Source organism: Mangifera indica, chromosome 7, assembly GCF_011075055.1.
Source record: "Mangifera indica cultivar Alphonso chromosome 7, CATAS_Mindica_2.1, whole genome shotgun sequence".
Taxonomy (NCBI): Eukaryota; Viridiplantae; Streptophyta; class Magnoliopsida; order Sapindales; family Anacardiaceae; genus Mangifera; species Mangifera indica.
Genome location: NC_058143.1, coordinates 13,399,715 through 13,469,268, shown reverse-complemented (window position 1 = coordinate 13,469,268; position 69,554 = coordinate 13,399,715). Strand labels below are relative to the sequence as shown.

General features: G+C 31.8%; 9 protein-coding genes across 16 annotated transcripts in view; 5 read left to right on the top strand and 4 right to left on the bottom strand.

Moving 5' to 3' along the window:
* The window catches only part of LOC123221862, a 1,543-nt gene extending 451 nt beyond the window's left edge, over positions 1-1,092 (bottom strand). Inside the window, exon 1 of the mRNA XM_044644807.1 lies at positions 1-1,092. This exon is cut by the window's left edge and continues 451 nt beyond it. Within this exon, the coding sequence (XP_044500742.1) occupies positions 1-984 (984 nt within the window). The 5' untranslated portion in view covers positions 985-1,092.
* A 5,410-nt stretch (positions 1,093-6,502) lies between these two features.
* Positions 6,503-11,926, bottom strand: LOC123220172. Of its 2 annotated transcripts, none has more exons than XM_044642211.1 (6): positions 11,274-11,926; positions 10,759-10,869; positions 10,616-10,674; positions 8,726-10,492; positions 7,730-7,871; positions 6,503-7,393 (listed from the first exon to the last, which is right to left on the bottom strand). In XM_044642211.1, exons 2-6 carry the CDS (start codon positions 10,859-10,861, stop codon positions 6,720-6,722), a joined length of 2,745 nt encoding a protein of 914 aa, XP_044498146.1. In that variant the 5' UTR covers positions 10,862-10,869; positions 11,274-11,926; the 3' UTR covers positions 6,503-6,719. The 2 variants fall into 2 exon arrangements, with proteins under 2 accessions (XP_044498146.1, XP_044498145.1); XM_044642210.1 differs by having other exon boundaries at positions 7,721-7,871; positions 11,274-11,924.
* Positions 11,927-19,933: 8,007 nt separating this feature from the next.
* Positions 19,934-21,225, top strand: LOC123220889 (chaperone protein DnaJ-like). The gene is made up of 5 exons (XM_044643487.1): positions 19,934-20,281; positions 20,389-20,476; positions 20,569-20,630; positions 20,758-20,814; positions 20,920-21,225. Exons 1-5 carry the CDS (start codon positions 20,165-20,167, stop codon positions 21,064-21,066), a joined length of 471 nt encoding a protein of 156 aa, XP_044499422.1. The 5' UTR covers positions 19,934-20,164; the 3' UTR covers positions 21,067-21,225.
* Positions 21,226-25,264: 4,039 nt separating this feature from the next.
* On the top strand, positions 25,265-29,722 carry LOC123220887 (importin subunit alpha-1a-like). The gene is made up of 11 exons (XM_044643484.1): positions 25,265-25,627; positions 26,371-26,467; positions 26,558-26,649; positions 26,731-26,862; positions 27,045-27,230; positions 27,340-27,503; positions 27,603-27,681; positions 28,193-28,321; positions 28,447-28,574; positions 28,655-29,032; positions 29,217-29,722. Exons 1-10 carry the CDS (start codon positions 25,418-25,420, stop codon positions 29,028-29,030), a joined length of 1,593 nt encoding a protein of 530 aa, XP_044499419.1. The 5' UTR covers positions 25,265-25,417; the 3' UTR covers positions 29,031-29,032; positions 29,217-29,722.
* A 3,043-nt stretch (positions 29,723-32,765) lies between these two features.
* LOC123220888 (GATA transcription factor 15-like) lies at positions 32,766-35,011 on the top strand. Its single transcript, XM_044643485.1, has 2 exons — positions 32,766-33,942; positions 34,195-35,011. The coding sequence occupies exons 1-2, from the start codon at positions 33,847-33,849 to the stop codon at positions 34,588-34,590; spliced, it is 492 nt and encodes a 163-aa protein (XP_044499420.1). The 5' UTR covers positions 32,766-33,846; the 3' UTR covers positions 34,591-35,011.
* Positions 35,012-38,834: 3,823 nt separating this feature from the next.
* LOC123220079 (exonuclease DPD1, chloroplastic/mitochondrial-like) lies at positions 38,835-41,901 on the top strand. 2 transcript variants are annotated; one of them, XM_044642082.1, is made up of 4 exons: positions 38,835-38,941; positions 39,787-40,444; positions 41,308-41,513; positions 41,591-41,901. In XM_044642082.1, the coding sequence occupies exons 2-4, from the start codon at positions 39,864-39,866 to the stop codon at positions 41,806-41,808; spliced, it is 1,005 nt and encodes a 334-aa protein (XP_044498017.1). In that variant the 5' UTR covers positions 38,835-38,941; positions 39,787-39,863; the 3' UTR covers positions 41,809-41,901. The 2 variants fall into 2 exon arrangements, with proteins under 2 accessions (XP_044498017.1, XP_044498018.1); XM_044642083.1 differs by having other exon boundaries at positions 38,927-39,020.
* A 388-nt stretch (positions 41,902-42,289) lies between these two features.
* Positions 42,290-45,953, bottom strand: LOC123220080 (syntaxin-43-like). Of its 2 annotated transcripts, none has more exons than XM_044642086.1 (8): positions 45,533-45,953; positions 44,262-44,544; positions 43,922-44,011; positions 43,521-43,598; positions 43,212-43,289; positions 43,052-43,117; positions 42,891-42,971; positions 42,290-42,788 (listed from the first exon to the last, which is right to left on the bottom strand). In XM_044642086.1, exons 1-8 carry the CDS (start codon positions 45,718-45,720, stop codon positions 42,681-42,683), a joined length of 972 nt encoding a protein of 323 aa, XP_044498021.1. In that variant the 5' UTR covers positions 45,721-45,953; the 3' UTR covers positions 42,290-42,680. The 2 variants fall into 2 exon arrangements, with proteins under 2 accessions (XP_044498021.1, XP_044498022.1); XM_044642087.1 differs by having other exon boundaries at positions 44,262-44,558; positions 45,533-45,663.
* Positions 45,954-52,415: 6,462 nt separating this feature from the next.
* On the top strand, positions 52,416-57,350 carry LOC123220081 (protein DEHYDRATION-INDUCED 19 homolog 3-like). 4 transcript variants are annotated; one of them, XM_044642089.1, is made up of 5 exons: positions 52,416-52,703; positions 53,571-53,713; positions 55,238-55,327; positions 55,882-56,135; positions 57,011-57,350. In XM_044642089.1, the coding sequence occupies exons 1-5, from the start codon at positions 52,628-52,630 to the stop codon at positions 57,132-57,134; spliced, it is 687 nt and encodes a 228-aa protein (XP_044498024.1). In that variant the 5' UTR covers positions 52,416-52,627; the 3' UTR covers positions 57,135-57,350. The 4 variants fall into 4 exon arrangements, with proteins under 4 accessions (XP_044498024.1, XP_044498026.1, XP_044498025.1 ...); XM_044642091.1 differs by having other exon boundaries at positions 52,418-52,703; positions 55,250-55,327; XM_044642090.1 differs by having other exon boundaries at positions 52,418-52,703; positions 55,250-55,327; positions 57,005-57,350.
* Positions 57,351-59,126: 1,776 nt separating this feature from the next.
* On the bottom strand, positions 59,127-62,580 carry LOC123221212. Of its 2 annotated transcripts, none has more exons than XM_044643981.1 (4): positions 62,499-62,580; positions 60,857-62,243; positions 59,773-60,754; positions 59,127-59,568 (listed from the first exon to the last, which is right to left on the bottom strand). In XM_044643981.1, exons 2-4 carry the CDS (start codon positions 62,009-62,011, stop codon positions 59,315-59,317), a joined length of 2,391 nt encoding a protein of 796 aa, XP_044499916.1. In that variant the 5' UTR covers positions 62,012-62,243; positions 62,499-62,580; the 3' UTR covers positions 59,127-59,314. The 2 variants fall into 2 exon arrangements, with proteins under 2 accessions (XP_044499916.1, XP_044499917.1); XM_044643982.1 differs by having other exon boundaries at positions 60,857-62,011; positions 62,499-62,571.
* Positions 62,581-69,554: the final 6,974 nt, after the last annotated feature.

The following is a 69,554-nucleotide window of genomic DNA, read 5'->3' as shown; positions in this document are numbered from 1 at the left end:
GCTTTTATTACTACTGTTTTGATGCTCCAAAGCCTGATTGGTAATTTCCTTCTGGTGATCTTTTGAATGTTGAAGAAAAATGGTAGTAGTCGCGGTGGTGGAGGAGCTTGAGGATTTTTTCTCTTTGAGAAGTGGTGAAAATGAGATTGTTGACCAGAATTTGTTGGTGCTTCTTCCTTCACTTTTGCTTCTGTAAAGAAAATCTTTTAAGAATACCCATCTCTTTGAACTTCTACCAACCGAAGATGATCTTGAAGAAGATGCTGAAAGTGATGCTGCTGTTGCTTCCAAACCCGAATTTGACTGTTCATTCTTTTCATCATTCTTCTGATGATTATCTTCGTCTAAACAAGAACCACTTTTGGGTTGCTTAACATTATCATCATCATCATAAGAAGTGCTTCTTAGTGGAGACAAAGATCTTGTTCTTCTCCTCATAGATCTATCACGAACAACTCTTAGATCTCTACCTCGATTGGACTCATTTGACACCTCTGTATTGCATTCTTCTTCCTCGTCAAGATCCATCAATGGAGCTAGAACCTGAGGTCTCTCCAAATCAATTGACAGCTTCATGGGTCGGATCTTTCCATTCAAAAACAACTCATCAGCTGAACTCATGAACCCGGTTGAACCAGTCCCGGATCGGAACTCAAACCCAAAAGCCACGGAACTACTACTGCCATTATCATCTGGCAATGGTGATGACAAAACTGGATATGAATATGAAGCTGTTAAAGCAAAGTGCATGGGACTAGCAGGAGCACTGTAATAGAACCCACCATTAACGGCTCCTGATCCTCGACCCGGACTTGAAGGTGCACTAACATAAGGAGTGGAACAAGTGCTGTCTATGTCTTCAAAGAAGTGATGGTGAGGCTGTTGCCCTTGCTCTTTGTCTTTCTCCAAGTGGACATGCTTTGGAAGGTCATTTTTTGGGTTTTGGGTATTGTTGGAGGTTAAGTTTGGAGATTGGAGCTCCATATTTTGATGAAAATGGTGAGAGGTTTTTGGGCAGGGAGATGGACAAGAAGCATAAATAGATCGTGCAAGAAAGTTTCTGGGTGTGAGTTTGTGTTAGAAAGGAGATGCGTTTCATTTTGGGTTTGGACTTAATTTTATTTTTATATGTCAAAATACTACTTGATGTCCTATTATATATATATATATATATATATATATATATATATATATTTTGAGGGTAAGTAAAACCTTTCAGAAAAATTGGTGAAATATTAAAATATTTTTAAAAAAAATTTTAATTCAAATCTATATGATATTTATGAAACCCTTTAATTAATTGGATTAAACTAATAATAATATTTTGTTATAAAAATAAAATAAGAGTAATTAGTTACAGTAACCTCATTTTGGTATACTAAAATTAGCCAATACTTTGGGGGTTTATATAACCACTAAAACAAGGTTAGATGAATTTATTATATAAAAGAGATTTTGATCAAAGTTGAACCCATATTTAGTTTAAGCATGGGACAAAATCAAATATCTACACTAAAAATTACTCTTTTGCAGAATAAATTTTGGGATATTGAATATTTTCCTTTTTTTTTTTTTTAACCGTATGTACATATATACCACACAACTTATTTACTTAATAAAAATACCATAACAATATTCTCTTTTCCTAAAATGTCCCCGTTGACATTACTCATGTAAAGAGATTTTCTTTTTTTTTTTTCATAGTCATTCTAACAAAAAAAAGAATTTTCATAACTCTGAATAATAATTAAAACAAGCACATGTGATTAAACAATAAATCTCGTGAAAGAAATATAGGGAAAAGAATTGTTAGCCATTATAAAAAATTCATATAAACAAAAGGGAGAAAAAGATGAAAATTGTCAAATTCTTTTACAAAATTCATATTTTTTACAAAGATTTCACAACAAAATCATCTAAATTCAAGTCATTATTGATTCAAACCTTTATGTTTTATGTTTTCTTTTTTCACAATTGAAAATCAAATAATGTAAAATAGATTTATGTTTATAACTTTATATGAAATATAATTTTGTTGTGATTTCATATTGTTTATATTGTTTAATGTTGTGATTTCATGTTGTTGTATTATTTAATATTGTATTAATGGTTAAAAAATATAAAAATTTAGTTTTTGATAAAAACCAGACAAAGAATAGGTTGGTGGCAATGCCAAACCCTGGTGTCAACGCTAACCCTTGGTGTCAACGCCAACCCCTGGGTTTCCATCAACTTGTTCTTCATCTGGTTTTTATTCACAATTAAATTTTCATATTTTTTAACCATTAATACAACATTATAATAACATTAAACAATAGAACAACATGAAATTATAACATTAAATAATTTAACAATATGAAATCACAACAATATTATATTTCACATGTGAATTTTCTAAAAAAATTTGACAATTTTCGTCTCTCCCTTCTTTGCGTCTAAAAATTTGAAATATAATTTTATTGTGATTTCATGTTGTTTATATTATTTAATATTGTGATTTCATGTTGTTGTATTATTTAATATTATTATAATATTGTATTGATGGTTAAAAAATACAACAATTCAATTCTGGATAAAAACCAGTTAAAGAGTTTGGCGGAAAGCTAGGGGTTAGCGACAACACCAACGCTAAGGGTTGACGTTGCCACTAACTTGTTTTTCGTCTGGTTTTTATCCAAAACTAAATTTTTGTATTTTTTTTAACCATCAATACAATATTAAACAATACAGTAACATGAAATCACAATATTAAACAATATAAACAACATGAAATCACAACAAAATTATATTTCACATAAAATCATAAACATAAATCTATTTTACATTATTTCATTTTTAATTGTTAAAGAAGAAAACACAAAATGTAAAAGCTTGAATCAAGACTTACTTGAATTTGGATGATTTTGTTATGAAATCTTTACAAAAAATATGAATTCTTTAAATAAATTTGACAATTTTCATCTCTTCCTCCCTTTTGTTTATATGAATCCTTTATAATGACTAGTGATTTCTTTCTCTAAATTTCTTTTATCGAATTTATTGTTTAATCACATGTGTTTGCTTCAATTTTTTGTAGAGTTATAGAAATTCTTTCTTTTGTTAGAAGGATGATAAAAAGAGAGAAAATCTCTCTACATGAATAATGTCAATGGGGGCATTTTAGAAAAAAAGAATACCGTTGTAGTATTTTTGTTAAATCAATGAGTTGTGCGGTATATATGTATACACTGTTAAGAAAAAGGCTAAAATAGTTAATATCCCTTAAATTTTTTCTTAAGTAGGTTTAAAGGATATTATAAAGTGTTTAATGTTTTTATTTTAAAGTTTTTTTTTTTAATGATTGTTGCCATACCTATGATTTAGGGTTTGTGTTTTTCGTTTCGAGTTATAGTTTAGAAATTTTTTATAATGAATATTTTGTTTTACAAGAAAAAAATAGCTCTTTGTTGATCCAAAAAAAATTATTTAATAAGAGTTATGTTATATTTTATGGTAGAAAATTCAAGATTTAGTATGAAAATGATTAAAATCTTGTTGATAAACATCAATTTGCCATTAAGTGTGATCATGTCTATTAGACAAATCATGTCTACCGATAGAGTTTTGACAAAATAGAACAAAATGTAATATTCCAATAGAATAATATACTCGGTTCAGGTTTTAAACTTGAAATTCTACTTCTAAAGCAAAACATAATTCTCTAATCAGTCCACTAATTAAGTGAATGATATTTACAAGTTACAAAATATACCCAAGAATTGATATTACTGATTCTATACAGACCGATGATAAACTGAAGAATAGACAACCTCATTGGACCACAGATGATGACTTAATGACGCGAGAACCACGAGTTCTCACCGGTGCACAACAAACTCACACACAAAGGAAGCAAGCCAAGAGTAAGGGAGAGGGCTTGGTAATCAGTTCCCTAAATTAGGGATTAAACTTGCTAAATTACCTTCTTCCCCCTCATGCTCAAATGACTAATTAAGCCATACTAACTCTACAGAATTACACAAATACCCTTAATTCAAGTTTAAGCCACAAATAACAAAATTTTTTATGGACCAAAATCATTGTCAACCAAGAGAAGCCAATGTGTCTTGCTTCATCATCAAGCTCATCAAAATGTTGAGAGAATAGCATATTTTATTTATATATATATATAAAGATTAGTCAAGTTTATATTTTTTTTACTCATAAATTTTGAAAATTTATTAGTATTTCACAAATTGTTAAGAGATCTACTAATTGATAATATACGATAGTTGTAAAGACAAAATATATCTGTTAGATTTTATAATATTTATTAAAATAGAATAATAATTCATTTATATTGATTTTATAATAACTATAAGAATTAAAAAAAATCACGATGAATATTCATCCGTGGGCAATTTATATAGGTGAAGTTAATTATTTAATAGATAAATAATTTGGATTATACTTATGATTTTGTGAAATGTCATTCCTTTGACCTTATCTAATCCTTCTAAATAAAAGGTCAAAGGACTTGTTTCTACCCCAAGTTCATTCTTTTTACAAGTTTTGAGTTGTTATCTTTCAAAAATTTAAATATTTATTCATAAATTGTTAAAATTAACCAAATTTATTAATTTAAAATTTTATTTTATTTTCTTCTTTAAACTCTAAAAACTAATAATTTTTTCATAAATTAAGTTTTGAAATATTATATTTTTTCTTATAAGGTTTCAATTTTTCAATGAGTTTTTTTCAGTAAACAATCACCTTATTCTATCTTCTCTTGACAGAATCTCTCCCTCTCTGACACCATTTCTCTTTCTCAACCATCCCCTGATACACAACTTATCACCGTCTAGACAAATGATTTATCATTGTCTTGACAAAGATAAAGTGGTAATTGACTTCATCTTTATTTAGACGAATCATTCGTCCAAACGACAATGAGTCAAGTGCTAGGAGATGATTGGGAAAAAGAGACAATATCAAAAAGGGAGAGATTTTGTCAGGAGAGCGCCGAAGAAGGCGGTCATTCGTTGAAAAAACTCACTGAAAAATTGAAACCTTAAAAAAGAAAACATGAGTTTTGAAAACTTAAACTAAAAAAATTATTAATTTTTAGGTTTTAAAAAAGAAAATAAGATAAAATTTTATTTCTTTAATATATCTAATTAAATAATAATTTTATTTTTAAAATTAATAAATTTAATTAATTTGAATTATTTATAAAAAAATATAAAAAATTTTTAAAAATAATAAATAAAAGCTTAGAAAAAGAATAACCTCTAAATTTTGGCCTCTCCCTTTGGCCAAAATAAAAAGATAATTACTGACAACTTCTGGGCAGCTTCTGCAAGTCTACCCTATAAAATTGAACTAATGAAGAGAATCACAGGGAGCATGCTAATCTGTGTTACAGGCTTCCTTTCATTTTTTATTTTTATTTCTCAGCATCGAAGAAAGTAGAAGAATATTGGTAGCCAATGGGTGACTAGAGAAGACTTGCATGTCTTTGACATCAATGGAGAAACATTTCACAGGATGGCTTCCCATGTGGCCCTTGTTTACAAGCATACTTCCTGTCATGTTTTTTCTTTGTTTTCAAAAGAATTTTCTAGAATCCTATGTGGGTGATGCTATGGATAGGCTTAATATTTCTTCAATCTCTTATGAAACAAAATAAAATATAAATATTTTTGGATACTTAGTAGCTCAAATTTTAGAGGAAATAATAATTTAATAATATAATATCAAATTTAAGTCTAAACTCTTAAAGCCAATGCTTTCAAAGTTGGATAGGACATCAATTTGATATCAATAAATCGAACGGATCAATTATTTAAATAAATATTAAAAATAATTTTATATAATTAGTTATTAAATATATAATATAAATTGGTTTTTGCATAGAAATATTTTTTATTTGATGGCAACATAATAGACGAGATGATAGGTTTAAGTCTCAAAGTTTTAATAGTTGTATCATAGTCTATTTTGATTTAACTTTTAATCTAAACTGGGTTTAATCTCAATCAAAATGACTCAATCAATCAATTTAATCGGATTTAAACCCAAGCACTAAGATTTTGACATGGTTCGACCCCATGGTTAGAATACTACATCCACAATACACTCATTATTTTTGTGGCTTAGTACAATAATTATGCAATGGTTCACTTTTTTTTCCTCTCATTTTTTATCCTTTATAGACTGTTTTTAGAGGGAATAGACCTCCCTCAAATTCTCCCTCTACCTCTCCAAACTTAATGGATGATTTTTAATTTAAATGGATCAATTTATACTTATATTTACAACATTTTAGTTTATGCAAAGGCTGTTGTCTTTACTAACAACCGTAGTGGTATAAGAATCAAACTGACTTTATCTTTGATAGCTGTAGTAAGATCTTCGGATTTGAAATTACTGCATCTAAAGGACTGACCTCGAACTGCTATTTTATACCGCATAACAACATACAATAGCATCGTACAGGAAATTTGCAATGTGGAAAGTAATGTGTTGCAAAAATCTTGTAGGTTCAGTGATTACCCCTGTAAAGTTCTCAAATGCGACAGCTTTGTAACGTGAATGAAAACATACAAGAATATCAATGGACTCTTTCTAAATGATACATTTTCTTTCCTCCGAAAAGGAAAGGGAACTGTTCACCAAGTAACAAGTCATATAAATACACTAATATTTGGCGAAAGGAAAATATACCTCAAAGAAGGGCTTTAGAAGACCAAAAAATCGGAAACCAGTTCATCGACCAAAGAAGTTAATATACTATTTGCCATCTCTGTACCCTCTTCAAATGCTTCTATTTCAAAATCAACCCATTTGCCATATTGTGAGCTCATGTCCTTGTCGATAAGTTCATCAACCATTAAATCTCTCATGTTATTCCAACCTCGTATCCCCTTGTACAATTCTTCTGCCAACCAATCCTTCCTTTGAAAGAGTGTTACACATTTAGACCATCCCTTGCAGCTTCTGAAAAAAAATTGTTGGCCTTTGTAATTGAGACATTCACTAACATAATCAAACAGAACTTTTCGTCCAAGTTTGCTGTACTCGTCCCCGTTGCTTCCCAATTTGTTTTTCTGATTCTCCAAATGATTTAAAAGATTTGATGCTATGACTTGGTCAGTCTGACCCAATGCAAACTCATGAACCATTAGGTCCGTATTGTCAAGCATTTCCCTCAAGTATTCAAGTTCCCAGCTGCTTGATTCCGCAGAATCTATAAAACTGAATGATCTACTCATATATCCTTTGCCTATGTTCCCAACCAATATAGAAGATGTAGAGTCAGATAACTCTGTCTCCTCATCCATAAGAACAGATAAATTAGTAGGGAACAAACTGAATTCTGCTTGATCTTGTGCCAACAGAAAGTGCCTGCTTTCTGAAAAGAAAAGTAGATAATTCAGTTAAAAATCTTTCGATAGATCTTGCAGTTGCACTTAGGCGCTGAGAAACAATTTACATAATACTTGTATTAACTTCATATGTTACATTATTGACGTTCAAATCTAATGTAGCAAAATAGATCCCTAATATGTAAAATATATGAATTAATCCAAATAATTCTTAACTTGATGAGCACCAGTTACCTATTTATCTTCAAAACCTCATGGTTAATTCTTTTCTATACGAAATTCTAAACTTATATTAACTTCGCATGCATATAACTAGTGCTAAAACATCAATAGAGGTAAGACCATAATTTTACCGTCTGTACCGTTTCTGCTATCTGAGCAGCTCATACTAGTTACTGAGGGTTCAAGACTTGACATGGTGCTAGAACTTTGACAATCTTCTGTTCCAGCATCATCTTTGTTGCTGCTACTGCTATGCATTTCTGTTTCTTCAGACCCCATGTACTGTTCAAGAGAGATTGAATGATGTAATGCATAGTACTTCAGGATATGTCTGTTATATAAAACTAATTATCTAAATCATGCTGCTTCTCAAATTAAAACATCGAGAGCACAGCCAGCAAGCCAAAACTCCATAGGGACCAAGGTTTGATATCTCAGCTAAAAGTCTAAATTACTTTAGAATATAGTTAGGTTGTTCTTATATTATGTATAGATGATAATAAAGAAAATATACAGAAGACATTGTGACTTATCCAGGGAACCATAGATTGCACAGAGTAGAGTAAAAAATTCTCAGTTGCATATATGTTGACAGGAACTCAGATTTCTGCCTCTACAGCCATATGGCAACGTAAGCAATTAAGGACTAAACAACTAAACATTCAAAGCCAAAATCTGTAGAACATGAAGCTATCAACAATAAGCAAGTTAGTACTTAAACATGAAAGCACACAACTTAGCCAGTTAAGTCATATTAACTGGCCATAATGGCACCTTCTCACATACATACAATAGTCAGAATCGTAAGATAGGCATCAAACTTTAACTCATACAGTGATGGACAGTAATTGCTACGGTAACAACATTATTAAGTTTAAGTTACAGCTTAATTGAATTAAGTTGAGTTGTTTGGTCTAGTGTAGATATCCACCAAGGCTTTTTCTTTATATTTTTGACAAAGTGAAGGTGTTCCAAATCAATTCATCCGTTTAAGATCAAACATAAGTGTTTATGCACTGGAATACCTTCATCTGTCACTTTATCATGGAAAAACCCTGCTGCTGGGAAATATAAATGACAAAGAGTAAATATAAAGCAAGGTTCAGTGACAGTTACTACAATCCAAGGAGACATACCTGCCACTTCTGGTTGATGCTAAGTGCTTCAGGGTTGATTGAAGAGCAAGAGGAGTTGTCTAGGTCATCAAATGTATCTTTATGAAGAACAAGTTGAACCCTCTTGCCATGTTGGGGTGATTTTGTGCTTATTGCATCAAGTGTGGTCATTGAATCTTGTAAATTGGAAGCAGTACTACCAGTAGTACACTCTTGGATCATATTACTGTGAGACGACTCAATCTTGCTTGTTAATTCCCTGAGTTTTTGCTCTACAAGAACACTCAAAGCATCACCAGCACTTCCATTAAACCCAGGAGAAAAAACTGTTGAATTTTTTAAGAATTTCTTGTTATTGTTGGCAAAAGAATCAATATTGAAGCTGCAATTCCTCTCCATTACTTGACTGGAGGACTGAGAGTCACCCGTGGATCTTATAGGAGATGAAAATGTAAATGAAACAACATCTATTCCTTTATTTCTATTATCTGCACCCCAGTTCGTGGATGCTTCAACTTCCACAGTACATTTTACAGAGCTTTCATCTTTCTTGTTCAATTCATTATCAACACTACTTTCTTCAGACTGAGTATTCACAATTGCAGATTGTTTCCTTTGACATAGATTCTTTACTTTAGATGATGAAAGGTCATTTCCAGCATTATTGGTTGTTAAGCCTGTCTTTCTGGAACCAGTTTCGGCATTGGTAACCACCCTATTTACAGCCCTTTTTGGCCCAATAGTACCACTTGTGGACTTAACTTTTCTGCCTTGATGATTGAGAACAGAAGTCTTTGAAGTTGAAGTGTCATTATTCGATGTATAATTCTGCTTCTGATTATTCTGCTTAAGCACATTGGTAGTCCTCTTCCCAGAAGTTTGATTCTGTGCTGTCCTTCGGGTATCTGGCTGGCTCTTAACAAATTGGTTTGCTTTCACATCCATTTTTTCCTTCTGGTTGGTAGAACTCCTATTACTACTGGAGGATGATCCCTCTTTTCTCTGAACACTGACCTTTGCTTGCGTTGTAACTGAAACAAAATTTTCCTTTTTCTTTGTGTTCTCAGGATTTCTTTTTTCCACATGCACTGGTGCCTTGACGGCAGGATACACTGATCCACCATAGCTCTGATGAATATGCTGTCCTTTTGTATACCTTGCAGAAACTGACTCATTAGATTTTTGAGGTCTCGACACTGTCTGTGCACCTTCAATTTTCTCTTTCAAATCCCAAATTCCCAAGGGAACTGATGGAACAAGCTGTGGTCTTTTATCCTTGGTAGTTGCCTGTGGACTTGCCTCAATTATTTTCGCAGCAGCCTCCATAACGTAGGCAGTATTTTTTGTTGGGATGAACCCAGGACTCTTGATAGGAGACAGAAGCTTATGGTGGGTGATTGGAATTGATTTAGCTGATTTTGGTGGCAGCATTTCAGTTTGAAATCTCTCAATTGGTCGGCTCTGCCTTTTGAGCACCCTTGAATCAACATTATTCTGTCTAAACCACTCTTTATTAGGAACTTTGATATATTCCACTGAGTGATTTTCACTCCACAAGTTGGAGATATTCCTATTATAATGAGATGCTCTGAGAGCGCGTGCATCAGAATATGGAGTAGAAAAAGGCTCAGGAACATTAGATGTTGGCAATGAATCCAAACCCATAAGTCTAGCAACTACTCCAGGGGCTCTAGACCCATATCCTTCATCACTAGTCACTGATGAAGCACAATTACAATCACTACTGGCCTTATTACTTGAACTTGCTCTACTCTCGTCAATCTCTATCTGCAAACACGGGGAAACAAAAGAATTAAATACAAACCATTAACCTTACTCAAAATGCAAGACAGTCAGAAAAACAAACAATGAAAAAAAATATCAAGATGGCAAAAGAAGAGAAATTCCCACCACATGAAGCAAGGACTTAGCCATCTTCCCAACATTTTCTTTTCCGTTCTTTGGTTCATCTACAATATAAGAAAAAAGATAAAAAGGATGCCATATAGACTGATATAAAAGTGGTAGTAATTGCTAAAAGCACAAAAATGTACCATCTAAATCAAGATTATTTGAGAAGAGTTTCTTCCGAGATTTTCCATTCCAATCAAACAAGTGAAGAAAGCTCCCCTTTAAACGTTTTTTCTCAACCTCCATTATTTCATCTACCGGCCAAAATAACAGCAACATGGAAAAATAATAAGTGATTAAAATAAGAAATTCAGAATATAATATAGACAAAAATTCATCATACTTTCATTCATAAAATCAAAAGAATTCAAGCTGTAAATGTGATAAATGAACAGCACAGACTTAAACCAAAACCATGCCCAGCTTAACCTTCTTTCGCTCATCCAGCTAGAGAAAAACTTAACAAAAACCCACAAAATTAAAGAACTACTTAACATCCAAATCATATCCTTGGTATTCTTAATCTCACATTTACAAAATAAGGAAACACAATAAAGTAAAGGAACAAAAATTGCAATTAAAAGAGAGGATCTTCAAACAGCAGCAATCAATTCAGAAAAAAATCGTGAAAATAAAATCATATTAAGTAAAATCCAACCCAAAATCCTTTAAACGCGAAAGCAAAATCCCACTTTGCCGACTTCAAGCTGCTTCTCTGCCTTCCATAAAAGCAGCAAATCCACCAAATTAAACACAATGGGAGAACATAAAACCCACAAAGTCCAAATGGGTATGGTCTAAGAGACCAAAGGAGACAAACTTCAAAGCATGTCAACCAATCTCACCATACTTCATTACAACCACAGAAAACCCATTGACTAACTCCTGCAAAGCAGTTTCCTTTGTCGTAACTTCTGAGTAAAGATTGGATTTTTTTTCTTAAAAATATTGGGATTTTTTAAAAAAGAATAAAAATTTGCTAACGAAAGCGGTAAAGAGAGGTGATACGATTAACATTAGCTGAGATATTGAGAGAGAAATTAGGGTGAAGTAAACGGGGCCGCTAGAAAATGAAGTAGAAAAGTTCAGTGGGGTGTCAGGACTCAGGACACACAATGACGACAGCAGTCAGAAATGTTTGGCCTGATTTTGAGCAATAAAATCAAAGAGAGTAGAAACACAAAGCACAAACTCTGTGCATCGCATTGCGGTTAATAATTTGAACGAGCCTGATGCTCATGTCATGTGAAAATTTAAGTTTATTCTACACAGAAATACTATGAAATCTATTTGGGACCCAACAATGCGGGTCTCCGATTTCTCCTTGCTCCAACAAATTAGATTAGGAGTTGTCACCAAGTAATAGACAAATATTTTATATATATATATACCGATGGATTTATTCTCATCTAAAATTTATTATATTTCTAAATAAATATTGGATTAAATATTAAAAATTTAAACATTTATTAATGAATAATAAAATTAACTAAAACAGTTAAAATTATCTATTTTTCTTCGAAATTTAGAAAATTAATAATTTCTTCTTACGATTAAATTATAAAAAAGTTACATTTTTCATCCAGGGTTTCAATTTTTTTCTTCTTTCTTCAGTGACCAGACTCCAATTGAGACTATCTTAATCGCATCCTTCTCCCTCTGTCACCTACAATAAAGGTCGATGATGGATAAAGAAACCTCGACACACGATGAATTGAAGATGAAAAAGTGAAGAACTCCGAGTTGTCAAATCAACTCAAGACAATGAGAAATTAGAGGTGCTTTCGTCAATTCGGCTTTGGATGAAGAGAAAGAAGGTACAATTCTATCGAATTAGTGCCCTGTCATGCACTCTATCATCCAAGGGTTTCAATTTGTTGTCAGCTTCTTCAATTCATTGTCTTTGATTCCTCATGCGTTAGGGTTTCTTCATCTGTCATTAGCCTTCATCATCAATGACAAACAGAGAAGTATAAGATAAAGACAGTCTCAACTAGAGTTCGGTCACCGAAGAAAGAAAATATTGAAACCCTAAGAGAAAAAATATAATTTTTTAAAATTTAATCTTAAAGAAAAATTGTTATTTTTCTAAGCTGATAGAGAAAATGAATAGTTTTATTATTTTTAATATATTATTGATTAAATAATAATTTTATCTTTAAAAATTAAGTGATTCTATTAATTTTAATACTCTATAAATAGGTATTTGAGTTTTTAATATTTAAAAATTATCAATTTAAAAATACAACAAACCTTATGTGAAAATAATTCTTTTTATATATATTTTTTTTTTGTAAGACTATCATTTAAATTAAACCAACTACATTATGTATACGAAGATTTGAATACATATTTTCTTACGCATTGAATTGCTACGTAATTACTCAAGCTACCCCTTCACAACTCCCCTTATCTTTCTTCTAGTGGGGAATGAAGTCAAGAGGAGGCCATGTAGAAGACACAAGGGTACAAAGAGTGAAGGTGCACTCAAAAGTCTGGCAACTAGAAAGTGCCACTACAAGTTAATAAAAGGTGGCCCAGCTCTGAAATGTGTATCAAATTGTATCGACCATTGAGGCTCTTCTTCTTGTTTTGAATCTGTAGCCTTTTGTAATGCGTCATAATTTTGTCATTATGTTACCAACTTCTTCTGCAACTACATGTTGCCACTTGCCATCTTGAACTACTTCATAATAATACTCTTTCTCCTAGGTGAGAAAAAAATAATAATAAATAATTTAATAAAACCCTGAGTGTTTTTAAATTTGGAGCACCCCAATAGTTTTGAGGAGTTGACTCTAAACCCATTACATCATCTCTTTGATATACTTGAAAAGACTATTTTACCCTTCAAAAACCTAGATTCAACCATTGGCTATATCAATGGAGGCTAAATCTACCTCAATGTGATTGCGAAAGGCCATTTTCAAACTTTGTTTCATTTGTTAGAGGTCATTTCCAACCCGATGACAACTATTAAAAGTCATTTTTATTTTCAAGCCTCACAAAAAAGAAATGGTAAGAAAAAAAGTAACAAGAGAAGGGTTAAAAAATGAGAAAAGAATAAGTAAACTGTAATGCTGAAAAAGTTTATATCTACAAGTAGTTTGAATGACATACGTGAGACATCAAAACAATAAAAAAGACATAAGTTTAAAATTTGATATATCAATTAACTTTACGAACGAAAACCATCTCCATGGAGGATAGGGTCCTATCATGAAAACTAGTCCTAAGAGGGATTTAATACAAATTCCAAAACATTGAGGGTTTAATGGATTCCCATCTATTCTTATGTTATGTGTGCATATATTTTAACTCTTGGGAATTAAATAACGTAACCTGCCCTTTGTTCTGCCCGGTCTTCAGTCTTCTTGCATTCGAAGGCTCCCAAAAACCAATAGAATTGCATAGAGAATATCAAAATCAGTAACTTATTTCAGAGTAAAACATTTATGCATTTTTAAGCCAAAACTTGTCTTTATCACTTGTGCTTAGTGCCAATTCTCCTTGTTCCCATCAAAATTTTGGCCGCAAGTTTGAAATTTTTCAACAAAGGAAGAATTTCTGCCTCTATGAACCCAAAATCAAGTAGAACAAGGGGGATTGGTTGGGATAAAAAAATATAAATCTTTTTATTTATTTATGTTATATTATTTAATTTAAAATAATAAAAAATTCGGATAATTTTTTTATTATTTAGGATGCATTTAGTTAGGAGATATTAAAAATTACTGTCATAACCTATCTTTTTATTATTTATATTACTTTGTTTGATTTATAAGTAATAAAAAATTTTGATACCATTGGTGATGTGGTATTAATATAAGGGGTAATGTGATTACTATTTCTATCTTAGGTATTAAAAAATTATCAAGATAATCTTTATTTTATTGTTTTATTATAATTATATCTTTATTTATTAATTTTGTAAGGATAAAAATACTATCATTTTTAATTAATATAATAAATAACATAAAAAAATATTTTACAATAATTATACCCAAAAATATTTAAGTAAAATAATATACTAATATTCTTTTATTACCCTTAACCAAACATAATAATTATTTTTACCTATCAAGTTTATCAAATTTTATCAAATATAATAATAATTTATACCCAATAATCCTGAAGATAGTCTATCTTTAAGATAATTCTCTAATTTTAATAATAAAATATTTTTCAAACCAAACACCTCTTTATAATGATGTGATAAATAATACAAATGATAATTTCATTATAACCTCAATCTTAGATATATAAAAATTGTTAAAATAATTTTCATCTTATTATAATTATACCTTATTTATTAATTTTTTAGGACAACAACCTCATTTTTAATTAATATAATAAATTACATAAAAAATAATTTTAAATAATTATACTTAAGGGTATTTAAATAAAATAATATATTAGTATTTTTTTATTATTTTTACTCAAACATAATAATTATTTATATATATTGATTTTTATCAAATTTTATTAAATATAATAATAATTTATACTCAATAATCTTTTAAATAATATATAATTTTTTAATTTTGATAATAAAATATTATCAAAACAAATGCACCCAAAGAGTTAACTTCCTCAATCTTTGAGCATAATTTCTCAATCTATGTATATGAGATTCTATTATCTCACTAACACTTTGTCCTGTTGAGATTCTCTGGGATATGCAAGTAATGGAAACTCTCACTTTGGACCCCATGGAACATGGGTGACCAAGAAAATTATGGATTTAAACATAGTGGTGAGTGATACATGAAAATTATATTATTGGGTCGTTGACATATCACTATCTAATCAAATCTAATATTTCTCGCTAAATTAGATTATTATAATGTTGAGCACCCCACAACATTTTGCATGGTGGTTGCATGTGCTCTTTGACAAAATATTCCTCACAAGTCTTCATCAGAAAGCACATCTTAGGTTCTTACTTTGATTATGGCCAGCAGTCTATTGGCAACATTCTATCAAAAATACATATAATATAGGTCAAAAGACTTATTCCCACCCAAGTTTTAGTGTATTTTCAAACACTCATCATAGGGTTTTATAAACCTATATACCTACCCATCATTCAATTCTTGATAAATTTTTTAGTTAGTTATAAAGTAAAACTGTTTTTTTATCATTAATATTAAAATTAATAAAATTACATCTCATTTTCCTTTTTAATTTAAAAAACTAACAATTTTTTCACACTCAAAAGTTTGAAAAATTGTAATCCCCCCCCCCCCCCCCGGGGTTTGACTTTAAACTAAGGGAAATTTTTGAAGTTTTTAAACTTTTGGGTTGGAAAAAATTGTTAGTTTTTTAAACTAAGGGGGAAATTAGATGTAATTTTATTAATTTTAATGTCAATGATAAAATGATAGTTTTACTTTTATAATTAACTAAAAAATTTTAAAAAGATTGGATGATAAGTAAGTATTTGAGTTTTTGAAACCTGTAAGTGGATGTTTAAAACTGCACTAAAACTTGGGTGGGAATAGTCCTTTGGGCTGAAACATATTATACGAAATGCCAATTCCCACCCAAAACATTGATGTACGATAATCATCCTTTAAATTTGAAAAAGGAAAAGGACAATTTTGCAACCCAAGCTTTGTTGAAATGACAAATATATATTTATGAGAGATAAAAACCTAAATATCCACTTAAAGTTTAATTTGTTAGGGCATACCAATATATTTTCCGTTAGGATTAAGGGGCAAATTTATAATTTTATCAGTAATATTAAAATAATTAAAATTTTATCTTATTTTTCTCCTTTAATTTGGAAAACTAATATTTTTCCCCATGAACTAAGTTTTCAAAAATTTATTTTTTCTCTCTGAAATCTAACCACTTTCTCTGGCGACGGCTGACTAACGACAAAAGAGTCTTTATCCAAAGGTCATCCTCTAAACAACGACCATTGTCCAAGTATGATGATCGTTGTCTAGACTAGATGACTCGTCATCATCTAAATCTGGACCTGACTACAAGCGTCATCTCGATCTAGATAACATTCGTCATTTAATCTCTAGTCACGTCTGTCGCTAGTGGCCAGAGGAAAAGTGAGGAAAAAATTAGAGATTTAGGAGATGAGAAGTCACTTTTCAAAGTTCAGGTATGAAAGTTAAATGTTAATTTTTAAATTTTAAGGGAAAAAATGAAATAAAATTATATATTTTAATATTATTGTTAAATAACAGTTTTATCCTTATATTTATGAAAAAATTTAACGACAGTTTAGGAATAAGTAAATGTTTGGGTTTTTCATCTGTCATGGGTATATTTTTTAGATTAAGCTAAATTTTGGGTGGAAAATAGTCCTTTGCCCTTTGAAAAATCTATTTTTCACCCATATAGGAATCCTATTAGTATAATTTTTTTATTAACTAGAAATCTTGTCGGTATTAGTTAGATGGATAAGTCAGACTCATAACTACTGTATCAGGTAAGTTAATATTTTACAAAAATTGTATCAGATAAATTGGTGTTTTAATATAGAACACATATAAATTTGTAAAACCAAGATTATGTATCAATTCAATAAAGAAAATATGTTTTTTAAGGTATACTTTGAAGTTATAATAATGAAAAATCACGCGATTTATCATCTTCCACGCCTAAAACTCACTTGTACAAAAAATCTTTCAATTTTAGGGTTTAAACTAAAACCCAAATTTATTTATATTGTACTGTGATATATTTTATAGTGGCACAACATAAAAAATAAAATGTAACACATATAATTTGTACACATTATAAAGCTCATTCCAAATAACATTATTAACATGTGTTTAAAGTCAAAAAATTTTATTACACTATTTGATTACAACAAAATGGGTTTTACCGATATTTTCCAAATACGTTGACAATATACAATGTATATCATTATTAATATATAGATTCAATATAGAAAAAAAATCTAACGATCTCCCACTTGGACCACAGTATGTGTTGTCAATTTTATGAGCTCAATCTTTAATTTTCTCTATGAATAGCATGGTCCATTAATGATATCAACGTAGAATCAAAGTAACATTTTATCATATTTGTTGCAATAAGACTAAACAATGGTCACAAGTATCAACATCAACAACAACATAGATCAGGTATGGATGTCTATTATAGGAATTTCATGTATTCTGACCCTTTATTATGTTTATTTTTATTTGTCCTAATTTAGAATTCAAAATGAATTTAATGAACTTTTAAAACTTTGTATGTGACCACAATTGAAAGAACATAACTTTACTTCAAAGTTTTCCCAAAAGTAAACTAAAAGTTGAATGACAAAACATTTTAAAAATTGATAAAATATCAATGCACAAATTCCGACTATACAAGTATATCATCGGGATAAATTATGCCCATACAAACCACATGTCGTGAAACATCTTAGAAGGTGGACCCTTAGTAAAGGAATGTATAAACAACACTTAGGATAAGATAAGTCTCTTCCTAAAATAGATGAAGTAGATCTATAAAGAATCCATCTATCCTCAGTTATTTCTTTGAAATCAAGGCTTTCTCGCTTTCTCGTGAGATATATATAAATATATTTTCCCTCTCAAAACTCAAATTTTTTTGCCTCTTGTGCTCTAATCAAAGAGAGGGTGAGCAAGTGAAAAGGGTTAGACATCCAATCGCTAGTGTGAGAAAAGTTCCAATAATCACGAGTCTTGAGAGAGAAAGAACTACGATAGAACCTATTTGTAGAGAAAAGCAAGTAAGTCAAGATAATCGTTCCACTGGATTTTATTGTTGTTAATATGATTCTGATATGATGTATAAGATTACCATTTTAAATATATATTATCTCTTTATTTGTTAATGTATAAAAGATTATGAAGGTTTAAAACACTGTTTACTTGACACAAGAACAAAATAAATAAAATTGAAGATAGTTTTAAAAAGAGTGTTTATAATAATTAGGGATAGATTCAAATTAAGCTCATTTAAGTTTAAACATAGTTTAAACAAGCCCGAAACAAATCACACATAAACAGACTCGAGCCTTATATACTAAAAAAAAAGCTCGAGCTTAAGCTTTGAGCCGAGTGGCTTGGTTGAGCTTGCGAATTTTCATTTCTCAAGCTGGGTGGGACGCTGTCCTTCTAGTGTAAAGGTTCAAAGTCAACATCTATAATATCGATACTTAATTGTGGCATATTAAAAAATTCGAAAGCTTAACATAAAGATTCTTACTGAAGTGTCAACACAGTCAACTTTGTAGACACCTAACCCAATTTAAACAACCTTTAACATTGTTATAAAAGATCAAGACTCACACAAAAGATCATCCCAATATCTAACCCAGATACAAATAGTTGTTAAAGACAGTAGGCTGATTGTCAGGACCATGTCCTCTCACTGACTCTTGATTAGTCCCACCTTTCATGCTAGAAGGCGCATCCCCCAAAGAGGTCATGGTAGATGTTAAATCAGATGGTATTCCATTGTTTCCAGAAGCCTACAAAAAAAATATATATATATTATTAATGATCCAAAAAATATATAAAATAAAAGAAGAATTTTTTGATAGAAAATTCAATAGTTATAACTTGTTGCTATAAATATCGTACCCCCACAACAACAAAAAAAGCTTTATGTTCCACATTTTGAATGATGAAGAATTCCATATTTTTTTGTTATTTCTTTTGTTTTTTTTTTGTTTGATGAATTTTGATTGAAATAATAATATTTAAATAGTTTGATTTTATTAGATAAGTTATTATAGTTTAATTTAATTCTAAATTATTGAAAAGAATGCAGAAACACATAGGCTCTAAACACAATCGTTTGAACTCATCAAGCTCGTTAAGCCTACTAAAACCGATCTTGCAAGCTAAGTTTGAGTATTGAATTTTTTGGTTTGCCTAACTTATTTTAATAATAATCAAATAGAGTTTGAGTTCAGTTAGATTAAAATCTAATCCTACAAACAATCCTTTTTATAAAAGAGAGGGTTTGAAGTAACGAGTAATGTTATGTGTATATATTATATATATATATATATATAATTTATATATATAGATGAAATATTATATATAATTATATATTATTTTATCTTTAATTCGAACTAAGATGGTTGTTTATGTTTAATTGCTTGTATGTTCATTGACATCAAATACAAAGTCTTCCCTACATTAATGTGTTTACAGGAAACTGTATCTGATGCATTTGGGCCAGCCCAAATAAAATGGCAACTAACGTGATTTATCAAAACTTCGATGGCAATTACACATTCTTAAAGTAAAATATCTTCACTCTGGAAATGCTTACCAGGCCAAAATCTCTCGAACTTTCTTCCTGCATATCTCCCGCAAGATATTTTCTCTCTCTTAACAATCAATTCTTTCTTTTGACCCCCTACACACATTATTTATTAAAAAAGATTCAATTTTTTGATATTTTGTCCTTCGCAGGCAGCCAGCCAACCAGCCTTTCTCTTTATAAAATTAAACTTCCTTCTCACTTTCGTTTCGTTTCTTTATGATTTGATCTTTGGTGGCAGGTTGTCACACAACAACGAAAAATAAAACAATGGATGGAGAAGGAGGAGGTTCCACAGCCGGATCTTCGTGCTACTACTCCGTTCTTGGCATCCGGAAGGACGCCTCCTTCTCTGATATTCGGTCCGCTTATCGTAAACTCGCCATGGTACAGTTCTTGCCTCCATGGTTCTTCCAATTTTGAATTGAGTTTTATTTTCAAGTTTTCTGATTTTTTAGATTTGAATTGTTGATTTTCGGTGGTGGAATTTGAAGAAGTGGCATCCGGACAGGTTTGCGAAGAATCCAGGGGTGGCGGGAGAAGCGAAACGGCGATTTCAGCGGATCCAGGAAGCTTACTCTGGTAAATTTATTAAAATTCGATTAATTGACGCCGTGATTGCTTCTATTACTGGGTACTATGACGGCCGTTAATTGTTCCTTTTGTTTTAACAGTGCTTTCCGATGAGACTAAACGGTCAATTTACGATGCCGGGCTGTACGAAGATGAAGACGAAGTATTAACAATTTTGTTATTCTAAGCTCCGTTTTTAGTTCTAAACGATGTCGGTTAATGATATTTGTGTGATTTTTCTGATGTGTTTTGCTTTTGTGCCCTTGAATTTGTCCAATTTTACAAAACAGGACTTCTATGATTTCATGCAAGAGATGATCTCCATGATGAACAGCGTAAAAGACGAGGTATACCCCTTGATTTGACACTTTTTGTGTCCTTTTTGGATGGTATTATGGTAAATTGAAATTTACATTATTTCTGGCTTGGGACTTTAATTTTGTTTTAATCAGGGAGATAGTTTTGAGGACCTTCAGAGGATGTTCGTGGAGATGGTAGATGGAGATACTATCAGCTGTGATTTTAAAGTGGATCAAGCGGACACAAAGAGGGCACGTGTCAACACAGCGAATGGTAAACGCAGCAGTTCAAGATGCTGATGATCGCATCAGATTTGTTTGTTCTAATCTCCTAATTCTCCCCTAATTTAAAGAGAATTGAATTGATTGGGGCATCAAATTAAGAGACCCTTTGTCCTTGCTTATAATATTATGCAAATTTATTTTAAATATATAAATTGGGATTATTTATTTGTGTTATTATGTGCTTATTTATTTATTTATTTATATTTTTAAAATCAGTATGTATAATTTTATTTTATATTTATGTGTTGTTTGGTTAGATTTTTTTTTCTTTTTTTGACTTTAATTTTGTTTGTCTTTAGCGCTTGAAATTTGGACCTCTTGTGGGTTTTATTAATAAAATTTCACTATTAATTTATATAAATATCTGAGAGGCGAGAGACTTACTCCCACCTATGGTAAGAGATAATTTGAAACTCATATTGGACAAATTTTAAAAACTTAAAAGTTTCCTCGTAAATTAAATTTTATTAAAATTTTTTTTGTTAAAATTAAAATAAAATTGTTATTTAATAAAAAATTTTAAAAAATGAAAATTTTATTTTTAATTTTTAATTTAAAATTTTAATAATTTTTTTAATTTAAAATTTGAAAATTTGTCATTTTCACTTTAGGATTTTTCTTCTTCTTTTTTATGGTTTTTTTTTTGTCGTTAATTGTCTTTTTTTTTCCTGTAGTTATTTATCCTTTGTTGCTTTTTTTTGTCTTTTTAAAAGATAAAAACTCTCTTTTTCATTTTAAATATAGATGACAATCTTCGTATCAAATGAAGGCATTTCAGTTGAGATGAAAATGAGAATTTTTATCTTTAACAAAGATAAAAAAATGAGAAAAAAAAATAACGAACAAAAGAGAAAAAAAAAATAGTTAATAATCGAAATAGAATGAGATTTTAGAAAAAAAGAGAAAAAATTTTAAGAAATAAAAATCCCTTTTTAATTTTTTGGTTAAAAATTTATTAATTTTTAAATTAAAAAATTATGATAAATTTTAAAATTTTTAATTAAACAGTAATTTTATTACTACACATTTTAATAGAATATACTCTAAACCACTTTTGTGCGTAAATTAATGTGAGATTTAATCATCTAACGGCGAGGAACAAGTCTCCATCATTAGTTAAATCATGACTTTTTGGAAATACTTACTCGTAAGATTATTTTGTTTTGTAAGGGCCAAAAGCATATTCCCACGTAAGTTTTAGTGCATTTTTGAACATTTATTATCAATTTTAAAAATTTAAATATATATTTTTTATCTTAATTTTATTAATTTTTTTTTATCAGAAATAAGTGTAAAAAATTCTTTAATAAATAATATTAAAAAATACAATCTATTTTATTTTCATTTTTTAATTTTAAAAAATAATAATTTTTCTTAAAAATTTAAGTTTTAAAAAATAACTTATTCTTCCCTAGGGTTTTCATTTTATCTTCATATTTGTTGACAATCGAAATTTGTCGATATCTCTGTCTCTCCAACAAAGATCGGCTTTATCTCTCTCTCCCGACGCTCTCTCCATCGTCCATTGACATCTTCATCTTTGTCATCCATTGTTATCTTCATCTTTATCGCTCGATTCTTAGCAGATTAAAAAATCAAAGACGGGTTAATTGTTGATTTGATCTGTTGTTTTTCTTTGTTGTCAACGATAAACCCTCTCCGTCACTCATTTCATTTTGACAGTCGATGATGAACAAGATTCGACTGAGAACTTGTTTTATTGCAGTCAAAGACCAACAAGATTCAGTTGATTCCATCGATCCTTCTATCATCAGGAGTGATAGCGCACGTCGAAGAGAGGTTGCCATCTCCGAGAAGGCTATCGGAGTGGATTTTGTCATTGAAAAATATGTTGGTTTTTGAGTTAATTTGAATGAGAGAAAATTGTCCATTTTCAAATTTTAGGTAAAGAGAAATTATTAAAATTTTAAATTAAAGGAGAAAAATGTGATAAAATTTTTAGTTTTTTAAATTTTATGTTAAATGATAATTTTATATTTAATTTTAAGAAAATTTTACTTATAAGTAAGAGTTTGAGTTTTTAAAGATAGGAGGGAATGAGTCGGGGGTTATAACCTTGGGTGGGAACTAGTCTTTTCGCCTTTTGTAAACTCATAATTTTATAACAGAAATTATTGTGTTGACCGAATCATTAACTTTAATATATAAATGCCACCTAAAATTAAATTTAACAAATCTTTTTCTTCTTTTCAAACATTTCAACAAAGTAAAAAATTTGTTGGTTCAGGTGCCATATGATCAAATTCAGTAATCTTGGCTAGTATTATTTAGAAAAATGTAGCGGATCCTGAATATGTTGTAAAAATTTTGGAATTAAAATCAGAATCAAAATCGGAATGGGTTGGTTCTTAGAAATAGGAATTAAAATTAAGATAACAAAAAGCAAATAAAGTTAAATTGTATAACTCCCAAAGTTAATAATACCAAGCAGGATAGGTAGATGAATACTCGTACAAAAGAATGTACAGTTGCTCATGCGATTGCCATCTATCTCTGGCATCCTTCTTCACCTAAATCGAGCCAACATTAGCTATCTATTGGCGACATCGGTGATGGAAAAATACCGTATGAGGAAAAGATCAAACATTTTCTGTCATTCGTGGGTAGAGCAACAAAATAAGACTGATGTCCACTTAGTTTAGATGAAGGAGGATTCTAAAAAGATATTAAAAACTGAAGTTTAAGAAAGAGGGTTAAGTTATAATTTTTAAAAGTTATGGGGTGGATAAAATTAGAAAAATATGAAAACTCCAGGTTGAGGAAAAAATATGATTTTTTAAAGTTAAAGAACTTTGCACGAAGGTGATGGAGGGAAAATATAATGAAATATATATACTTTTAATATTATTATTAAAATGATAATTTTATCTTTGATTTTAATTCAAAATTTTAATAAAAATTTACTTATAAGTGAGTATTTAAATTTTTAAAAGTTAAAGGGTAAAGTTGTGTTTTCACTATACCTTGGGTGGGAACAGTTTTCAGCCGTAATTTGTGGGTGCAACTTGTGATTCCGTTAGTGGAGCATTGAGGGCTTTCTCTTTCATTTTGTACCAAAATTTTTAGTGGTTGCTTTGTAAGGTGTGACACGAAAATCTACTCGATTAAAGTTTGAAACCTAACTGGGTTATGTTTGTGGAAGCAAAGTCTTACAATAATAAGATTTAGACCAATGGACTTATCCCAGCCAGTGATGGTTGCTTTCTCAAGTTCACATACTTCAATTTTGAAATTTTTTTTTACCTATTTATGGGCTATTAAATTTGTTAATTTTAAAAATAAAATTATCATTGTATTTATAATATTAAAAATAAAAATAAATTTTATTTTTGTCTTCATTAAATCATAAAAAGTAATAATTTTTGTCTAACTAAATTTTTAAAAATAATATTTTTCTCTCTAGGGTTTACTCTTTAATCTTTGACGACTTCTCGAACATCATCTTTGGTGGTCTCTCTCTTTTGATGCGTTTTCTCCTGATGATAGTCTCTTTTTGTTGTCGGAGGGAGACATGAGAAGAGAGAGCGATCATCGAAAGGAAAGAAAGCGTTAGAAAAGAGAGATCACCGAAGATGGTGTCGAAGGAACTATCTAAGATGGAAGAGTAAATCCTATAAGAGAAAATATTATTTTTTAAAACTCAGTATAAGAAAAAAATTGTTATTTTTTAGAATATAAAGAGAGAAAATAAAATAAAATTTTAAATCTAACATATTTAATTAATTTAATACTGTATGAGTGAATAAAATAATTTTTCAAAGTTAAAAAATAAAAAACTTTAAAAAGACATTAATCTTTAGGTAGGAATAAGTCCTTTGGCCTCCCGTCTTAGGTTTGCCTCGATTTGAAAAACTATAAATTATGACAAAGAGATCCAATTTAAGTAAAGTAAATAAAGTTGTGAACATGGGTTCTTGCTCAGTCATCAGATTCTCATACTAAATCATATAACATTTTATCTTTTTTTTTTTTTTCAATTAGAGTAATATTTTATTTGTTATTAATTAATTAAATATTATTTTATTTTTAATTTAAAGAAATTAAATGTAAAACCATTTGAGATTACCTAATATTCCAGGCGGGCAGCTGCTGGATACGGCAACTATATTTAATTATCCACTTTAAATAAAATAAATAAAAGCACGACGCCGTATCGACTTTAAACGGAATGGCAGATACGTAATAATCTCAGGATCCATTTCCAATACAGACCCACCGCCAACCATCTTCAACACGGTCCTGAATTAGTCCTTTTGTTTTTTTAGTTCTGTCGTCTCTCACTCTCTTCAAGCTTCACAAGATTCGTATTAGGTTTTAAAACTTTTACTAAATTGAAAAATAAACCATGTCGTTGAGGCCGAGCGAGAGAACGGAGGTCCGCCGGAACCGCTACAAGGTGGCGGTAGACGCGGATGAGGGACGCCGGAGGAGAGAGGACAACATGGTGGAGATTCGCAAGAGCAAGAGAGAAGAAAGCTTGCTGAAGAAGCGACGTGAAGGCCTTCAGAACCAGCAACTTCCAGCTTCTGGTTACGCTTCTGCTGTGGAGAAAAAGGTCACTTTCGTAATCAAACTTGTTCGATCTCGCGTTATTGAATTAAAGCTTGTTCTGATTAATTATCTTCCCATTCTGCTGAATAAAAAAATGCTAGTTCTGTAATTACTCGTTTCATTTGTTTTTTTATTTTAATTTTTAATGTTTTTATGAAGTTTCAACTTGTTTTGATTTAAGTAACTTGATTTAATTTGATTTTGGTTGTGATTGATTTTAACTTAAATGTGGAGGACGTAAGTATTAGGAACTTTTTTTCTTTCATGCTTCTGCAATCGAGAAGGTAACTTAGGTAATTTATAAATTCAATTTTTCTTTGAATTAGAACTCCTTTTGACATATTATATTTAGCATTTGATGAAGTATAATAATATTTTGATCAAATTAGAGCTTATTCTTCTGGTGTTGAGAAGTGATCAGATTCATAACAACGCATTTCTATTAGCCTTAATGAATTAGAGCTCTTTTATTTCGATTATTTCTATGTTTAATATGGTTTAACTTATTTTTTATTTAAGTAGAACTTGTGTTATTTGATCATACAGTTAGTATTAATTTTGATTCAATATGGATAAAGTATGATTTTATTTTTAATGAAATTTTAACCTCTTTTTGTTGGGCAAAGAAGGCTATAGTGGTTTCATTAATTTTCTATTAAGTGTTTGATCCTAGTTTTGGGTTTGAAATGTTTGGAACATTCAAGGTTTGATGAATGTTCTCATGCAATAATGAATGCATGATTGCAGTTGGAATATCTACCAGCCATGGTAGCCGGTGTTTGGACAGACGATGGCAATCTACAGCTTGAGGCAACAACTCAGTTCCGGAAATTGCTGTCAATTGGTAAGAAGTTGCTCCTTGTAATGCACATTTGGTACACCAATTCTTTCATAATTTATGACAATTGAACTGTATTTCTCCACCTTTTGACAGAACGCTGCCCTCCTATTGAGGAGGTTATAAAAGCTGGTGTTGTTCCTCGTTTTGTTGAGTTTCTTATGAGGGAGGACTTTCCTCAACTCCAGGTTTCTTAGAATTTTTTTTTTCTGGAATATATTGGTATTCTCATTGATGGAGAGGCTTGAATTTGCTTTTAATTCCTGTAGTTTGAAGCAGCTTGGGCGCTTACAAACATTGCCTCTGGGACATCGGAAAACACAAAGGTGGTTATTGATCATGGGGCTGTGCCAATATTTGTAAAACTTCTTGGTTCTGCCAGTGATGATGTTCGTGAGCAGGTATTCAAATATGCTTTTCGCCTTTTGATTTTGTTTTTTTGATATTTTCTGGAGTACCTTTTTTTATATTGGTATTTAATTTTATTGCTTGTTGTGGATAAACCAAACTGTTAGCAAAGCGATGATTGAAAAAGTAAGTGTTTGTGTTCAATTTATTCTTATTCTTGTCCTCTAACTCACAGGCTGTGTGGGCATTGGGTAATGTTGCTGGTGACTCTCCCAGATGCCGTGATCTTGTTCTTGGACATGGAGCTTTGCAGCCTCTATTGGCACAATTGAATGAAAATGCAAAGCTTTCCATGCTCAGAAATGCTACTTGGACACTTTCAAACTTTTGTCGAGGCAAGCCTCCACCTCCTTTTGATCAGGTTGGATCTGGCATTATAATTTATTTCTCTTTTCCTAATATATAAAATCCTTGTAGGTTTGTTGTTTCTATATCGTCTAAGTAGTCATTTCGTTTGTTCTTCTAAACAGGTCAAGTCTGCACTTCCAGCTCTTGCACGTCTCATTCATTCAAATGATGAAGAAGTTTTGACTGATGCATGTTGGGCACTCTCATATCTTTCTGATGGTACTAATGATAAAATTCAAGCTGTAATTGAAGCTGGTGTGTGCCCTCGTCTAGTTGAATTTCTAATGTGAGTGGTAGTTTACTTATATGGAGTTCTTTGGTTGTTCAGTGAGTTTTTTTTTTTTAATTTTATTGTGCATCAGAGCTCTCATGCACCTTTTTTCAGGCATCCTTCTCCTTCAGTGCTCATGCCTGCTCTTCGAACTGTTGGTAATATAGTTACTGGGGATGATATGCAAACTCAGGTATGAAATCCTTTGAAGGATAATTTGTGTTGTCTTGATTGCTATAAGCTTAAGAGATCATTTATGTTTTCATAAGCTAGTAAATAGATGCTATGCGATCTTGATTTGCATGCGCATCACTATTGTTCACGGATAGCTATTTTCTTGTGAAATTTTAGTGGAGCTATTTTTTTCCATCTTCCCATTACTTAAAATGCATTTTTTGGAGTACTAAACTTAACAAATAAAATGCAATGCATTAGAGAAGATGTGCCACTAGAAATTTTTGTCTTTTTGATTTTTATTTCCAAAAAATGGATCCTTTGCTGATAGCTTTGGCTGTGTTGCATTGTTGGCTATTTTTTTAGGCTTACTCTTCTTGCTTATGACATTTCTTGTATCTAGTGAAAATAATCATTTATTATTACTCTGGGTTAACTGATGCAAGAAACATTAATTGCAAATTTATCCTTGAAGTTCAAATACAATTTTGTCTTTTAAGGTGATACATTCCTTTTTTTGTTCAACTCAGTGCATTATCAACCATCAAGCATTGCCTTGCCTTTTGAATCTTTTGAGTAATAATTATAAAAAGAGCATCAAGAAGGAAGCTTGTTGGACTATCTCAAATATCACAGCTGGCAACAAAGAGCAAATTCAGGTAACTTAAACATTCATGTCTTCTTAATTTAGGCCGGTTTTTTAACTTTAATTTTCCAATTAAGATATGCGAAAGTTTTTATATAAAATAATTTATTGTCACTATATGTTAATTAAATATTTCAGGCTGTGATTGAGGCTAACATCATCGGGCCTCTTGTTTATCTACTTCAAAATGCTGAGTTTGAAATTAAGAAAGAGGCTGCCTGGGCAATCTCAAATGCTACATCTGGTGGTACTCATGAGCAAATGAAGTATGAAAACTTGTTGTCCCTTTCTCTTTCATTGTTTTTAAGATGATCTTGTTCTCATTGTTTGTTTCCGGTGGTGACAGGTATCTTGTAAATCAAGGGTGCATCAAGCCTTTGTGCGATCTCCTCGCTTGTCCTGATCCCCGAATTGTCACAGTTTGTTTAGAAGGCCTTGAAAACATTTTGAAAGTGGGAGAGGCAGATAAGAATTTGGGAAATACTGGAGGGATAAATCTGTTTTCTCAAATGATAGATGATGCTGAGGGGCTAGAAAAAATTGAGAATTTGCAGTCACATGACAACAATGAGATTTATGAGAAGGCTGTGAAGATTCTCGAGACATATTGGTTGGATGAGGAGGATGAGACAATGCCACCTGATGAGGCTTCTCAGCCTGGTTTTCAATTTGGAGGTGGTGAGGCGCCCACTGTCCCATCTGGTGGATTCAATTTCAGCTAAAGGTATGTGGATTTTCCTGTTACAAGGTTTTTATTTATTTAGGGTTTCCGATATCACTTTATAATTCTGTCTGCATATGCGCTTTTTTGGGCAAAATTTCTTTTCCCCCGACTGTTCATATTTTCTTCTCATTGTTCGTGTATGAACTTTTTAAAATTTGAATTGTTTCTCTTCAACTGATTTCAGGAGTTTTTGCTGCTTGTATATGGAAGTTGTAGTGAAGTATGATGGGACAATGGTTTAGGTGGTTGCTGTTTGGTCCTGTCTCAGGTGTGATTTTAGTTTGGATGATTGACTGGCCTTGATTTTGAGTGTGGCCAGGTTATTAAAGCTGCAGACAAAGATATATACATCCAGGCGTTGGATGAGAAGGTGATCTGCTGGTACAATAATTTCACTGAACCAGTGGAAGTAGATATCTATGGAGATTGGGCTCAGTCTTAAAACAGGAAAAATGTGATCTATTTATAATTTTCTTAAAGCTGTTGTGGTAGTGGTTTTTAATGCAGTTCATTCACTTACGATGAACGTTTGCCTCTTCTTTTTGTCTACTCAACGAATGGCCAGAGTCATTGTTTGTTTCCCAGAAATTGTGGTTATACCATAGTTTGGTTTGGGTATACCATCTTCCTTTTATGCGGAAAACTTTCTAAAACTCATATATACCGAATGCAAAATAGATTTTACTTACAGATTACAGTCTTCGTTTGCCAGATTGCTTTGTTAGTTTGCTGGAACTCTTTGCCTTTCAACTTGTTTTTGTTAGATAGCACTTCATTGAGTTGCTTATATTCGTCTGTATTGATGATTTAGTTAGGAATAACTGCTAGTGTTGCTGATTTTGTGGGGTGATTCAGTTGATTTAAGGTTTGATATAATGATATATCAATAGATGTTTGTGTACTAGATCACTTCTAATTTGTTATGTGATTATGTCTGGCTTACACATATAAAGGCGTTCCATCAGGGAAGATGTTGGAACATGCTGCAAAGGGGAAGATTACAGGAAGTGAAAAATAAATCGATTTTGTGAGGATTTGAGCATGTGCAATGATCGAATTCACCTAAAATAGTTGAGCTTTAAACATAATAATCCTTGATACCAGAGAAGACTTAAAAAACTTCTCCACGTGACTGTCAACATAAAAGAGAGAGGGAGAGAAATCTGTTCTCAAAGCTGAGCTTTTGATGGATATAATCACTTAATAAGTCTTTGAAGTGAATTAGCGTGGGGAACTGACATGACAACCACCAAAAATAGGATTTGATTATTGTCGATGGAGAAAGTGATTGACCACATGCCACAATTTCCTTTTCTAGACACGTCAATTGGGTCGGGTTGAACGAAGGCATGGCACGAAGCACAAAAAAAAAGCACGGCACGAGAAAGTCCGGCCTGACACTGTAGCGTGCCGGGCTAGGCTCATGGGCCTACTGGGCCAGGCCTCGGGCTTTGATATTAAGCCCGTGGACTGGCCCGGCCCGGTACTGTTTATATATATATATATATATATATATATATATATATATATATTTTTTTTTAATTTTAATTGGCAGATTTTCTGCCTTGTGCTGCTGGCTTCTGCCGCAAGGCAGAAGCCAAACAAGGCTTCTGCCTTGTAGCAGAAGCTTTGGCCTTTATTTTTTTTAAAATTTTAAAATTAATTTATTTTTTTATATAAACCTATTTAATTTTTCTTTATTTTCACTTCCATTTATAAATCTCTAATCTCAATTATTTTATTATATTTTTAATCTCATTTTTTCTTATTAATTATCTTTCAAAATATATCTAAATTCGTAAATAATAATTCTTTGTGTTTATAATTTTATTTTAATTTTATCATTACAAAATATTACAAATAGATTAATTATTAAATGAATTCAATCTATTTGAATATTATTATAATATATATTTATTTATGTTTTATAATTTGAAAAATAATTTGTTTAAAAATTTTAAAAAATATTCAAAACCCGGCCCGGTCCGGCCCATTTATATATGGGCCGGGCCGTGGGCCTTCATATATTAATGGGCTGGCCCGGCCCGAAAGCTCATTACTGTTTGAGCTTTAGGCCCGGCCCGGCCCGTTAGCCCGATGGGCCGAGCATGAGCCAGCCCGGCCCGGCCTATCGACACCTCTATCCTTTTCCGTCCTTTCTCTTTCCTCTGTTTACTTGCCACCTTGATTGGAGTCGTTTTAGTTTTGGCTCTTTTTTGTGGTTTTAGTTAACAAAAAATTCGGTTTGGTTAAATCAATTAATCTCTAAATTGGTTTGTTTTTAATTTATAATTTTTTTCAAAACAAAAGTTCGAACTTTGATTCAAAGAGGCCAACTGGCTTTTTCATTCAGACTTTGATTAAATAATTGGCCAGAAGAGTATTTCCAACCTAAAAGGATTTTAAAAATAAATATACATTTACAAGATTTTGAAAACCCAAACATCAATTCAAGATTTAGTTAATTTTCATACACTTAAGAATTTTTTATTAGGGTTTTATTAGTAATATTAAAATAAATAAAATTATATTTCATTTTTTTAGAATTAAGTTTGCAAAAATTTACTATTCTCTTTAGGGTTTGGAAAACAAATCTAGCTAATTAATCCAGTGAATGACGACCTTTCTCTCCGGTGTTTTTTTCCCATCGGCTCTTTCTTCTGTAACGACAAATGACAAAGCCTTCATTTGGACGATAAATGTCATCCTGTGTTGTCCCTTTATTTGCATTCGATGACAACAAGAGAAGAAAGGTGAAGAAAAATATCTAAATTTGAGGAGAAAATGTGATTTTTTAAAAATAAAAAACTTAAAAAAAATGAAGTTGTTAGTTTTTAAAATCTAAAAAATAAAATTATATGTTTTAAATAATATTATTAAAATAATAATTTTTATTTTTATATTTACAAACAATATTAACGAAAGTTTATAAATGAATAAGTTTTTAAATGGCCAAAGGACTATTTCCCACCCAAGGTATACTGATTTCCTAAAGTTCTCCTTGTAAACTTAGAAAAACTCGTTTACTCACTCATAATCGGTTAAAATTAACAAAACTCTAATCCCTGAAAAATTGATCTCATTTCCCCCCTAAAAGTTTAAAAACTAACATTTTTTTTTTACCAAAGCAAGTTTGAAAAAATCACATTTCCCTCCCTTAGGGTTTAGTTTCAATATCCCGTCACACTCTTCGGCGTCATTGCCGACTGTCTCTCCCTCCCGATGGTTCTCCTTCCTTCGACGGTCTGCCTCAATGTCATCTCCTCGAACGTCTAGTTACTCCTTTGGAAAAATGATTCCTCTTCCCAGACGAAGACGAGTAGTCTCGTCTTCAGCTGGGAAGATGATTCTTCTTCCTAGACGACATCTCTCGAGCACTGGAGGGGTTAGGGTGGAGTTAAGGCAGGCCGTCAGAGAAAGGGGAACCATCGGAAGGAAGAGACGGCAAGCGATGATATCGGAAAGAGTGACTGGATATTGAAACTAAACTCTAAGAGGAAAATGTGATTTTTTTCAAACTTAGTTTATGAGAGAAAAGTTAGTTTTTTAAATTTATGAAAGAAAATAAAATCATATTTAAGTTTATTTTTAATATTAAATATAAAATAATAATCATGAATGGGTAAATAGAATTTTCAAAATTAATTTTGAAAAATCAGCATTCCTCGAGTGGGAAATAGTCCTTTGGCCTTTCTAAAACCTTTCGTGTGTTTTTGAAAATAGCTAGACTCGTTTGGCCTAAACTTTAGCATTACAATATTAAATGACATTTTAATAGTTAATAACACAACGCCCTTTAGATTTCGAACTCAGGAAATTGGACCAAAACCCGATAAGCCATGGGGGGAGCCAAACGAAGACGAGCGGTAGCGAAAAAAGCCGCTGCACCGCATCTTGAAATGGAAGAAATAAGCCACTGAACACAGGTGGATGCTGATGGAGATGGCTTGGAAGAGATTTGGTTGAGAAGAGCTAGTGTGATGGTGATAATGCATGGACACGGCGGCAAGGGAACAGTTGGCAATGTTGTCTTGTGCAGGGTGGCGCAACAAGATTCAACATTTTTGTGCAGGCGATGGTGAAGGAAGACAAGCGAAATCGACATAACCATTGCCGAACTGGTGGGCGACGGCATGGTGGCAACTTGCCCCTGCCAGGAACCGGCCACCACAACACGACCTTGGCAGTTTAGAGAATTTTTTCACTCCTCTCTCTAAACTTTTCCCCCTCCCTCCCTCTCCCACTTCTCTCTCCTTTTAAACCCAACTGCGATCTCCTTCCTTCTCTTTATCGACACTCTTTGCTCTCTTTTCCCTTCAATAATTTTTTATCTCTCTTCCTACAACAAACACCATTACAAACTTCTGCTTTGTAATTGAAACTGATTCGTTCCCTCCTGTCCCTGCATGTCGCCACGTGCCCCATTCCCTTATCTAGATTTGGTGTCTATCACTTCCTCGAGTGAGTTGAGCAAGGGTATTTTTGTCATATAATTTCATTTCTAGGGTTTTTTTTCTTCCTCTATTTTTTTTATTTATTTGCATCGGTCAATAGGTTTAGTAGCAACAAAACAAAACATGCCCTTTTAAACCCTTTCTTCATCTCTCTCCTTTTAGTTTTTCAAAGCTTCTTCCTTTTGTCTTTTTTCCTCCTTGCGAATTTCTCTTCTTCACTGCTGCTTCTTGTTGAGGGTGAGCTGATAAAAGTGGCTTAAGCTTTTTTGGTTCCCTTTTTGTTTTAAAGTAAGCAGCAGCATCTGCCACTATTTAGTTCAGGTTTTCTTGATTCGGAAATCATTGAACAACAACAACAACATGATGAATGAAAGCAACAACAACAATCTCAAGTTCTGTACGGACTGCAAGACTACAAAAACTCCTTTGTGGAGAGGTGGCCCTGCTGGTCCCAAGGTAATTCACGAGCTCAAGTTTCTATATCTATTTCTGTTTCTTTTTGGTTTTGTTTTTCAATGATCAAAATCATAACCTTTTTTAAAAAACACGAGAAACAGCTTTATTCATTTCCTTTTTATGTTTTTATAGCACCCAGATGATTTGATTTGCTTTTTCATCTGGGTTTGCGATTTTGTGTCTTGTTTTGATTATTATATTTGATTCTTGGAAGTGGGTTATAATGTTTGATTCTGTTTTTGTTTGTTTCAGTCACTTTGTAACGCATGTGGGATCAAATACAGGAAGAAAAAGAGAGTTACTGAAAGCTTAAACAGCAGGCGTCCAGAAAAGAGAAAAGACAAAACAACACATTATATGACAAATGCAAACTCCGCCTCTGCACAAGGTGTTTTTGCCAAAGTTGATGATGATGGTAGTGATGCTTTTGTTGTTAATAATAACACAGATTTGGGTGAGAATCTCGAGATGCCGTTAATGGTTTGGGGAAAAGAAATGATGTTGGAGAGATCATTATCTTCACCATCACTGTCGCCATTTGTGCTGGTGAAGAAGAAGCAAAGATGCCAGAGAAAAAGGAAGTTGAAAGAGGAAGAGCAAGCAGCTTTCTCTTTGCTGGCCTTGTCAAGTGGGTTTGTTTTTGCTTGAAAGTTGATAATCACTCCAAATCACTCAGCCTTTCACTGTCTATTTTTAGGCCAATTTTCTTGTTAATGATAGTTGTTTTGAAGATAGAAATTAAGAGCCACATTGAGAGTAGTGATGATGACACAAGACCGGCGGAGATAGACACAGCCATGGCCCATGGATCGGACTGATTTTGGTGTGCCCACCATGTTTAGGGATCGGACCATGCCTCAGTTCGTCAATTAATGGATCGAGGTAGCTGACAAGTATGGTAACACTAGCGATATGGTCTAGGGTTTTTGGATCATACTTTCGCAGATCTTGGTGAATCAATTTGTATGGATCGGTCCACTATTTATTATTATGAATTTTTTTATGACAAAGATTGTGGAGGTTTTTATCTTTGGGATATAGATATGATATGAATTAATTGTTTCTATTTTTTGGGTGAACAAATAAATTCAGTTAAGTCTCTCTCTAGACATGGTAGGGTTGGAGTGGCCATAAGCCCTTTATCTTGGCTTGGCCTGTGGATGACATGAATTGTGAGATCGTAGGTCATGTTAGGCTTGTGGGTAGGACAGGTCAAGCTTGGAGTTTCTAAGGCCAAAGGACATCCTAATCTCAAAATTACACGTTAAAATTTCAAAGTCTTATCTATGAGTCATTAATGTAGATGATATCTATTCGGATAAGGTTAAAATGAAAAATTTATCCTTATAAAGTGAAATGACCAAAATATCCTTCAATTTATATAGTTAAAATGAAATAACAAAAATTCCACCCAAGATTTGAAAAACCTGCATTTTCCGATCTTAGGGTTTCAATTTTTCAAGCAACATCTCTCTTTCTGGCAATTGGCAACCTGCAATCCCCAACTGTCTCTCTCCCTTCTTTCAATCTCATCCTTATCAAAGAAGAGGAAACTTCATTTGGACAAAATTGTCTTCGTTGCATGAAGATCAGGTCTTGTCATTACTTCAGTCTCATCATAGTTCAAAGACAATTTTTTGTTTTCATTTAGATGAAGTTTAGTATTCTTCGATGAGGTAAAGACCGGAAGAAGGGAGAGAGATAGTCAGAGGTTGTCGGTTGCCAAAGAGGGAGAGGTTACTTGAAAATTTGAAACCCTATGAGATAAATGTAATTTTTCAAAGTTTAATCATAGCGTAAATTATTAGTTTTCTAAATTAACAAGAAAATTATATAAATTTTTTGGGTTTTAAGATTTAGTGATAAAATGATAATTTTACCGTTGTTTTTAACATAAAATTCTAATAGAAATTAACTTATAGTTAAATGTTTAATTTTTTTAATTATTATAGATATACTTTTGGTATTAAACTAAAATTTGGGTGAAAAATAGTGTTTTGGCCAGAGTTTAAAACTAGGGCAGTGGGCTGACCCTGAACCTTAAAATCAAGTTTGCAAGTTAACCAGATGGGAGCAATTATTGTTTAATTAATTAATATTATATCTAACAGGTAATAATAATTAATTAATTAGTTGATATCATATTCATTTAACCTAAAAGAAAGTGATAATGAATTAATATTGTACTCGTGAAAAATCTAAAATACGGGATATTAATTAAAATAGACAGTCGCTTTCCCGCTTAAACATTTTTCGGCAGCAATTTATATGTTTTACCTTTTTAAACAAATTGAATTTTTCATTCCAAAAATACCCTCATTTAATTTCTCAACGTTTACCATAGTATTTCATCGATTAATTACTTACATTTAACTATATGCATTAAGATTAATTTATCTGTAATGAATAAAATCTATAGATTGAAAAACATATATACTACAGATTTTATTCATAAATTTTATTCAATCTATAGATTTTCAATGTGTTTTTCAATTTTAGTCATAGATTAACATTTTCAATTTGTAGATTTTATTCAATCTATAGTATATCTGTTTTTCAATCTATAGATTTTATTCATTACAGATAAATTAATCTTAATGCGTATAGTCAAACGTAAGTAATTAATCGGTGAAATACTACGGTAAACGTTAAAAAATTAAATGAGGGTATTTTTGAGATGAAAAATTCAATTTGCTTAAAAAGGTAAAACGTATAAATTGTTGCCGAAAAACGTTTAAGCGGGAAAGCGACTGCCTATTTTAATTAATATTCCCTAAAATACGATAATGTTTAATTAATAAAATATTTAAAATCAAAGATGATAGTAGTAGTTAATCAATATTAAATACACTGGAATTCAAAATTAATAAAATCAATTGTATAATTTTTACGTATAAATAATGATATATTATTATATAATTTAATATTATTTTATTTTTAATTTTTAATTATTTAATCATATTATTATTTTTATATATAACATTATTCATAGAAATATATAGTAATAATAAATTAATATTTTATTATAAAAATATTTATTAATAATAAATTAATATCATATTTATAGAAAATTCAAAAATATAAAATAAGTTTTCACAATTTTCATTATAAAAAAAATTCAATAATTAAAAAAAATTAAAATAACGGTCAACCTTTAAAATCAAATGGGTTAGCTTATTAAGGTTTCGAGAAAGCATATTTTAAAGAATTTTTCAATCCTACCAAGTCATTCCCATTTATACTTATCAATATCATATAATATATGATATATATCTTATGATATAATATAATATAGATAAAAAATAATATGTATCATAAGATATATGAAATGTATACAATACGGAAGATGTATTATATAATACGTATCCTACGATAGGACACAATATATATTACTGATGTAAATTGATATAATTTTTAAATAAAATGATGATATCATAAGAGTATATATGAGAAATCATAAAAATTTCAAGAGTGTTTGTAATATTTTTTAAAATGACGACGTGTTAATTAGATTTTTTTATTATTTTATTTTTTAAAAATTGTATCATATGATACAATAAAATATTTTATATATAATATAAAAAATTAAATTTTTGATATATGATACGATATACGATTCGACTATTATGATCCCATCAATCAATGACATTTAAATTTCATCAGCTGTTGTTTTTTTTCAGGCGCTTGATGGGCTTAATGAGCCTTTCTTATATGGGCCCAATTCTCTTAAATCAGAAGGCAACAAGACTACCCAAAACTGGCTTGGGCTTTGGATGGAAAATCTACCAATGCGCCCAATTGAAGCCCAAGTTTCCACACATGAAATTGAATCCAAGTGTTGACCAAAACCAAAATGACTTGCTTCAGCATCTAAGCATTGCTTGTCAGTGATCAATTTCTTAGGGTTTCATTCATCTTTTACTTGCCCTATTGTCTCAAGCAAGGCATAAACTCATATGCTGCTCTATTGATCACAATTGGTCATTATATTGACTTTTCAAGTACCCGACCCGAGCTATGTTGAGTTTGCTATAAGCTGACTCCACCTCAACATGGGTATTGATTTTCTCAAGAAAATATACCATGGATTCTTGTGCATTACTTCAAGAACAAGAAATGAAAATTTTGAACTAAAATGTCCACCTCATTTACGATTTTCAGGGCTCGAATCAAATTTAATCAAATCCAAATAAGATAAAACTCATTTCATAAAAGCTCAGTTCAAGATAGTTGAGTTTGAAAAATAACTCGTTCGTGTTCGACTCACTTCATGGATTAAGAGTTTGTGTAGACAAGCCAAATTTGACTTGAATTAACCGAACACGTTTGCTTAAATTTAGTTTTCTTATAATTTGTGTAGTATCATTTAAAAAAATTCTTTAATATATTTTAGATCAGGTTAGTATATGTCAGACTCAAATTCAAGTTTGTAATCGATTTTTAAATATATTTTAACTCGGATTTAGATCTCAAGTTCTGACTCAATTAAGTTTGAACAAGCTCGTTTTCAATCTAAATGTAACTATTTCCATGCTATTATATTATTATGTGGCATCATTATATTCATAAAATAATATATGCTTCAATACAATATATGAATTTTGCATGTTTTTATGGAATAGAGAGTTTCACTTTGAATGTAAAAATAAAAAAATATAAATTAGAATTCATTGATGAATATTGAGTTTTTATGAATTTTCTTTTTCTTTTTTAAGGAATGTTAATTAAAAGAAAAAAAAAAGTGAGTGGTTATGTGGTGGGTCCAAGGTTCGAGAAATATGGATCGGGCATTAGATCCGCAAGTCATGGATCAGGTTCTGGCGAGGGTCTGCATTTGTTTGCTCAATCCGACATCGTTTTATGCGTAACGCGGTCATCTTTTTGACTATATAAAAACAAAAGTACAGTTTATCTCACTCCATAAATACTTGTTTTTCAGAATTATAGTAATCTCTCTTACATTCAAATGTGCTTCTTTCAACCTCCAAAGAACTTCCAGGCACGTCTCTCTCTTTCTATAATCATTCTTATCTGTTCGGTTGCCGAGAAGGCGAGGGAAAAGTTTTCGTGTTTATTTGGTGTGGGGGTGTTAAATATGCAATCTTTATGAGTTTGATATGCAACTTGAATGTGGTTTTAATGTTGGTCTGTTGTTTGATGAAATGGGTTCTCCTTTTTTGCTTTGTTTTGTGGTGTTTGAATTTCAAGTTGGATCTTTTAGTTTGGTTACTGGATTTTATGTTTGTTGTCGTGCATTAAATTTTGGAGTATAAAGATGTTTTACTTGGATTTGTTTGATTGAAGCTCAGTTTTGGAGATTTCTTAAAATTTGCATTTTTCTGCTGTTTGGGATTGGTGGGGTGGGTTTTATGCTTTTTAGTTTATCTTCTTGTTTGTTTTGAATGCTGAGGAAGACTTGAAAAAACTGGATTGAATCCTCTGTTTTGTGTTAGGTTTTCTTTTGGATAGTGTAAATTATTGACAAAGCAAAGTAGATGAATTAGATTCAAATGAGTTAATGTTTCTATGCTTTTAGGTTCCAAATAATTACAGGTTTATCATTTATGATCCTGAAACTTTGTTCCTTTTGTGCATTCCTTTCTGTATTGGGGACCAAAAAGAGCCTTTAGGCCTTATTTTCTTTTGTTTTCTTTTTCGGGAGGGGAACATTATATGCTATCTAGAATTGGTGATCCAAGAGTTTAAAATATAATTGTTTTTTATGTTTTGCAGCTTCAGTTAATAGGAAAATTTGCAATATTGTTGTTTGATAATATTTAATGGTTGTATTTTTATGTTTTATTATACCTAGTTTCTCTAAATTTGTTCTGCTTTGATCATCAGGTCAAAGGCAATTGTTTCTGTCAGTGATATAGAATACTTCTGCCGTCGGTATCTTCTATTATAGTACTTGAGTTGAGATGAGGACAGCTCCAATGTGTTTTTCAATCTTTCGAGTTCCTAGATGCAGAATTCATACCTTGACTAATTTTTGGGAAAGTTTCCACAGTTTAGGTAGGGATTATGGAAATACTTTGCAATTTAGGATGCTTTCTTCCAAATCCTCTGGAATCGAAGGGGGATATAGTAAGAGGTGGACTAGAAGACCAATTACTACAAAATCAGAAGGCAACAAGACTACCCAAAGCAGTAAGCCAAGCCAAATCTATGATGAATCTTTTAACTTAAAGATTTCGGCAAGCAATACAGTAAATGTAAATAAAACAGAGATAAATGAAATTCAAAGAACTCAATGCTTTGATATTCGACAAAAGATTGCTGAGGACAAAGAATTAGCCAAGCTCGTGACTCTAATTGTTTTTGATATCGAGACAACAGGCTTTAGCAGAGAGCTTGAAAGGATCATTGAGATTGCACTTCTAGATCTTCATGGGGGTAAAAATAGCATGTTTCAAACATTGGTGAATCCTGATAAATATGTTCCAAATGCACATGTTCATGGTATTTCAACCGATATGGTGTGCAGACCTGATGTTCCAAGGTATATTTTTCATTAGTTTGCTGATTATTCTCATTGCTTATCTTCAACTATAAAATATCGTCCTAATAATGTAATAAGATTCCAATGAAATGGTTATATGTTGACTTTCTCTTTATTTATAAAAATTAGGAGTATCTTGGTAGCTGCACTGATAAACTAGAGATTGTTTTCCTGTATAGCACAGTAGAGATTTAGCTGAACTTGGGTATGGATGAATCTAGTATTTGAGTTCCTCTGTGATAAATATTTTCAATGTACATATGACTGAATATGAAAGATGTATGTTATATTGAATTGCATGGTTAACTTTGGAAACCTATAAAGGCTTTTAATTGACTAAGCTCTGATTTAAATATTTGGAATGTGAGGTTGTCATGGGGAGGATGGAGCAAGGCAACTCTTATATGATGAATATTGAGTGTCATTTACCTGAATAGACAGTTTGCTTTTGCTAATGTTCGAGTTTCAATATCTAGCTTGACATTGATGGACAAAAAATGGAACTGGTATGTAACTTTAGGATTATCTACAATTGTTAAGTTCATTTGAGTTCAGATTAAATATCTCTAATGCTGGTTGTCTTGTTCCTTATCCATTACCAATGGACCTGTATGGTTCTCTGTTTTCAGTTTATATTTCAATCAAGTTTGAAGCTACTACACTCTTTAAATTAGGTGAAGCATTATCATGAATTGAAGCTATGGGTTTCTCAGAAATTGTTTTCATTTTTTTTTTTTTTTCAGTAAAGTTCACCAATGCAGATATATCATATGGGATATAAGCAAATGTCCAGTGTAGGAAAAATATTTGTGAATAACTGCATAAAATTCTACTTGTAGAACTAATGTTATGTATTTGTGTAGGATGGAGGAGCTGATACCGATACTAAAACAGTATATTAAAAGCCGTGAGAAACCTGGGGGATTTGTGGTGTTTGTTGCTCACAATGCTCGTTCATTTGATGTACCATTTCTGGCTAAGGAATTCAGTCGATGCTGTGAAAAAATTCCCCCGAATTGGCTTTTTTTGGATACACTTCCTCTGGCACGTGAAATGGTGAAGAGTGGTGGTGAGTCAATCAATCTGTTTATCTTTTGCATCTTTGATGTGGATTGTAGCATGTTCTGATATTGACAATGTCAACAGGCTTGAAGCTTACTTCAGGATTATCGTTGCAAGCTCTACGTGAATACTATGGTATTCCGTCAACTGGTTCAGCTCACAGAGCCATGTCAGACGTGAAGCTCCTGTCGTTGATTCTTCAAAGATTGACTTTTGACCTGAAGCTACCAATCTCTGGCTTAGTTCAAAAAACTTTCGCAGCATCGGATTTGAACACCAGTAAGAAGAAGAGTTCAAGCTAGTTTCAAATCCTGCCGTGTTCATGTACTAACCATTTTATTGTAAAATTAAACTCAATTCTCACGAATAAAATCCCAACTTACTATTTATCATTATGAAATATGTTTTCACAAGTAATGAAAATTTTGTTCTAATCATTTTTTGATGATCCAAAATGGCTTGAGAAGAGTCAAACTTGAGTTAATTTTTTAGCTCGGTTTGACACTAGGACTAAAAAAAAACTATTAAAATGATATTATTTTGATATGTATAGATCAAAACAATATTATTTTAATTTATTTGTATCAAAATTTTTTAAACTCACGAGTTTGGTAAGACGAACACCCCTAAAGATTGAGAAGTTGTTTTGACCTGGTCTATAACATTTCCTTTTAAAAATCCAATTAGAAAATATTCTTTCGGGTACATCTCATGTAAAAACTGGAATAGACTATAATTTCTTAATTATTTTGCAACACAGTTGAAAAGAAAGCCAAAGAAAAGTGTCAAATTGGATGCTTTCTCATTTTTATTACACAAAAAAATCGATACAAACAAATCAAATGCCTCATCTCCTCAAAAACAGGAGCACCATAGGTACCAAAACTACTCAAGTCCTGGGTAAAATCCGAAGAATCAATAAAACGTAAGAAAATACAAGTTAAGCTGTATACATTTTTAGCACATTCATTTCTTTTCCTATAAAAGAATAAAAGAGAAACTGAGTAAATCAAAGTAGCCCCCTAATCTGGTAGTATACGCAAAGGGGGCAGTTCAAAACTCCAGCATTCTTCTGCAACGCAGTGCACATATCGTCATCTTTATGCATGTGAAATTCTCACAAGGGTAGGATTATCATGTATAAACGAACCATGGCAATAATTATGTTCAAAGATCAGAAAAATATTTCCTTGAGGATTAGGAGGACCAGCATGACAAAGCACATGATAACTAGAACGGTGGCACACATTACCATCCCCCCTTGTTTCTGTGTTCTCTCTGCCTGCATGATCAACCGATTGAATGAATATATGAAGATAGAATAACAATTGTGCACACTCACACATAGGGAAAGAAAGAGAAACTGAAAGAAGAGAAAGGGTACCTTCTGAAGTTGTTTAAGGCCCTCTTCAACAGTAGTTGCAACATTCTGAATATTGTAGTCTATCCGATCTACAATAGTGCCCTGCTCCAAGATAAGCTAAATCAGTGACTTGAAATTTTGAAAAGCTTCTCAGACTTATTTAAGGATGAACAGCTTCTAACCTGGTCTATTACAAGTACTGAAAGATCCTTCATTATTTGAGCAAGCTCATTTACTGATTCCACAACCTATCAAAAGAATAAATAAAAGGATTAGCTGATAAGAAAAAGCATCAGGTCTATGTAAACTATCAAAAGGGGTGAGTGAACAACTTCCACTTGCCTGTTGGATCTCTCTTTCTCTTTCTGCCGTGAATGCCTCACTTTTTTTCAGTTTTGCTATCTGATTCTCATTAAATGCCTAATATATATAAAAAATATTTTTATTGATATAAGCAAATGAGGCAAGAAAATGCATAAATAAAACCACTATTGAAAGTTAATGTATATGGAAAACGGGGAAAAGCATTGTTAAAGTTATCCTCGTTTAGTAAAAGAATTCTGTGTTACAAAATCATATGAGCTAATGTTACATGCGCTTTATGAAATCTAGCTATAGCTTTATATAGGAGAAGGTTAAATGTCTGCATACCATGTCATCCAAATCATCGTCTTCTGTTCTAGATCTACTTCCATGTAGATTCATCTCCAAATCAACTCCATCTTGACCCTGCATCAAAAATCAACAACATACGAGAATTTTTCAAATGAATATTTCATAATTCAATACCTAGAAGAGATTAGTTCTTGGTAACAAAGAGAAAATGAAGCTGCAAAAGAACAACCCAACATTCTCCATATGTTAACATGTGGCCCATACTATGCAAGTACCCAAAAATATAGCATATAGCATGAGTACTATGTCACAATTTACATGATCAGAAAGGTGCCTATGCAATACTATGACTACAAAAGTAATTGTCCATTAAATGGTTAAAAGACTGAAAATTGCCACTACTTTAGCAGCATTTAAAGGAAAAATTCTTTGCTCACCTCTTTTTGTTGCCTGAGGCGCTTCAAATAAGCTGACTGTTTCTTACGGAGCTCCATGGAGAGGTTCTGAAGGTCTGTGGCAAGAGATCGCTGCAATTAAAAGCAGCAAAGAAGCATATTTAATCATATATCTACTATTTGAGAGGTTACATGAGCTCAAAAATATTCCTGAATAGACCAGAGTTTAGAATGTGAATGCCAGACTAAAAAGAGCAACTAATTTCTTTCCCCCTAGAAGTACAGGAGTTGAAGGAAAAGGTTTAAAATATCAACATAACTGTGAAACCATTTAACAAGCAACATATTACACAACAAGAAATTCAAAGGTGCAAAATCACACCTGCACATTTTTTCTAACATTTGAATCTTCAGAAGTCCCAGAAGCTGAAAGTAGCTGTAATCTCTTCTCTGATCTCCTCAAAAGGTTTGTTATTTCTTGAGTAAGAGTCTCAATCAGGCGCTGATCTTCTTTACCATCTCCAAATGAAGGCATTAAAGCCTTGGCATGAGCTCTGGCTAGCTCAGCCATTTTTGTTCGTGCGCGTTGCACGTTAGCTGCTATTTCCTCTGATACATCCACCCAAGATGGTGGTAAACCAACTGTAACTGTAACTGCACCCTTACTGCAGCAAGAAAACTACTTTTTTTTTTTATTTTCACTCCATAGAAATCTACAGCAAGTACACACATTTTACAACAAGTAACAGTAAACTAAGCAAAAGTATTTATACGCGGCCAAACTTAGGAAAAGAAGCAATCTGTATTATAACTCATTTATCAATATTTTCTTTCTCTGGGTAATATATTTAAAGTATGAAAAGAAGTCCATGTAACAAAATCACTCCCCTTGCTCTCACAAACCTTCTTCTCAATCAGACTACCTCCTCACTGCAAAATTCAATATACATTCTCATGAATCACCAAACTCTGACTTTTATATACATTATGGTTTCCAAAAATAATCCTTTTTAATTTGCCACCACTATCCAAATCTACCAATGACCATCTAATAATTCCAAATTCAATTCCGGCCAATCAATCAACCTCCTCAGTATACATTCAATACATACTCCTCTCACATCATCAAACTCCTAATACCATATGCTTTTAAGGTTTTCAAGCATGATCCTCCACCATTTGCATACTCTGTCCAATTCTGCCAACAACCTTAAGATACTTCCCAAATTTCAATTCTATGCTGACAACCTCCCCACAATAACATTCAACATATAATCCTCTTAAATCAAAGAAATCCAAAATCCATAAATTTAAAGGTTTTTTTAAACATGACCCTTCTACATTTCCAGCAATTATACAAGTCTGCCGGCAGGCATCAGAAATTTCCAAAATTCGATGATTCCGATACGTTAAACATGAAGGGAATTTCACATTGACCGAACTATTGATCTCCGTTAATAAAACTACCTATTTATTCCACTTACAAAATTAAATTCATTATAACTAACTAATAACAACTAACTTCATTATCCAAAAAAACCCCAAAAAAAAAAAATCGATCTCAAACTTTCCAAAATAAAATCGACATGAACAAGCATATCATCTACTTGCACAAATACGACGACGTAAAATATTGAGAGAGATAAATAGTACCTTGAATTGCCAGGATCGTCCGTACTAAGAGGAGCGTATTTCCGACTCGAATTCAACAGCGACGAGCTGACCATCTCGATCACCGGTCCTTTGGATAAATTTTGCGCCGAAAGACTCGTCGGAACCCTCACGGTCTTCAACGCATCTCTGTATCTCTTGAATATCAAGGTCCGATTTCTCGTAGCCATTTCAATTCAAGGAAAAAAAGAAACGAAAACTAAAATTAAATATATAGTTCCAAATTCGATCTAGAAATCAAATTAATCGTCGTGGTTTGTGTTGTAGTGGATCTGAAGATGAAGAAGAAGAAAGAGATACTGGTCTTTGCTGTCGGCTCACGTGCTCGAAATGGAAAAGTCACGTGCCGTAGAAGATGAAGAAGAAAGTGTAATTTTGATTTTAATTTAACTTTTATATTATAAAAAGAACAAGAACAAAAGCACTTCGTTTGGTCGGCTAAGTGGAGGAGTTCGGTTATTGTTAAATGGATAGGAGCTTCCAAAATCGAGTCGGGTTGAAATTTAACTATGCCTATTTTTGTTATTATTAATCTTCTATAATATTCTAAAGTTATAAAAAGAATTAAATAAAAAGATTTAAATATAAAAATATAAAAAGACCTAAGGTATAAAAATATGACATATCATTTTCATTTGGTGTTATTATTAAATTAATCTAAAAATATTATACGATAATATATTATCAGTGATTATTATTAATCTAAAAAACTTAAGGATCTCTGTTCATAATATTATTATTAAATTGATCAAAATGTATTACAAAATGATGTGTTATCAGAATGATTATTATTAATATGTTTATTTTTTTTCTCGATATGTTTTCTTTAGTATTTATATTTATGATTTTTGCTTATCATAATGTTCAATGGGTAACACACTTGCACTCTGATCGTTGTTGTTAATATTTACAAGGTTGATTGTCAAAATAATAAAAATCTCATTAATGTTATTGTGTGTAACTCTGCACTATTCGATGTTCACTATCATTGATTACGATCAACTAGCTATCATGCATAATCATACTCAATAGTAGATTATAAGGTAGAGGTGAGTATAATTTGATTCAAATCATAAAATCAGACCAAACCATTTAAAAATTGTGATTTGGTGTGGTTTGAAAATTTTTTAAATTATTTTTTCAGTTTGTGTTTTCAAATCAAGTTAAATTGCAAACTATATATATATATATATATATATATATATATATATATATATATATATATATATATATATATATATATATGGATATTAATTAAAATCGATAAAATTTTTTCCGCGTAAACTTTTTTAGGCAAACGTATAGTGATTTTACTTTTATAAGTAAATTTACTTTTAATTCTAAAAATACCCTTCTTGCTTATTACGTCACTTTCAACAACTTATGTAACATCCCTCCCTAGAAGTACTACCCACCGAAAGAGGAATGTTACGAATTAATATTCGTAGCATCTATTTTTTTTCTTTTTAAAAATACTTTACAATAAACGCATCTTTAAAAGTGTTTAGAAAGTATTCCAAGAAAACTGAAAATCTGGAAGTGAACAAAAGATGTATATACTCATATGAAAACTCATCTGAAAGCATCTGAAAACAAGGAGTAATCATATGCAACTATACCATAATCTCAAAAAGTCAAAAATCGATAAAAACATGCCATTGTATGCATGTAATATAAACCAGAGATAACCTGCTCCAGCTGGATCTACCTACGCTGACCTGACCCTGCCTCGCAGCTACCTCGATCACTTGTACCTGCAATCAGGAAAGAAAAGGGAGTGAGTGATAAGAACACTCAGTAAGGGGAAAAATTAAGTAAACTATCCTTTTTTTCCTGTTCTAACTCACTTTTGGGACTCAACCCCACATCCTAACCTCTATAAGAGATTGAGGGGGTAATTTAGTTCACTCTTTACTATTTGGGTCATACTTTGTCCCATCTGGTGTCTATTTAATACTTTCTGGAAGCTAACTATAGGGATTTGGCACTTTGTTTTTAAGCTCAAGCTCTTTTTCTTTCACTACACTATTTCTGACTCTGAATTAAGCTCTACTGCGAGCGGACCCTACTGGGGGTCTATGTCCTACTACGGACGTGTCCTACTACGGACGTGCCCTACTGCGGTCGGTGTAGTGTAAAGTGCCCCCTCATAGTTTATAGCATACATACGGGTCTTATATTTTACTAAATTTGCTTCCATTTAATTTTATTCATAACTCACCAGACATTACTCTTGGGACGACCCCTAAATCTTAAGTCCCAAATTCTTTTTCTTATTTTTCTTTCTTTTTCTTTCCTTCTTTTCTTTCCTTTCCTTTCCTTTCTTTCCTTTCTTCTTCCTTTTCTTTCTTTCTTTCTTTCTTTCTTTCCTTCTTCCTTTCTTGCCCAGAATTGCGAAACATTGTTCACAGAACAGTCATTTAACAGGGCAACCTTCTTTTTCATACAATTTAACATCCCAAACGGTTTCTAATTCATACAAGCTATATATCGTTGAAAAGAGGATTCAAAGATCTTTCCAACGACCTATAATAGCACTCATAATTCATTCAATCAGGCAGTCAAAACAGCAGATAAAGCCAGTGGCAAAAACTGCCTCCCCTGTTTTTCTTTAGTAAAACAGTCCTTTCGGTTTATACAATCTTTAACAGTCCAAATGATCTCTAATTCATACAAGCTATATATCATTGGAAAGAGGATTCAAAGATCTTTCCAACAAGATATAATAGCACTCATAATTCATTCAATCAGGCAGTCAAAACAGCAGATAAAGTCAGTGGCAAAAACTGCCTCCCCTGTTTTTCTTTAGTAAAACAGTCCTTTCGGTTTATACAATCTTTAACAGTCCAAATGATCTCTAATTCATACAAGCTATATATCATTGGAAAGAGGATTCAAAGATCTTTCCAACAAGATATAATAGCACTCATAATGCATTCAATAAGGCAGCCAAAACATGGGACGAACTCAGTGGCAAAAACTGTAAATATTCTGTAACTTTCTGCCATGAACAAAATCACATACATAGACATCCCAAATGGCAAAACAACATTCCTCAACATCAAAATCAACATATATAATATAGATCTAAGGAACCAAAACCCTAAAACATATCACATAACAAGGAGGAAACCCCTTACCTTGCTTTAAGCCAAATCTTTGAAAGTTGGCTTCCTCCTCTTTGTTTTGCTTCCTTTATCACCAAAATCACTTTAAATCAATACCAAAACACTCTAACATATTCACATAACATGCATATAAACATAGATAAAAGAAGAAGGAAGGAGATCTTTGGTTACCAAAGCTTCCAAGTGCTTCCTTTTCTTTTCTTCTTATTTTATCTTCTAATATTCCTTCAACTTCTTCCTTTGGCTTCAAGAAAGCAAAGAAAAGAACATGAAAGGGGGCTGGCTGCTGGAGCTTCTTACGGGAGAAGAAGATGATAGAAAAAAAAAATGAGATGATATCCTTTGTTGACTTTACTCTCCCTTTATATATAAACCTTATGTCTTTTTTTTTTTTTTTCTTTTCCCTTTTTGCCCTTTTTTGCATTTATATATATATATATATATATATATATATATATATATATATATATATATATATATATATATATATATATATATTTAAAATGAGAAAAATCTCAAAACAGGGTCAAAAGACATAATTACCCCTGGAATATACCTGAGGGTATTACAACTTATGTGTGCTTAGGGTGAGTACAGGGTACGTAAAATATATATATATATATAACAAAGTGTGATGAGGGTGCATATGCACCCTCTTCGCACTCTTTATATTTTTTACGCACCCTGCACTCACTCACGCATCCTATATGCACCCTGTACACACTCATGCACCCTATACTCATCTACCCATCATGCATGCACCCACGCACCCCGTACGCATCTATACACTCATACACTGTGATACGCACATGTAAGTTGCTAAAAGTCACGTAATAAGTCGGGGAGGGTATTTTTTGAATTAAAAATAAATTTGCTTATAAAAGTAAAATCGCTGTACGTTTACCTAAAAAAGTTTACACGAAAAAATTTTTGCAGATTTTAATTAATATCCCATATATATAAAATAATATTTGACAAAATTTTTCAATAAACAATTAGGTTTATAACTTATTTTTTATATTCATTTTCTTTATATATATATATATATAATTTTTATTTTTACATTTTTATATTATGTTCTAAAAATCTATAATTTTATTAATTTTATTAAATAATATATATTTAAAAATGAATGATTTTAATCTATTTAAACTAAAATAAACCGTATTGTTTTATTTAGTTTGATTTAATTTGAAAACTAAAATAGTTTAGTTTGGTTTATAAATTTTTTAAATCATTTTTTTTAATTTAGTTTTAAAAAATCTCAAAGTGCATCAAATTAGACTATACACATCCCTATTATAAAAAGGATTTTTACAGCACAATCAAATATTTGACAAGAGATTTAGATTGTTTATTATAAATTAACTTAAATTTTATATATAATTGTAGATGCAAACCTAGAGAAGGCTTTCTTTTCTGTTCTTTTCTCTCTCTTTTTTTTTTTAAAGTTCATGGATCATTACACAAATATGAAAATTTGTAATGTTATGTGTATAATTTTTGTATATAAATAATCATGTATTATCATGTGATTAAATAATTAAAAATTAAAGATAAATAATATTTAATTACATGATTATACATCGTTATTTATGTATAGAATTATATATATATTTTTATTATTATTATTATTTTTAAGAATTTAGACATTAATTTTATTATTATTGATAAAAAGAGCTAAATTAAAATTTTATTGTAATTAAAACGTTCGATACCTAAAGAGTATATAATTTTATATAGAAAATACAAAATAAAAAATTAATAATCACCTAACTATTTAAAAATGAATATTACATCCAATAGAATTTTATACAAGAACAAGATATTAAAATTATTATAAAAATGTATGGTAATATTTAATATCTCAACTTTCCTTATAAATGACATGGAAAATGAGTCGGGTTGGGTTAGGGTTGGCTTGATTCGGAAGAACACAATTCAATATTGTAGTAGCTCATGTTAAGCTCATAGGTTTTTAAGGTCGAGTCTCAAATATAGACATTAAGCCTACAAGTTAGCCCAATCATCACTGGTCATATAATTATTAAAAATAAATAATTAAATGATAATTATAATATAAAAATTATTTTTTATTAAAATTAATAATTAATTATTTAAGGATTGGTATAATATTTTTGAATCAATCTAATCCAAAGACTCGTAATTGTGTCGGGTTTAAATCCAACCTGACTAGAGGTGTCCATGGGCCGGGCCCAAAGCCCAACAGTAATGGGTTTTCGGATCGGCCCGACCCATTAATTAATAAAGACTCAAGGCTCGGCCCATATAAAAATGGGCATTAAATGGGTAGGGCTGGGTCGGGCTTTAAATATTTTTAAAAATGATTTAAAATTTTTAAATACAAATTATTTTTCAAATTATAAAACATAAATAAATATATACTATGATAATATTCAAATGGATTGAATTTATTTGATACTTGATTCATTTGTAATATTTTGTAATGATAAAATTAAAATAAAAATAAAAATAAAATTATAAACACAAAGAATTATTATTTATGAATTTAGATATTTTCTAAAAGTAATTGATGACAGAAAATGAAATTGAAAATATAATAAAATAATTGAGATTGAGAAATTTGTAAATGAAAGTGAAAATGAAGAAAAATTAAATAGATTTATATAAAAAAAATTAATTAATTAAAAAAAAATCTGAAGGCCAAAGCTTCTGTTGCTTCTCTCTCTGCCTAACAAGGCAAAGGCAAGCCTTTTGTCGACGCAGAAGAAAACACAAGGCAGAAGCCTTGCTTCTGCCAGCAAAAATTAAAAGAAAAAAATATTATTAAATAGTAGTATGGGCTTAATATTAAAACCCGAAGCTCGGCTTAATAGACCCATGGGCCTAGCCCAACACGCTACAGTGTTGGATCGGGCTTTTTTGCGCCATGCTTTTTTGTGTGCTTCGTATCGGGTCTCCATTCAACTTAACCCAATTGACATGTCTAAACCTGACCCTTATGCTCGATGGGTTGCATTGGTGTTGATCCATCCCACCAGTGATTCTGAATATGGACAAAAATCCAACATTATCATTATTAGTTCACAATTAAAATACAAAAATAAATAAATAAAAATCAAGGAAGGATATGATTTTATATAGAAAATACAAAATAAAAAATTAATAATCTCCTAACTATCATCATTATTTTGCAATTTTTAAAATGAATATTACATCCAATAGAATTTTATACAAGAACAAGATATTAAAATTATTATAAAAATTTATAGTAATATTTAATATCTCAACTTTACTTATAAATGACATGGAAAATGAGTCGGGTCGGGTTAGGGTTGGCTTGATTTGAAAGGACACAATTCGATATCGTAGTAAGTCATATTAAGTTCATAGGTTTTTAGGGTTGAATCTCAAGTTTACACATTAAACCTATGGGTTAGCCCAATCATCACAGATCATATAATAATTAAAAATAAATAATTAAATGATAATTATAATATAAAATTATTTTTTATTAAAATTAATGGTTAATCATTTAAGGATTGGTATAATATTTTTAAATCAATCTAATCCAAAGACCCGTAATTGTGCCAGGTTTAAATCTAATCAGGCCCTTACGTTTGATGGGTTGCATTGGGGTTGATCCACCCCAGCCCACCCCACCAGTGATTCTGAATATGGACAAAAATCCAGCATTATCATTATTAATTCACAATTAAAATACAAAAATAAATAAATAAAAATCAAGGAAGGATATAAAAGAAGATGAAGACAGAGGATAACATTTCCTTTCACTCTGAATCCTAAACCTACCAATCCACCCATCTATCATTGATACAAAATCTCTCTGTTTCTTCCTTCTTCATCTCTCCATCTTTATCATCTGATTGCTTTGAACATCCAAACCTCCCAAGGCTTCATTTTCATTTTTCTAACTATTCAAAGGTGTTGTAAAAGGTTGATAAGCATGGATGCTGATTCATGGAGTGCTCGTCTCTCTTCTGCGTCAAGGCGCTACCAGTCTGCTCTTCAATCGCGATCCGGTCGGCTATTCATTTACTCTTTCTGTTTTTTTTTTTTTTCTCTTTTGTTATTATTATTTAGTTTGTGCTTTGATTTTTTGCATAGAGATGATATAAATTAGGGATTATTTTACAGTTTGTATATATATGTATATGTTTCTTTGTAATTATGGGGATTATTTTATTCAGTTCTGTGGTTTTGTTTGGTTTGGTTGAGTTGAAATTATTTTTAGAGGAACCCAGAATTGAGGAGTGAGTGAGTTAATTCATTTCAATTGTGTTGTGTTTTGGGGGTGTATGTATGACATCCCACATCGATAGCAAAGGCTAGGTACATTCATTGTAGAGGTTATAGGTTGCCTCAAGTAATCAGATGTGTTTTGGATAAAACATGCTTGTATTAAGTTTAGAAACTTTTAATTGAGGCAGTAGCTGAGTGGAGCCTAAAATGGACATGATGTAGTTAAATGCTTAGAAACTATAGCAAGAGGAAAAAAACTATATGGGAAACTTTTAGCCAAGCTTAAGGGAAGTTTCTGATTGTGATAGAAATGAATGGAAGGAGAGAAGATTAATATTGGGAGTTTGGGACTGTCTTTTGTGCAGTCCTGCAGAAGTTCTTATTTAAGAAATGCTAAACACATATCCTCTGCTCCACACACACAACACCCACACCACCGGCACCACCACAACAATTCCACACACACCACAACAAACCCCCCCCCCACCCCCCCCCCCCCCCCAAACCAAAACATAAATGAAATGTAAGATCTGGGTTTTTTGTTTTGATTACTTGGATCAATAATATTTGCCTTAGATTATATGAATTTCTTATTTGGGAAGTTTTGAATTTTTTGACTAATTTGAAGTGAGATTATGTGAATGCAGATATGTTCATGGGGTTTGAAGAAATAGATGGAGATGATGATATAAGGGAGGAATTTCCCTGCCCATTCTGCTCAGAGTACTTTGACATTGTTGGCTTGTGTTGCCACATTGATGATGAGCATCCTGTGGAAGCAAAGAATGGGGTATGCTACTAGCAATTAGAAATTTTTGATATTTTCTTATAAGATTCTTGTTCAACGCTTGCATGTAGTTCAAACTAATACTTATGGTTACAGTTTTTGTTTCTTAGATTTCCTATTGATGATGTGTTATAAAACAAATATTTAGTTTTGATTTTTTTTAAGCATAAATTCACTATTGCCCATTTAGTCTCAATCACCAAATTTTTATATTTTAATCAATTAATTATAGCTGAGTCATAACAAGAACTGTCTTTATGATCCCTTTTAGTTGGACAGACTTGAGGTTGCGTAAATCTGAACTCATGATTGGATACTGTTAGTATGATTTTGTGGACTTTATATTCAGCTTCAAAGGTCTTTCCTTTTCTGATTGAGAGATTTATCAGTAAATCTGTAAGCTTTATATTCAGCTTCAAAGGTCTTTCCTTTTCGGATTGAGGAATATATCAGTAACTCTGTAAGCTTTATATTCAGCTTTCTTCATCACCTGATAGACATGTGTACAGTTTGGGTTAGTCCGGTTTAGAAAATTTTCAAACCAAACTGGAAAAAACAGTTTGGTAGAATCTCAAACCAAACCAAACCAAATTAAACTAGAAAATTGTGGTTTAGTCCAGTTTGGGCCTACATATCTTGTCCAAATACATGTCACTCACTTGACCAAACAAAGACACCAATTGAAAGTGAAGTTCTGATGAATACTATACACCATTTCAGCCTGAAATTGTCCCTTGAGTAACTTATAACTATTTGAAGAAAATAAAATTTCTATAAAGTATTAAAAACATGATTTAAAATGTCCACTTATATAAATCACATATCAAAGCTACCCATCAAATATGTAAATCCACTGCAGTCTAATTGCTAGTTACATCATAGCAAAAACTAAATTGATAGGATTAATACAGACCACTCCCCAAGAAGATGATACAGTTTTATTTGAAAGAAGACCTTGCATATTATAATGAAGCCTTTGTAAAACTATTAAAAACAGAGTTCACAGTTTGGAAACCACCCAAACTGTAAACTGTTTTAAAAAAAATTCCCAATCCAAGCCAAACCGTTTTTGAACCCAAACCAAATCAAACCATGAATTTCAAATGGTTCGATCCAAATTTATGGTTTGAACCATTTTTGCGCACCCCTAAGACATGAAACCTTGATTACATTGACTTAGGTTTTAACACATGGGATTGGAAAGGTAACACCCAAAGCATCAAATGGACATGAATTCATACCAAAACAACAGACTTAACTAGGGAGGAGGGCTTCTATATTGTAGAAGATAAGGATTGACTTCCCAGGTACTGGTGCAATTGACTGAAAAAAGTCTTTTTAGCTAAGAAAAAAAAAAAAAAAACTGAAGCCTAAAACTTAATTTTGTGTGTTTGAACTAAGGGTGGTTTGGGTTTTTCTTTTCCGGATTCCTCTCATTATGTTGTGGATTAGGATCATGTATTCCCCAGTTGCAGAAAGTGCTTATTGAAGCTTTATTTACTAATACTGGGCACTAATTATTTGCAGGTTTGTTTGCAGGTTTGTCCAGTTTGTTCAATGAGGGTGGGGGTTGATATGGTTGCACACATAACTCTACAACATGGAAATATATTTAGGATATCCTTTTTCCCTGAGGCATTTGTATGTTTTTAATAATATCTGAATATTGCCTTTATTAATCATTTTTGTGCTTAAGAGCATTCAGCATGCTTTGTACTTTGCACGTAACTTATGCAAAATTATTTTTGTTGATGATTTGATTGTAATTATTTGTCATAACCAAGTTGTCCACATAAGGATTATGTTTTCTCTCTTCTAGCTTTGGTGTTAAAGTTAAGCCTCGCCTGTAGTTTGGTCATTGTGCAGGTCCACAGAATTTTATTATTAGCGTCTGTCATGCATATTCTTAAGCTTAGTTTCATGCCTTAAATATATTAGAGTTGATTGACTTTTCATGATGTGAATTTGTTTCATCTTATTTGATCTATAACTGTTTAGATCTTCAAGATATTCTGATACTAGTTTCCACTTGTTTAAGTAATTCTGTTATAATATTTCTTTTTGGCTTTTAATATAGATGCTACTAGTTCAAAGTTTAAAGGCTTTCTTCTCAAAACATAATTATGATGTGGATTTGGCATAATGCTGTGAATTCCTTAATGCATGATTACATGCAGCGCAGGAGGAAAACACGTAGAGGTGGATCTCACTCAACACTTTCTTTGTTGAAGAAAGAGTTTCGGGAGGGAAATCTACAGTCCCTTTTTGGGAGTTCTTGTATAATTTCCTCATCTAATGCAGCTCCAGATCCATTATTATCTTCATTTATCTTGCCTGTGTCTGATGATTCTGTTAGTGTCCAGTCTCACTTATCTTCTGCAACAAGCTCAGGCAAGAAAAACTCTAATGAGAAGGTTTTAGAACGGTATGCTAACTTTATGAATTCCCTCTATAAAGTTTTATATGTATTAGAAACTTGCCTGTGGTAGCGGCGTCTAGCTTGACTGCCTTGAAATTTTTGATTGCTTCTTTATATAAAAGATATTCGAACCATGATTCTTATTTTTTATTTTCTTGAGACATTCAATTCTATTATTTTGCAAAATTTGTTGATGATAGGCTTAAGTAGTTAAGCAGTTTTAGGAGCGGAAGTTTTCCGTCAGTTTCTTTATACTGTAAAGGAAGAAGTTAGTGTTGAGAAATTCTGAAAAGATGCATTAGGTCAGTTGAAGTGTTTCTGTTGGTGGAGGTTTTATTAGGACAAAGGGTGCTTCTCAAGCTTCAGGAAATTGCATTGGCACTAGAAGCTGTTAGTGACATATATTATGTTCTCTGAAAAACAGCAAACTTTATGGGCATGAGCATTCCTCATTATTATTATTATTATTTTTTTGCTGAATCCAGTTAAATATAATTTATTCTTAAGAAAACTGTGACAGTTTGAACAAAGTCATTTGCTGAATGAAGTCATTCTACGGTTAGTTGTGTATTATATACACATTGCTTTGTTAAATATCCGAAATCTGATGCCTGGTCAAAGATTCAGGTTGCTTTTTGAGGCATATTTTTATAATATATTGAACCTCATAATCCTGTTGAATGATGCTATGAGGCAAGCAGTGCTCAGTTCATTCCATCTCCTTACTTTGAGCAAAAGAAACTCATTAACTTTTTTTAGCTTTTGACACATAATTTACTCATATCGAAGGACATTTCAGCATATCCATGTTCACATCATGATATATTCTAATGTTTTTTCTCCCCACTTTCTTATTCTAATATTTTGGTTTTTAGTGACAGAAATGTCCAGCCAACTCCTGTGTCCCTCAAGGATCGGGAAGAGAAGGCGAAAAGGTCTGAGTTTGTTCAAGGGTTGTTGTTGTCCACCATTCTTGATGAGACGATGATGCAGCAGGGGACTTGAAATTCACTTCTGCAAAACCCTGCAGTCTATGGTTTGTTTGTAGTAATATGCCTATGTATTAAGCGCAGTGTTTGAATAAGGTGTAGTAGAATGAGTGTAATTTATGTTGCAACAATATGTTACTTATTAGGCCTAAACAGACTTCAATTTCAGCTTTCATCTTTGGATCATATAATTTTAGAATCAAAGAGCAAAAAGAAAAATAATTTAAACCCATCCAAGTCCTTCCATGGGTAGCTAATTAGCCTATTTTCTGTTGAAATACTGGGTTGCCCATTTCAGTACGAGCAATGATGTGTGTATACATTTTTGATAGATAGATAATGTGTCATTATGTAATTCAGTATTATTGTATCTTTAATTTAAAATTATCTAATCACATAATGACATATTATTTATATATCAAAATTATATATTAAAAGATTGTAGGGATAGTTTTATTAATTTATATTCACTATAAACATTCTGTAATGAAATCTCAACAGGATGTATAACAGCAGCAAGAGTAATGTGATGATTGTTCCCGTTCTATCCCATGCACTTTCACACAAACATTACTCCATGACTACTAATAACATTAGAAGACAAACATCTTTGATGAACTATTTTAATACTCAGAAATTAGAAGGCAACAATCTTCTCGTCAGGTTTGGTATCTAAATAAAAATTTGGGACACAAAAAGCTTGATTTTGCGGAAATAAAAGGTAAACGAGAGAGAGAGAGAGAAGAGAACAAGAGGAAAAAAAGTTGTAAAAAAGAGGGAGTGACAGGAGACAGAATAAATAGAGTCATTAATATTATTACCCGGTTTATTAAGAGGACTGGGGGAGAGAGAGTAAATAGGGACCCTAATCATTGTTGAAAGTTGATAGGATTATTATTAGGGCAAAAGAGTTATTCTCACCCAAGTTCTCGTGTGTTTCCAAATTTTTGTATAGAAGCTTTAAAAAATTTTTTGTTATAGTTAAAAAGGTAAAATTATTATTTAATAAAAATAAAAAATAAATTTTTTTTACTTTTTTTTCTTTAATTTAAAAAATTAATATTTTTTTTCATTTAAAATTTAAAAAATTATTATTTTATTTATTATCTTTGCCTTAGACAAAACTTATTCGTCTTTGTTTGAGAGAGATGAAGATGATGCTTGGACACTCGAACAATTGATGGAAAACGTCGTTTGTTAGCCAAAACGGAGAAAGTGGCTAGAGAAAGAAAAAAGATGTAGATAAATTATTAATTTTTTAAATTATGAGAAAATAAGATAAAATTTTATTTTATTATTTTAATTTTTTTAAATAACGGTTTTATTTTTAACCCTAACCAAGAATTTTAACAAAAGGATAAACATTTAAGTTTTTCAAATCTTACATGTAAGAGTTCGAAAATATACTAAACCTTGGGTGGGAAAAAGTCTTTTGGCTTATTACTACTATCTATTTATACTACAAAGAGAGGAGACAATAATATTACCCTTCCATTCAAGTCAGTAAACACACACCGGAGGTGAACAATAACACTAAAGAAGGAGAATAGTAACATTGGAAAATCAGAAAAGTTGTTAGGTAAAATTAAGAAATCACCAGTTAAACAAATTCTTATATCAGTATCTATCTCAATCCTGGTTCAAGCTTGATAAGCTGAAGAAAAATTGAATCTGCTCAATTTGACTCATTTAAACCTAACATTGATTCGAACTCGAATCAGCTTGACTTAAAAACACCCCCTTGTTAAGTTTACCCTTGCTGATATATTAGTCAACCAATTTAGTTAATGCATTTATCAAGGATAAAATCCACTGTGAATGAATTTCTGATACTTCCAATAAAGGAGGGACTTCTGTGTTGGTTATTCTCCAAATAAAAAATATTTTAGTGTCAGTCCATCAAGTTGAGGGAAGTGCATGATATTTTCCCACGCCTATAACCATCAAGTGATGGTTGTTCAATACCTGATCCTCTTCATCAGGAAAATATATACAAACAACAGAAAAATTGGTGAGTAGTAAAAATGGTTTGACTTGTCCAGCCTAAACAATGACTAGTACGATGACCATACAAGAATGGAGCACTTTATTGGTGCTCAATGTACTCAGCTAATTATCTCTATTAACAAGTTACAATAAATTGTCTATCTCCTATCAAAAAGACATGAGAAGAGAGATAAACTTTCTGCATCAATCCTAAAGACCTAAACTTAACCATTGTGGCATCCTTGTATCCATGATTCTCTTCACAACATCTTTTACAAAAGTATCAAAGCAAGAAGAGCAGAAACCTTTCATTAAACTAGTCTGTCCAACTGCCAATCTTTCTACATGAGAACAAATCGATGGTGGGTGCACAAAGTAAACCTCATTCCTCCTGTGTTCGAGACCACAAGCAGCTAAAATCGTATGTGTAGAACTTCTTGCAATGTCCTTGAATGTACTGAGGTCTGCATAAAAACCACACGGCTCATTTGACTACTTTCAAAAGCATGTTGATCATAAATCATTCAATTGAACCTAATCGTAAGTCCACTGCCATGCTAAAATATAAGCATGCATAACTTAAAATAAGGATATTTTTGTTTTCTAGAACTGAAATGATGTAAGAAACATTTAACTGTATTTAGTTAAAAAGAAAGGAGAATTCATACCAAGTTCGATATCTCTGGACAAGTTTTTCAAATGGCTTTTGACAATTGATTGCAACTGTTCCTTTGCTGCATAAAAATCACCCTCATCCTTAGCTGCGAAAGGAGACAAAACACCATCAGACCCAATATGTGATATACTGCCGCACTGTCGCAATTGCTCATAGGATGGTATTGAATTGATCCCAGCAAGTTCTGGCCATAATGTTAAATTGGCAGGCCTATTCATGGTAGTCATTGTTGGATCCTGAACCGCTTGCCTTCTCAAATGGCTTAATCTTGAAACAAAAAATCCACTATTTTCTGCCAAAGAAGAGGGATATTCATGTAATCTCTCCCCAATAAGTGTCTGATGCAATAGCTCCGTGTTTCCTGATAAACTTGCTTGTTGAACTACTGTTTCCCCACTCTGTTCTATTTGAGAGTTCAAAATGTCACTACTCAAATTGGGGGTTGGCATATCATTAACACTACCAGCCATAAAATTCATTCTATTAATAGAAATGAGATTTTGTATCTGACGGTGTATCCAGCGTCTCCCCGAGAGGGTTGGTGCCCCTGCTCCAGATCCTGGAGAAGCTGCCTGAACATCTCCAACACTAACTCTAGGTGATGAAAGATTTACAGAACCTTGAGTTGAGAGTATACAAGGGGAAGACAATGAAGAAGGTTCTAAACTTTCCCCAGAACTTAAGATGGGTGATGGTCTATTAAACAAGTTGTTGTTTGTGCTTCTTTGATCAGGTAAAAGATCTTGAGCTAGGGAACTAGAAGATCCAGGAGCAACAGGTCTACAGACATCACAGTACCAATTGCCTTCAGGTACAACCCGCCCAAGGCCAACACAATAGGTGTGTGCTGATGAATCACAGATATCACACAGTAACATTAGGCCATCATCCCCTCCTAGGTGGCATTCAGAACAGATAACATTCTCATATGGGTCAAGATAACTCCTGAGGTCTTCCTCAGATGGTTGATAGACCTGCGTAAAGCAATAATCTCAGTTCAAATCAGGAAGTAACAATAAGGTAAAGAAGAAGTATATTGACAAGCACAAGAAGAGTGAGGGCAACTAGTAACATACTTGATCTCGCTTGGGTACTTGAATCACCACACTTCTCAAATCAACACCAGCTGCTGTTCTTTCAGGCTTAGTAATAGTCTTGAACCGTTGCTTGCACAAAGGGCAACGTGATTCCACTTTTGACCATTCCATGATGCAATTGAAACAGAAAAAGTGACTGCAACAGTTCAGAGTTCCCCTGAATCTTCTTTTATCTTCCTCAGAAAGACATATACCACATACTTGCTTTGCCACTTCATGCTTCACCACTTCCATCTTCTCCTTACCCTTTCTTGCAGGAGGTTTTCTTTGCTCCTGTACGTTATCTTCCTCCTCAATTTTCTTCGAGGGAAATGAACTCCTTAAACTAGTTTTCAGATTCCCACACAATTCATTGGCTTCTCTCACTTGCTCTCTCTCTTCGTCTGATACTGTATAATCATAATCAGAGGACCCAGAAGACACAAAATCTGAATCTGAACGTACAACATATTTTCTCCCTCTCCGACTTGATTTTGTCTTACTCTTTTCTCCCACAGCTGGAGCATCATCAAGAAAATCACCATCTTCATCATCATAACATCTTTCTTTCCTCCTCAACCCCCGAGTCCTTCTTCCTTTCTTTCCTGAAGGCTTTGCTGAGGCAGTTCGTTGTCTCATTTTTTGACCTCTAACAGAACCTTTTTTTCTCAAACCTTTTCCTCCCCACTTCTTATTCTTCCACCTGGTGTTCTTCTTTGTGAACACCAATTCCTCTTCCTCATCTAAAGAATCATCTTCATCAGGGGTAAACTCCTCGTCCTCATCCTCATCCTCCTCTTCCTCCTCCTCCCCTTCATAATCCTCATCTTCTTCATCTCCATACAAAACCCTTTTCCTCTTCCGTGAAGTTTTATCCCTGGTTCCTAAATGACTGTTTTTCACTTTCAACCCAATAACTTTCCTCGCTTCCTTCTCTTCTTCTACTTCCTCCTCCTCTTCCACAAAACCATTGAAGCTCTCTTCTGATGCATATCCATCTAAAGAAGAACAATAATCCTCCAATTCATCCTCAGACACATCATTCCCTTCATCTGAAACCACATAATCCTCATCAGAATCATCAGAACCCTTATCTTTTGACCTAACCCTTCTCTTTACATCTCCTCTAGAATTAATCTTCCCTCCCCTTCCCATCTGCGCTTCCACCCACCAAACCAACAAAGTAAACAAATGAATAAACAAAATCAAACCGAGAACAACCAAGATATTAGAGCCCAAAACTCAACCAAATATATATCAACAGCTCATACATAACATCCCACAGCATAAACCGTTTTCAATACATCAAATCAGATCACAACTCATCATAATAAATCCCCAGATTCTCGAAATGAAATTCCCTCTTGTTTCTTGCTTTGCTTCCACTCTAATTAGGTAACACAATCAATACCAAGATAAGAAAAAAATCCAAAACTTTAAATTAAAAAAAAAAAAAACCCAGATGTAAGTCTATGTCACAAACCAAACCCACAAAAAATTTCATTAATTAAAGCTCAAATATTCTGTTACAGAAACAAAGTTTCCAGAAACTCAAAATATGGAAAAATTCTCAGAATAATGATAAAATTTTACTTAATGAAATAACTGTTGAGATAGAACGAGAGGAAGGTTGTTATATTACCTGTGAAGAGGAAGAAAAAAAGAAAGCAGTGAAATCAAACAGAGAATTCGTTTTCTGTTTTCGGGAAATTGTTTTTCTTAATTCGGTTGTTACGCGTATTTTATTTTATTGCAATCTCCTGTTCAATTACCGGAATGTCCTTGTCCTTTTTAGTATTTTCCAGTTTAAGTTGACTTGGGCTGGGATTAGACAGGGTGGAGTCTAACGTTCTTATCGTGGGGCTCAATAACAAATCTAATTTTTTAACAAATATAATTTATATATTAATTATATAAAATATTACAAATTAAGATATAACTCATCTCTCTATCAGATGTATAATGAATATTTCTACAATCAAAGTTTTATGTATGGAAGAGAGAAAACCTAGACTTGTCATTTTGAAATTTTAATTTAATTAAAATATAATATTTGAGTACAATGTGATTTGTTGGATAGGTTTAATTTAGGCCAAAGGAGTATTTCTCATTTAAGTTTTAATTTGATTTTAAAAATATATTTACAATATTTAAAAAATTTAAATACCTATTTACGAGTTAACTTTTGTTAGAATTTTTTGTAAGAATAAAATCATCGTTTTATCATTAAACCTTCAAACATTAAAAATTTATATCGTTTTTCTCTTTTAGTTTTAAAAACTAATAATTTCTTCTTAAGATTAAGTTTTAAAAAATGACATTTTTTCCCTTTCAAATTTTTTATGTGATTTTCCTATGAACGATGGTCGCTCTCTCCCTCCCAACATTGGCCTTCCCTCCAACACCTTCTCTCCATCCAATTTATATCGTCTAGAGATGATATCTTTTGTTTAGAAGACTAAGGTGTCGACCAAACGAATCATTATCCTTTCAACAACGACTCGTCCAGGCCAAGGGTATACACTCGAAGGTGACAAATAATTTTTTATATTACAATTATTATTTAATTTTTTTAATAAATATGTAAGCAATAGCTAGTCAAGGTTGCTACTGTTCACATAAGAATTATCATATAATTGTTTATAAATGAACTCATTAAATTATAATGGAGAGAAACTGTTTTTTATTACAATAAAGGTTGAATCCAAACCGAGTTTATATGAGTTGACTTGGTCTTTAGTTCAATTTGAGTTGGAGCTAGCTTGGCTCAAGTTCGCCTTAAATCTCCCTTGGCAATATTATTCATTTTGTTAGTAATACTATATATCTTATCGATAATATTATTCATCTCTTCAACAATCTTCTAACGAAATCTCCAACTAATTTGAATGGGTTTAAACTAGATATTATAAATTCAAACTGAGATCAAATCAACCCATGTTAAAACTTGGCTCATCTCGAACCAAACGGAAATTACAACTCTGGAAACCTTTTCCCACATTATTTATATGATTCTGATTCTTAAATTATATAGGTTTGAAATCCAGGAGAAAATATTAAGTTCATATATTAAAAATATTTAATACATGAGAAAATTACCATACGAATCATATAAAATCCTGAATCAACTGATAAACTAAGGACCTAAGGACTTAACAACACGTTGTGACACTTTAGAATGGCTGCCGCGGCTCTAAAATTTTAGAGCTTTTTTGTTTGAGCAGCTTTTCAATTTCACCTTCTAAATGTCTAATTCTCCTTGAGCATTCCATTGCAGCTTGGAAATTCTGAGCTTGAGTAAATTTATAGGCCTTTTCATGTTCTTGAGTGACCTTCTTTTCTAGTTTTTTAATACGTTTGTCGAAAGATTCATTCGCCATTGAAAAAGCCTTCTCAAAACAAGACATTACTGTCGTATTTCCATTTCAATGTGGGGGGAAGTAAGTATATGTAGTTGAGGAGAAGAGAGAGGTTCTGGGTTATTTAGGAATATTAATTAATGGCAAGTCATTGAGAAATTAAGTCTCAAAGGGGAAAGGAAAGTTTGCCAATTTCAAGAAAGATTTTTTTCCTGAAAACATTATTCCTTATTGATATGGAAATCTCGATTACTTAGTACAAAAAATATAGGCTAAAAATCTCGATTACTTAGTACAAAAAATATAGGCTAAAAAAGGAAAAAGGGTTAGTTGGGAATGGGGTAATTAATTAAAATAGGCAAAAAATTAAGCGTTTATACGTTTTTAGGCCACCCTAGAAAAGTTTTACCAAAATAAGTAAACCGTATTTTTTTTACCCTTTTTACCCTTATATTGAAAAACCCAGTAAAAATATTTTTTCTGAGAATATGCATCGGTTTACGGCTGTTACGATGGTAGCTAGGGATTTTACAGTAAAACCCTAAATATGTCGAATGTATATGGATGTTTTTGAATGTTTCGAACACTTAAAATGATGTAGTTTCGATGTTAATGGATGCGTAGAAGTGTAGCCGTTGAGAAACAAAAACGCAAACTGTGAACAGTGTCACGCAAATTGTGAACAGTGTCACGCAAACTGTGAACAGTGTCACACAAACCGCGCAAATACTGTTTACATCGCGCAAACTGCTTGCAAAATCGCGCAAAAAAAACTGTTCACAGACTATAATATCTACTTTTGCGCGATGTAAACAATGATTGCGCGATGTGAACAGGTTTGCGCAGTGTAAACAGTATTTGCGCAGTTTGCGTGATACTGTAAATTTGCGTAGTTTGCGTGACACTGTAAATTTGTGCGTTTTTGTCTCTCAACGACTACACTTCCAGACATCTATTAACATTGAAACTACATCATTTTAAGCGTTCGAAACATTCAAAAACATCCATATACATAATTCGACATATTTAGGGTTTAGTGTAAAATCCCTAACCACCATTGTAACCACCATAAACCGACGCACATTCTCAGAAAAAATATTTTTACTGGGTTTTTCAACATAAGGGTAAAAAGGGTAAAAAAAATACGGTTTGCTTATTTTGGTAAAACTTGTTTACAGTGGCCTAAAAACGTATAAACGCTTAAAATTTTGCTTATTTTAATTAATTACCCGTTGGGAATTATATGATTAATATTGTATATTTAGTATGACCTATTTTGAGATATGGTAACAAATAATTAAAGGGATACATTTATATTACCCGAAAAAAAAAAGTGTAAAACACTCTCTTCTGTAATCAGTGACAGATCCAGAAATAAAATTAAGATGATTAACGTTGAATAAAAATAAAATATATAAAAAAAAAAAGAAAATTTAAAAAAGTTAATGTAAAATTTTAAGAATTATAATGATATTTTATACATATAAAACTAAAAATATTTCAAAATCTAAGGGGTCGATGATATTTTGCATGTATCAAATTAAATTTTTTCAAATTAAGGAGAGTCAGTTGACCCCTTTTGACCCCACATTAATCTGTCCTTGTTTATAATGTATTATGTTATCTTTTCTAGTGTAGTTTGATGAAATTAATGTCATAATTCATGATTTTTCAAATGAATTTTTGTTGAAAATCTTGATGGAAATAAAAGAAGGGGTTAGGGTTCACATAATGGTAGGATGAGGATTTAATAGGTATTTTATCATTTTTCTTGTCTATATATATAACGCCGTTAGTGCTGTTTAAATTTTATAAACCCCTCCTGGTTTGGCTAATTTATTATTATTATTGTTATTATTTTCCAAGTTTTTATTTTAAATTTCAGAATTTAATGCTGCAAGGGCAATTTTATTGTCATTTGTACAATGTCACTAACTAGGAATGAATTCGGATTGAGTTGAGCTTAAGTTTAGACACTCAAGTTTGAGCTCATTTCAAAAGTATTGAGTTCGGTTTATTTAAGAAAAATTGAACTCAAATTTGAGCTTAATTCGTTATCAAAGTAATATTATTTTGATACATATTAATCAAAATGATATTATTTTAGTTAATTTACATCCAAGTTGTTCAAATTCACGAGTTTAATGAGTCAAATACTCATAAAGTTTGAGATCAAGTTTACTTATATTGAGCTTATTCAAATTGAATTTAAATATATTCAATTCGAATATAATTTTATTAGTAACCCTTGGAGAGGGGAATGTTGATAGTTTTATAAATCAAGATCTAAACTTGATACTTTTCAGAGCTTTGAATGGGTGGATGTGATTAAGCCTAATTTAGAATGATCAGTCTATTTAGTTGTCATTAGCAGCCTAATTTAAAATGATCAGTCTGTCAACTTGCCGTTAGATTTTTAGCAACCGGTTTCGGCATGTTCGGTCACTGCTACTGCGTCATTACTGTCAGTGTATTTATACATTGGAGTTACCATAATGCCCTTTCGCCATCTGAAGCAGTTAAACCTAACTTTTACGATAATGTAAAACGCGAGCAACGTACCTAAAATATAAAAGAATCCTGACTGTTCATCTTGAACTCTTATAAAGTAATCTGGACCGTTGGATTTTGGAGTAGCAAAGAACGTACACACAGAGGCACGATTATTGAACACGCACATTTGACGGTGGGGATGTGTCTGCAGGGAAACGAGTAGGAATAAAACAATGGGCGGATTAATTGATAATATTTAAATTATCTTTACCCTTAATTTTGAATAAAATTATTTTATTTTTAATTTAAAATTACACAATCATACGATGATATATTATCTATATATATAAATTATAAAATACATATAATTTTGTTATTTTAATTAAACATAAAAACAAATTTATATATAATATATCATCATATAATTAATAATATTTTATTTTTAATTTAAAATTATTTAATTATTTAATAATATAAAATAAATATATATAAATTTTCATATTAAAAAAATCTTTATAATTTTATCATATTAATATATAAAATTAAGGATGAAATTAGGGCTAGATTCGAGCCGAGCCAGCTCGGGCTCGAGCTCGGCTCGGGCTCGAGCTCGGCTCGGCTCGGTTCGAGCCCGAAACGAGCCGGGCTCAGCTCGGCTCGATCGAGCTCGAGCTGAGCCCGAGCTGGCTCGGTATATTTTTTTAAAAATTTTTTTATACAAAACGGCGTCGTTTTGATTTTTATATATATACAAAACGGTGTCGTTTTGATATAAAAAACGAGCCGAACCGAGCCGTTATCGAACCGAACTGAAAACGAGCCGAACTCGAGCCGAGCCGAATTCAGCTCGAGTCGAGCTCGAACCGAACTCGAGCCGGCCCTCAAAAAGCCGAGCCGAGCCCGAGCTGGCTGCGAGCCGAGCTCGGCTCGGCTCGAATCCAGCCCTAGATGAAATCAGTGGACGCGGATGAATCCACTGCCGACTATTTTTTTCTTAACATGATAAACGTGGCGAATTGCATTACGTAGTTGCACTTTTGGTAATTACATAGATGTTAATATTAAATTATTAAGAAATGGATGTGATGGCATGTCACTTTGGTTAGAATCCAAATGGCACTAAAAATTGTTCCTATTATGAGCTAGCCATATCTTCCCATATTCCACTTAAAAACCGTCAAATTATCTTCTCTTTTTAAGATGTAGGTTTTACAATATAAAATCAGTTATGTCGGTTATAATCACTCAATATTTTTCGTATGTTTTTACCATTGTTTAAGAAAACACGTAAAGTAATTTTTATACCACTGATAATATCTATAATTTAATAATCTGAACTATTGTTAAGATATTGTTTATTTTAGACACACAATTCATCATGATTTTATTTTTAAATTTTATAATCTAAAATATATTTTAATAGTTTAACTAATTATCATTTTAGCAATTCAAGTGATGTAAGACAGATAGATAAACCCAATATCTATATCATATTTTGCCATAGATCGAGGCCTTTTTAATATTATAAAGTTTATTGTGGTAACTTTGTATCTACGGATCCATCATCTGTACGTTGGACCTTGGAAGGGTTTAGGATTGGAATTGATTGTGGGTTCATATCATTTTAACTAAAATTTGGGCTGTGAAATGGGCTTTGTTGGTAATGAACAAAACAGTGTGCAGGCATTTGTCACTCTTTAATTTTCTTAAATTTTACATACAACTTATTTCGATTGGTGGCGACTTGAGCCTCTAACCCCACCTTAGCCCAACCTAACCTACATACACCATGTATTGCAAACCGAATATCAAGCATAATGACATCAAAGCTCTAAATAAAAGTAATTAAATTTGATCCCAAGGGTTAGTAAAATTAGTGAAATATCATAATTTTCAAGATTAAGATATGGGTTCGAACCTCTACTATATTTATGAAACTTTGATTTACTTGATACAATAATTGTGATCTAGTTATTATGTCATAAATTTATCTATCCAACAAAGGTTTATCTGTCCCCTAAATACGGACAGGATCTTCGATTACAAAAAAAAAAGTTTGAGTTTCTAATTGGATATTCAAGTGATGTGTACGTACCTAGTTTGTTTATGCATGTTATAAAGTTGGAATCATTTTTTGACCAAGAGAGTTGAGTTGTCCAATTCAGTGACTTGTAGTGTTCATGGCAATCATATGCCTAGTTTCCCAACTCTTTTTGCCAACAACATCCTACCCAAAATTTAGGACCATTTTTATTGTTTAATCTTAATGCAAATAAAAGATTGTGTTTAGCCCTTGATAAAATAGATTCTTTGCCCATAAAAGAGGGACATGGTTGCTACTTGCCTTTATTTTTGCTATACCACTCTACACTTGGAGGAACACTAAAGCACATTGCTTATAATAATTTCACAAGTCATTTACACACAAAGGGGGGCACATTATGATTTTAATAAAATTATGTGTACACATTTTTTATATACAATTTGGGTATGCAGATGATGTGTTATCATATGATTGGATGAATTTAAATTAAAAATAAAATAATACTTAATCACGTTATGATACATCATTTATGTACCAAAAATTTATACATATAACATTGCTCTTATGATTTAGATAATTAAGCTACATTTGGTTATCCATAATAATAATTAGCATTAAACAAGTGATTAAGCAACCTAATTACGAGTTAAACAATCTATGTCAACAATTGAATTGAAGTTTGAGATGAACAATGTACCTTTTATAATTCTTATAAATATGAGAATTTAATTTAATTGTGTGTGTTTTTTTTTTCATTTTTATTTATATTAATAAAGGACACCCTTTTCTCAATAAAAGGTGA

What these genes read in the sequence shown, in the direction of transcription:
- LOC123220080 (XM_044642086.1), bottom strand. Translation starts at nt 45,720, where the DNA reads ATGGCTACGAGAAATCGGACCTTGATATTCAAGAGATACAGAGATGCG. An exon ending in GCCTCAGGCAACAAAAAGAG is followed by an intron (nt 43,599 to 43,921) that starts GTGAGCAAAGAA and finishes TTTTTGATGCAG; the next exon opens with GGTCAAGATGGAGTTGATTT. An exon ending in GAGAAAGAGAGATCCAACAG is followed by an intron (nt 43,118 to 43,211) that starts GCAAGTGGAAGT and finishes TTCTTTTGATAG; the next exon opens with GTTGTGGAATCAGTAAATGA.
- LOC123220887 (XM_044643484.1), top strand. Translation starts at nt 25,418, where the DNA reads ATGTCGTTGAGGCCGAGCGAGAGAACGGAGGTCCGCCGGAACCGCTAC. An exon ending in AGGACTTTCCTCAACTCCAG is followed by an intron (nt 26,650 to 26,730) that starts GTTTCTTAGAAT and finishes TAATTCCTGTAG; the next exon opens with TTTGAAGCAGCTTGGGCGCT. An exon ending in GGTACTCATGAGCAAATGAA is followed by an intron (nt 28,575 to 28,654) that starts GTATGAAAACTT and finishes CGGTGGTGACAG; the next exon opens with GTATCTTGTAAATCAAGGGT.
- LOC123220889 (XM_044643487.1), top strand. Translation starts at nt 20,165, where the DNA reads ATGGATGGAGAAGGAGGAGGTTCCACAGCCGGATCTTCGTGCTACTAC. An exon ending in CTTATCGTAAACTCGCCATG is followed by an intron (nt 20,282 to 20,388) that starts GTACAGTTCTTG and finishes TGGAATTTGAAG; the next exon opens with AAGTGGCATCCGGACAGGTT. An exon ending in TGTACGAAGATGAAGACGAA is followed by an intron (nt 20,631 to 20,757) that starts GTATTAACAATT and finishes TTTACAAAACAG; the next exon opens with GACTTCTATGATTTCATGCA.
- LOC123220888 (XM_044643485.1), top strand. Translation starts at nt 33,847, where the DNA reads ATGATGAATGAAAGCAACAACAACAATCTCAAGTTCTGTACGGACTGC. An exon ending in GTGGCCCTGCTGGTCCCAAG is followed by an intron (nt 33,943 to 34,194) that starts GTAATTCACGAG and finishes TGTTTGTTTCAG; the next exon opens with TCACTTTGTAACGCATGTGG.
- LOC123221212 (XM_044643981.1), bottom strand. Translation starts at nt 62,011, where the DNA reads ATGGGAAGGGGAGGGAAGATTAATTCTAGAGGAGATGTAAAGAGAAGG. An exon ending in AAGTACCCAAGCGAGATCAA is followed by an intron (nt 60,755 to 60,856) that starts GTATGTTACTAG and finishes TGCTTTACGCAG; the next exon opens with GTCTATCAACCATCTGAGGA. An exon ending in GTCCAGAGATATCGAACTTG is followed by an intron (nt 59,569 to 59,772) that starts GTATGAATTCTC and finishes GTTTTTATGCAG; the next exon opens with ACCTCAGTACATTCAAGGAC.
- LOC123220081 (XM_044642088.1), top strand. Translation starts at nt 52,628, where the DNA reads ATGGATGCTGATTCATGGAGTGCTCGTCTCTCTTCTGCGTCAAGGCGC. An exon ending in TGCTCTTCAATCGCGATCCG is followed by an intron (nt 52,704 to 53,570) that starts GTCGGCTATTCA and finishes ATGTGAATGCAG; the next exon opens with ATATGTTCATGGGGTTTGAA. An exon ending in AATGAGAAGGTTTTAGAACG is followed by an intron (nt 56,136 to 57,004) that starts GTATGCTAACTT and finishes TTTGGTTTTTAG; the next exon opens with TGACAGAAATGTCCAGCCAA.
- LOC123220079 (XM_044642082.1), top strand. Translation starts at nt 39,864, where the DNA reads ATGAGGACAGCTCCAATGTGTTTTTCAATCTTTCGAGTTCCTAGATGC. An exon ending in TGCAGACCTGATGTTCCAAG is followed by an intron (nt 40,445 to 41,307) that starts GTATATTTTTCA and finishes GTATTTGTGTAG; the next exon opens with GATGGAGGAGCTGATACCGA. An exon ending in TGAAATGGTGAAGAGTGGTG is followed by an intron (nt 41,514 to 41,590) that starts GTGAGTCAATCA and finishes CAATGTCAACAG; the next exon opens with GCTTGAAGCTTACTTCAGGA.
- LOC123220172 (XM_044642210.1), bottom strand. Translation starts at nt 10,861, where the DNA reads ATGGAGGTTGAGAAAAAACGTTTAAAGGGGAGCTTTCTTCACTTGTTT. An exon ending in GCATCAACCAGAAGTGGCAG is followed by an intron (nt 7,872 to 8,725) that starts GTATGTCTCCTT and finishes TCTCTTGAACAG; the next exon opens with TACATGGGGTCTGAAGAAAC. An exon ending in TAGCAGAAACGGTACAGACG is followed by an intron (nt 7,394 to 7,720) that starts GTAAAATTATGG and finishes TTTTCTTTTCAG; the next exon opens with AAAGCAGGCACTTTCTGTTG.